Raw genomic sequence first — 54921 nt, forward strand, 5'->3', positions numbered from 1 at the left:
AAATAATTGCAATAATATTTGTAAAATATTTAATTTAATGGAAATAATTGGAATAATATTTGTAAAATATTCGATGGAAATAATTGTTATAAATAAATATAAAAATAAATAAAATATGAATAATAAATAAAATAAAATAATAAATAATTATTTATTTATTTATTATTATTATTCATATTTTATTTATTTTTATATTTATTTATTCCAATTATTTCCATCGAATAAATGAATAAATAAAACTTTAAAATAAACTTATTTTCTCCTTCTTAATTGGTTCCCATCAAAAAGCAATTAAGAGGTTCTGGCCTGGATTGAATTTATTCGTTTGTTTAATTTATTTTGGGCAATTAGACCTAAGAGCTTCTCCTCATTAATTGATGCTTTAAAAGGAGTCCCTTGTTAAAAGGGAGGAAAGCGCTGCTTCGTCAATAATTTATCGAACGGATTTAAAAGCCTTTTTATTCTCTAATTTTATTCACTTTTAAGGTTAGTTTTTAAAGGAGGGGAACCTGAGGGTCATCTAGGCTGACCGCTGAGAAACTGAGCGTCATCTAGACTGACCCCTGAGGGAGGGGACTCAGGGTCATCTAGACTGAGCCTTAAGGGACGGTGGTCCGAGGATCCTCTAGACTGACCGCTAAGGGAGGGGAATGTGAGGGTCTTCTAGACTGACCATTAAAGGGAGGGGTCCAAGGGTCTTCTAGACTTACTCGTGAGAGAAAGGTACTGGATGGTCATCTAGACTGACCCTTAAGGGACAGTGGTCCGAGGGTCATCTAGACTGACCCTTAAAGGGAGGGGTCTGAAGGTCATCTAGACTGACTCCTGAGGGAAACGTACTGGATGGTCATCCAGTTCTACCCCTGACGGAAGGTAACCTGAGGGCCATCTAGATGGGTCACCGTGGGAATGATATCTGACAGTCATCTAGACTGACCACTGAGAGATATCTGAGGGTCATCTGGACTGAGCCCAGAGAGAGGGTAACTGGACGGTCATCTAGACTGACTGAGGGCAACCTGAGGGCCATTAGACTGACCACCAAGGGAATATATTGGGCAGTCATCTAGACTGACCATTGAGGGAGCGGAATCTGATGGTCATCTAGACTGAACTTAAAGAGAGGTGAACTTTGGGATCATTTAGAGTGACTGCCGAGGGAGGGGACCTGAGAGTCATCCAGGCTGACCATTGAGGAAAGGGACTCCAAAGGCCTCAGTATTAAATGAGGAGGAAGAGGGTGGTCCGTCGTTGACCATATTGAGAAGCCTAATGGACCCCAATTTAATGGGGCTTTTAAAGCGGCAAAAGGGTCATAAAAAGGGGGTCCAAAAACTGAGGTAAGTGTCTTTCTATGGCCCACCGAGGGACACTTTGGCCACTTCCAGCGGTCAATAAATGCCATTTAGGGGCTTTTAGGGGGGAATAAGGGAAAGGAAGGGGTCTCCCCCTAAATCTCCCCCGATAAAAGGGTCCCTCTGCAGCCAAAGCCAAAGAGGACCACAGGACGGTCACCAAGCGGTCATCCGGACTGACCGCTCTGAAAACCATGATGGAAGACCCTCCGGACGGTGAGTGACCCTTCCTCTCCTCTGTCTTTCCTAAGTCCAGCATTAAGATAAATGGGAGACGGAGAATTAATAAAATCATCTATCTACCTATCTATTACATACATATATATATATATATATATATATATATTCATTCTTTCATCTGTCTATATATCTATTATTTTGCTACATTATTATTATATATTATTATTATTTATTTCTATATATTATTATTATTTTCATTAATATATCTATTAATTTACTAGTATTATATTATTAATATAGCTATATATTATTATTTATTTTTCATCTATTACAATATAAAAATTATTATTATATTATTAATATATTTATATATTATTGTTTATTATCTCTCTCATCTATATATATATTATTTTACTCTGATTATATTATTAATATATCTATTTATTATTATTTATTATATTTATCTATATATCTATTTCACTATAATTATATTAATAATATATCTATATATTATTATTTTTCATGTTAATTTATTATTAGTAATCTATTATTAATATATCAATATATTATTTATTATCTTTCACTCTATTATTTTCATATATATATATATATATATATATATATTATCCTATCTATAATATTATTATAATTATATTATTAATATATATATTATTATTTATTATCTCCCTCTCATCTGTCTATATATCTATTACTTTACTACAATTATATTATTAATATATCTATAATTATTTATTATCTTTCCCTACCTATATATCTATTATTTTACTATCAATATATTATTAATATATCAATATATTTATTATCTTTCTCACATCTGTCTAATAGTAATATTTTATTAATCTATCTATCTATCTATCTATCTATCTATCTATCTATATTAATTGTCTATTCTGTTTCCATCTATCTTCAATCTATTATTATATTATTAATATATTACATATTATTATTGTTTCTATCTTTCATCTATTTTCTAATATATATATATGTATATATTATATTTCTATCCTCTCATTGATCTACCTATTATATTAATAATTTATTAAGTGTATGTGTGTGTGTGTGTGTGTGTATATATATATATATATATATACACACACACATATACACACTTGATAAATAAGTGTATGTGTGCATATATATGTGTGTTTGTGTGTGTATATATATATATAATTTATTTTCTATTTTTTATTATATCTAAATATTATTATGTATTATATTACTTTCATCTCTTATTATATTACTATTAAGTATTATATTTATATGTATTATTATGTATTGTCTTCAATCTATTCTATTATTAATATATTTTATATTATTAATATATATATATATATATATATACACACTATTATTTATTATCTTTCTCTCATCTATCTACCTATTATATTAATAATTTATTAAGTACACATATAATAGTATATATAATATTATTATAATATATGTATGTATATATATATATGTGTGTGTGTATATATATATAATAAAATATGTCTATATAAATTATATATTATAAAATATAAGTATATATATATATATATATTTTCTATCTTTCTATCTATTATTATTATTATGGTAATATGAGAGAAATAAATAATAATAATATAGATATATTGATTGTTTGGTCATTGATGGTCTTTTCCTTTGACTCGGTCCAAGCGGCCAAATCCCCTCTGGACACTCCAACTGGACACCAGCCTCCCTTTGGCCGGAGCGGAGTAGCGGTCACTCTGGAGGACCGGGACCTTTGGATGAAGTTCCACCAAGAAGGGACCGAGATGGTCATCACCAAGTCTGGACGGTCAGTTCTAGAACATCTTGGGACGCTCTTTGGAAAGGAACCGGACGGTCATCTAGACTGACCCCTGAGGGAAGGGAACCGGACGGTCATCTAGTTTGACCCCTGAGGGAAGGGAACCGGACGGTCATCCAGTCAGACCCCTGAGGGAAGGGAACCGGACGGTCATCTAGTCTGACCCCTGAGGGAAGGGAACCAGACGGTCATCTAGTCTGACCCCTGAGGGAAGGGAAATGGACAGTCATCCAGTCTGACCCCTGAGGGAAGGGAACCGGACGGTCATCTAGTCTGACCCCTGAGGGAAGGGAACCGGACGGTCATCTAGTCTGACCCCTGAGGGAAGGTAATGGGACGGTCATCTAGATTGACCCCTAAAGGAAGGGAACTGGATGGTCATCTAGACTGACCTCTTTTTTTTAATTCTCCAAACTTTATTTTTCTTACATCATAATCTTATTTACAATTTTGTTCTCTATACATATTGATAGCATAACATGACATAAAGACATAAAGATCTAAAATGAAAAAAAGAGGGGGAAAAGTATGTTCTCACGTTCCTTTCATTTTCCCATAAATTCTTTTCTTTTTGTTTTCAAGGTTCATAGCAGAATCTTTCTTGATACCAAATACCTTTCCCCATGCCTGTGATATCGGGGACCATTCGTCATTTAATTCCAATTCTGATCTATTATTTAACATTTTGTAAGCCTATCCATTTCCTTCATCTCTCGTACCTTTAACATCCATTCTTCTATTTGTGGTGGATTACTATTTTTCCAATTTTGTGCAGTCACAAGTCTTGCAGCTGTAACTAAGTATAGAAAGACTCTCCAATATTTTTCCCCAGTCTTTTTGTCTATTGTTGGTAACATGTTCAATAAATAGAATTCTGGCAACATATTGAAGAGTGAATGTTCTTTGCATTTCTACATGTACCTTTGACCAACATTTCTTGATCTTTTTGCAGGTCCACCACATATGCGTCGTCTTACCCTCATTTTCCCCACATCTCCAACATTTTAGATTTGGTATTTTATAGATTTTTAAAATTTTTGTTGGAGTGAAATACCATCTATTTGATATTTTAAGGTGGTTTTCTTTTAAGGATTGTGAGGCGGTAAATTTATTTGTTTTATCCCATGCCTTCAGCCAGTCCTCATATGGGATTGGGTGTCCTACATCACACGCCCATCTTATCATACTTTCTTTCATTGTTTCACTTTCCAGCTCTCTTTTTAATAATATCTTATAAAATCTAGCTATCTTCTTTCTTTGTGGTTTCCACCATATTTCATCAAGCTCGCTTACAACTACTTCAATCACTCCGTTCTTAATATCCTCTTTAAATTCAGTTTTAATTTGTAAATATTCTAACCAATTGAGTGTGAATCCTTCATTGCTTAATTCTTCTCTTTCTTTCAGTTTTTGATTCCCTTTCAAACCAATATTTACCATTTCTTTATATGTTAACCATTTCGATCTCTTCTTTCCATTGCTAAAAAAAGCTTCTTGAACCAAAGTCCATAAGGGTAATTTATTATAAAACTTATCTCTAACTTTTTCCCAGATTGGAAACAGGGCCTTCCTTATGTAGTGATTTTTGAAGTCCTTATATGACACTTGATCTTTATATAATAAGTACGCATCCCAACCCCACTTTAGTCCTTCTCCCTTCAAGTTTAACAAGTCTGTATCTTCCAACTTAATCCATTCTTGTATCCAGTTAAGTTTCCCCGACCACATATATAGCTTACTATCTGGTGTCGCATAACCTCCACACTCTCTACTATCTTTTAGAGTCTGCCATTTGATTCTAGGTTTTCCTCCCTTCCACACAATTTTTTTCAAAGCCTTAGTCACGCTTTGTATCGGTTCTTCTTTCATAATGATAGGTAAGTTGTAGAACAGAAACAAAAGTTTTGGCAAAATAGACATTTTTATAAGGGAAATTCTCCCGAGAATCGACAAATGTAAGTTGTTCCATTTCAACAGATCCTTATGAATTTCTTTCCATTCATCCACATAGTTATTGTCATATAAATTTTGGTTATTATTTGTAAGCCAAATCCCCAAGTACTTAACTTTCTTTGTTATTGAACATCCTGATTTTTGGGATAATTTTTCTCCTTCTTTTCCCCCCATATTCTTCGTTACCAATTGTGTCTTTTCCTTATTAACCTTAAACCCAGCAAATTTTCCAAACTCTTTGAATTCACACATTAAATGATTTGTACCTTTTAGTGGGTCTTCCAAAATTGCAACCAAATCATCTGCAAAGGCCAAAACTTTTCTTTCTTTTCCCATGATTCTATTTCCTTTAATTTTTCCGTTATTCCTTATAGAGTTCATTACAACTTCCAGCGTATTTATAAATAGAAGGGGAGACAGGGGATCTAGACCAGGGGTCGGCAACCTCCGGCCCGCGGGCCGGATGCGGCCCGCGGAGGCCTGGCGACCGGCCCCTGCCTCCCCTTGCCGCCGCTGCCGCCGCCGCGGCGGCCGCCCGTCGCGGCGTTTCGCCGCTCTGGGCGCCGCCATTTTGGGCGGCAAAATGGCGGCGAAGTCTCGCGCGACCTCCCTCGAGGTCGCGCGAGACTTCGCGGCCATTTTAGCTGAAAAAATGGCGGCGCCCAGAGCGGCCTCTGGGGCTATGGGCGCCGCCATTTTTTCACCCAAAATGGCGGCGAAATCTCGCGCGACCTTAGGGGAGGTCGCGTGAGACTTCGCCGCCATTTTGCCGCCCAAAATGGCGGCGCCCAGAGCGGCGAAAAGCCGCGATGGGCAGCCGCGGCGGCAGCGGCGGCGGGCCTTTGACAGACCCGCTGCCGTCCCTGGGGCCCTCCAGGAGGGCTCCGAGGGCGGCAGGGGGCCTCTAGGTGGCCCGCTGCCGTCCCTGGGGCCCTCCAGGAGGGCTCCGAGGGCGGCAGGGGACCTCTGGGAGGCCCGCTGCCGTCCCTGGGGCCCTCCAGGAGGGCTCCGAGGGCGGCAGGGGGCCTCTGGGTGGCCCGCTGCCGTCCCTGGGGCCCTCCAGGAGGGCTCCGAGGGCGGCAGGGGGCCTCTGGGTGGCCCGCTGCCGTCCCTGGGGCCCTCCAGGAGGGCTCCGAGGGCGGCAGGGGGCCTCTGGGAGGCCCGCTGCCGTCCCTGGGGCCCTCCAGGAGGGCTCCGAGGGCGGCAGGGGGCCTCTGGGTGGCCCGCTGTCGTCCCTGGGGCCCTCCAGGAGGGCTCCGAGGGCGGCAGGGGGCCTCTGGGTGGCCCGCTGCCGTCCCTGGGGCCCTCCAGGAGGGCTCCGAGGGCGGCAGGGGGCCTCTGGGTGGCCCGCTGCCGTCCCTGGGGCCCTCCAGGAGGGCTCCGAGGGCGGCAGGGGGCCTGCTGCCGTCCCTGGGGCCCTCCAGGAGGGCTCCGAGGGCGGCAGGGGGCCTCTGGGGGACCCTTTTCCGTCCCTGGGGCCCTCCAGGAGGGCTCCGAGGGCGGCAGGGGGCCTGCTGCCGTCCCTGGGGCCCTCCAGGAGGGCTCCGAGGGCGGCAGGGGGCCTCTGGGGGGCCCTTTGCCGTCCCTGGGGCCCTCCAGGAGGGCTCCGAGGGCGGCAGGGGGCCTGCTGCCGTCCCTGGGGCCCTCCAGGAGGGCTCCGAGGGCGGCAGGGGGCCTCTGGGGGACCCTCTTCCGTCCCTGGGGCCCTCCAGGAGGGCTCCGAGGGCGGCAGGGGGCCTGCTGCCGTCCCTGGGGCCCTCCAGGAGGGCTCCGAGGGCGGCAGGGGGCCTCTGGGGGACCCTTTGCCGTCCCTGGGGCCCTCCAGGAGGGCTCCGAGGGCGGCAGGGGGTCTCTGGGGGACCCTTTGCAGTCCCTGGGGCCCTCCAGGAGGGCTCCGAGGGCGGCAGGGGGCCTGCTGCCATCCCTGGAGCCCTCCAGGAGGGCTCCGAGGGCGGCAGGGGGCCTCTGGGGGGCCCTTTGCCGTCCCTGGGGCCCTCCAGGAGGGCTCCGAGGGCGGCAGGGGGTCTCTGGGGGACCCTTTGCAGTCCCTGGGGCCCTCCAGGAGGGCTCCGAGGGCGGCAGGGGGCCTGCTGCCATCCCTGGGGCCCTCCAGGAGGGCTCCGAGGGCGGCAGGGGGCCTCTGGGGGGCCCTTTGCCGTCTCTGGGACCCTCCAGGAGGGCTCCGAGGGCGGCAGGGGGCCTCTGGGGGGCCCTTTGCCGTCCCTGGGGCCCTCCAGGAGGGCTCTGAGGGCGGCAGGGGGTCTCTGGAGGACCCTTTGCAGTCCCTGGGGCCCTCCAGGAGGGCTCCGAGGGCGGCAGGGGGCCTGCTGCCATTCCTGGGGCCCTCCAGGAGGGCTCCGAGGGCGGCAGGGAGCCTCTGGGGGGCCCTTTGCCGTCTCTGGGACCCTCCAGGAGGGCTCCGAGGGCAGCAGGGGGCCTCTGGGGGGCCCTTTGCCGTCCCTGGGGCCCTCCAGGAGGGCTCCGAGGGCGGCAGGGGGTCTCTGGGAGACCCTTTGCAGTCCCTGGGGCCCTCCAGGAGGGCTCCGAGGGCGGCAGGGGGCCTGCTGCCATCCCTGGGGCCCTCCAGGAGGGCTCCGAGGGCGGCAGGGGGCCTCTGGGGGGCCCTTTGCTGTCTCTGGGACCCTCCAGGAGGGCTCCGAGGGCGGCAGGGGGCCTCTGGGGAGCCCTTTGCCGTCCCTGGGGCCCTCCAGGAGGGCTCCGAGGGAGGCAGGGGGTCTCTGGGGGACCCTTTGCAGTCCCTGGGGCCCTCCAGGAGGGCTCCGAGGGCGGCAGGGGGCCTGCTGCCATCCCTGGGGCCCTCCAGGAGGGCTCCGAGGGCGGCAGGGGGACTCTGGGGGGCCCTTTGCCGTCTCTGGGACCCTCCAGGAGGGCTCCGAGGGCGGCAGGGGGCGTCTGGGGGGCCCGCTGCCGTCCCTGGGGCCCTCCAGGAGGGCTCCGAGGGAGGCAGGGGGTCTCTGGGGGACCCTTTGCAGTCCCTGGGGCCCTCCAGGAGGGCTCCGAGGGCGGCAGGGGGCCTCTGGGGGGCCCTTTGCCGTCTCTGGGACCCTCCAGGAGGGCTCCGAGGGCGGCAGGGGGCCTCTGGGGGGCCCTTTGCCGTCCCTGGGGCCCTCCAGGAGGGCTCCAAGGGCGGCAGGGGGCCTGCTGCCGTCCCTGGGGCCCTCCAGGAGGGCTCCGAGGGCGGCAGGGGGCCTCTGGGGGAACCCTTTGCCGTCCTTGGGGCCCTCCAGGAGGGCTCCGAGGGCGGCAGGGGGCGTCTGGGGGGCCCGCTGCCGTCCCTGGGGCCCTCCAGGAGGGCTCCGAGGGCGGCAGGGGGCCTCTGGGTGGCCCGCTGCCGTCCCTGGGGCCCTCCAGGAGGGCTCCGAGGGCGGCAGGGGGCCTCTGGGTGGCCCGCTGCCGTCCCTGGGGCCCTCCAGGAGGGCTCCGAGGGCGGCAGGGGGCCTCTGGGTGGCCCGCTGTCGTCCCTGGGGCCCTCCAGGAGGGCTCCGAGGGCGGCAGGGGGCCTCTGGGTGGCCCGCTGCCGTCCCTGGGGCCCTCCAGGAGGGCTCCGAGGGCGGCAGGGGGCCTCTGGGTGGCCCGCTGCCGTCCCTGGGGCCCTCCAGGAGGGCTCCGAGGGCGGCAGGGGGCCTGCTGCCGTCCCTGGGGCCCTCCAGGAGGGCTCCGAGGGCGGCAGGGGGCCTCTGGGGGACCCTTTTCCGTCCCTGGGGCCCTCCAGGAGGGCTCCGAGGGCGGCAGGGGGCCTGCTGCCGTCCCTGGGGCCCTCCAGGAGGGCTCCGAGGGCGGCAGGGGGCCTCTGGGGGGCCCTTTGCCGTCCCTGGGGCCCTCCAGGAGGGCTCCGAGGGCGGCAGGGGGCCTGCTGCCGTCCCTGGGGCCCTCCAGGAGGGCTCCGAGGGCGGCAGGGGGCCTCTGGGGGACCCTCTTCCGTCCCTGGGGCCCTCCAGGAGGGCTCCGAGGGCGGCAGGGGGCCTGCTGCCGTCCCTGGGGCCCTCCAGGAGGGCTCCGAGGGCGGCAGGGGGCCTCTGGGGGACCCTTTGCCGTCCCTGGGGCCCTCCAGGAGGGCTCCGAGGGCGGCAGGGGGTCTCTGGGGGACCCTTTGCAGTCCCTGGGGCCCTCCAGGAGGGCTCCGAGGGCGGCAGGGGGCCTGCTGCCATCCCTGGAGCCCTCCAGGAGGGCTCCGAGGGCGGCAGGGGGCCTCTGGGGGGCCCTTTGCCGTCCCTGGGGCCCTCCAGGAGGGCTCCGAGGGCGGCAGGGGGTCTCTGGGGGACCCTTTGCAGTCCCTGGGGCCCTCCAGGAGGGCTCCGAGGGCGGCAGGGGGCCTGCTGCCATCCCTGGGGCCCTCCAGGAGGGCTCCGAGGGCGGCAGGGGGCCTCTGGGGGGCCCTTTGCCGTCTCTGGGACCCTCCAGGAGGGCTCCGAGGGCGGCAGGGGGCCTCTGGGGGGCCCTTTGCCGTCCCTGGGGCCCTCCAGGAGGGCTCTGAGGGCGGCAGGGGGTCTCTGGAGGACCCTTTGCAGTCCCTGGGGCCCTCCAGGAGGGCTCCGAGGGCGGCAGGGGGCCTGCTGCCATTCCTGGGGCCCTCCAGGAGGGCTCCGAGGGCGGCAGGGAGCCTCTGGGGGGCCCTTTGCCGTCTCTGGGACCCTCCAGGAGGGCTCCGAGGGCAGCAGGGGGCCTCTGGGGGGCCCTTTGCCGTCCCTGGGGCCCTCCAGGAGGGCTCCGAGGGCGGCAGGGGGTCTCTGGGAGACCCTTTGCAGTCCCTGGGGCCCTCCAGGAGGGCTCCGAGGGCGGCAGGGGGCCTGCTGCCATCCCTGGGGCCCTCCAGGAGGGCTCCGAGGGCGGCAGGGGGCCTCTGGGGGGCCCTTTGCTGTCTCTGGGACCCTCCAGGAGGGCTCCGAGGGCGGCAGGGGGCCTCTGGGGAGCCCTTTGCCGTCCCTGGGGCCCTCCAGGAGGGCTCCGAGGGAGGCAGGGGGTCTCTGGGGGACCCTTTGCAGTCCCTGGGGCCCTCCAGGAGGGCTCCGAGGGCGGCAGGGGGCCTGCTGCCATCCCTGGGGCCCTCCAGGAGGGCTCCGAGGGCGGCAGGGGGACTCTGGGGGGCCCTTTGCCGTCTCTGGGACCCTCCAGGAGGGCTCCGAGGGCGGCAGGGGGCGTCTGGGGGGCCCGCTGCCGTCCCTGGGGCCCTCCAGGAGGGCTCCGAGGGAGGCAGGGGGTCTCTGGGGGACCCTTTGCAGTCCCTGGGGCCCTCCAGGAGGGCTCCGAGGGCGGCAGGGGGCCTCTGGGGGGCCCTTTGCCGTCTCTGGGACCCTCCAGGAGGGCTCCGAGGGCGGCAGGGGGCCTCTGGGGGGCCCTTTGCCGTCCCTGGGGCCCTCCAGGAGGGCTCCAAGGGCGGCAGGGGGCCTGCTGCCGTCCCTGGGGCCCTCCAGGAGGGCTCCGAGGGCGGCAGGGGGCCTCTGGGGGAACCCTTTGCCGTCCTTGGGGCCCTCCAGGAGGGCTCCGAGGGCGGCAGGGGGCGTCTGGGGGGCCCGCTGCCGTCCCTGGGGCCCTCCAGGAGGGCTCCGAGGGCGGCAGGGGGCCTCTGGGGGGCCTGCTGCCGTCCCTGGGGCCCTCCAGGAGGGCTCCGAGGGCGGCAGGGGGCCTCTGGGGGGCCCTTTGCCATCCCTGGGGCCCTCCAGGAGGGCTCCGAGGGACGGCAGGGGGCCTCTGGGAGGCCCGGTGCTGTCGCTGGGGCCCTCCAGGGGGCCCTCCAGCGCTGGTGGCCCCCACCAGCTTTTTTGCCGGTCTCTGACGGGGCCTGGGGCCCCGTCAGGGGCCAGCAAAGGTGGGGAGGCCTGGCCCCCGGAGGGTGGAGGCTCCGCCCCCGGTACGCAGCCCCGCCCCGGAGGGTGGAAGCTCCGCCCCCGGCACACGGCCCCGCCCCGGAGGGTGGAAGCTCCACCCCCCGGCTTCGGCCCCCCAGTCGCCTGAGGGACACCAACCCGGCCCCCGGCTCAAAAAGGTTGCCTACCCCTGATCTAGACTGACCTCTGAAGGAAGGGAACCAGACGGTCATCTAGTCTGACCGCTGAGGGAAGGGAACCGGACGGTCATCTAGTCTGACCCCTGAGGGAAGGGAACCGGAGGGTAATCTAGACTGACCCCTGAAGGAAGGGAACCGGACGGTAATCTAGACTGACCTGTGAGGGAAGGGAATCGGACAGTCATCTCAACTGACCCCTGAGGGAAGGGAAACGGAGGGTAATGTAGACTGACCCCTGAATGAAGGGAACTGGAGGGTCATTTAGTCTGACTCCTGAGGGAAGGGAACCGGACAGTCATCTAGACTGAAACCTGAAGGAAGAAAACCGGACGGTCATCTAGACTGACCCCTGAGGGAAGGGAACAAGATGGTCATCCACTCTAAACCCTGAGGGAAGGGAACCGGAGGGTCATGTAGTCTGACCCCTGAGAGGAGGGAACTGGAAGGTCATCTAGTCTGACCCCTGAGGGAAGGAACCAGATGGTCATCCAGTCTGACTCCTGAGGGAAGGGAACCGGACAGTCATATACAATGACCCCTGAGGGAAGGGAACCGGACGGTAATCTAGACTGACCCCTGAGAGAAGGGAACCGGAGGGTAATCTAGACTGACCCCTGAAGGAAGGGAACCGGACGGTAATCTAGATTGACCTGTGAGGGAAGGGAATAGGACGGCCATCTCAACTGACCCCTGAGGGAAGGGAAACGGAGGGTAATGTAGACTGACCCCTGAATGAAGGGAACTGGAGGGTCATTTAGTCTGACTCCTGAGGGAAGGGAACCGGACAGTCATCTAGACTGAAACCTGAAGGAAGAAAACCGGACGGTCATCTAGACTGACCCCTGAGGGAAGGGAACAAGATGGTCATCCACTCTAAACCCTGAGGTAAGGGAACCGGAGGGTCATGTAGTCTGACCCCTGAGAGGAGGGACCTGGAAGGTCATCTAGTCTGACCCCTGAGGGAAGGAACCAGATGGTCATCCAGTCTGACTCCTGAGGGAAGGGAATCGGACAGTCATCTAGTCTGACTCTTGAAGGAAGCGAACCAGACAGTCATCTAGAATGACTCCTGAGGGAAGGGAACCGGACGGTAATCTAGACTGAACCCTGAGAGAAGGGAAACGGAGGGTAATTAGACTGACCCCTGAAGGAAGGGAACCGGACGGTAATCTAGACTGACCCGTGAGGGAAGGGAACCGGACGGTCATCGAGACTGACTCCTGAGGGAAGGGAACCAAACAGTCATCTAGAATGACCCCTGAGGGAAGGGAACCAGACGGTAATCTAGACTGACCACTGAGGGAAGGGAAACAGAGGGTAATGTAGACTGACCCCTGAATGAAGGGAACCGGAGGGTCATCTAGTCTGACTCCTGAGGGAAGGGAACCGGACAGTCATCTAGACTGACCCCTGAAGGAAGGGGACCGGAGGGTCATCCAGTCTGACCCCTGAGGGAAGGGAACCGGATGGTCATCTAGTCTGACCCCTGAGGGAAGGGAACCGGATGGTCATCTAGTCTGACCCCTGAGGGAAGGGAAATGGACGGTCATCTAGTCTGACCCCTGAGGGAAGGGAACCGGACGGTCATCTAGTCTGACCCCTGAGTGAAGGGAAATGGACGGTCATCTAGTCTGACCCCTGAAGGAAGGGAACTGGATGGACATCTGGACTGAACCCTGAAGGTAGGGAACCGGACTGTCATCTAGACTGACCCCTAAGGTAAGGGAACCGGACGGTAATCTAGACTGACCCCTGAGGGAAGGGAAACGGAGGGTAATGTAGACTGACCCCTGAATGAAGGGAACCGGAGGGTCATCCGGTCTGACCCCTGAGGGAAGGAAACTGGTTGGTCATCTAGACTGAACCCTGAGGGAAGGGAACCAGATGGTCATCTAGACTGACCCCAGAGGAAAAGGAACCAGATGGTCATCTAGACTGATTCCAGAGGGAAGGGAACCGTACAGTCATCTACACTGACCCCTGAGGGAAGGGAACCGGATGGTCATCTATACTGATCCCAGAGGGAAGGGAACTGGATGGTCATCTAGGGACTGACCACCGAGGGAAGGGAACCGGATGGTCATCTAGACTGACCCCAGAGGAAAAGGAACCGGATGGTCATCTAGACTGATCCCAGAGGGAAGGGAACCGGATGGTCATCTAGTCTGACTCATGAGGGAAGGGAACCGGACAGTCATATACAATGACCCCTGAGGGAAGGGAACCGGACAGTAATCTAGACTGACCCCTGAGAGAAGGGAACCGGAGGGTAATCTAGACTGACCCCTGAAGGAAGGGAACCGGACGGTAATCTAGACTGACCTGTGAGGGAAGGGAATCGGACGGTCATCTCGACTGACCCCTGAGGGAAGGGAAACGGAGGGTAATGTAGACTGACCCCTGAATGAAGGGAACTGGAGGGTCATTTAGTCTGACTCCTGAGGGAAGGGAACCGGACAGTCATCTAGACTGAAACCTGAAGGAAGAAAACCGGACGGTCATCTAGACTGACCCCTGAGGGAAGGGAACAAGATGGTCATCCACTCTAAACCCTGAGGGAAGGGAACCGGAGGGTCATGTAGTCTGACCCCTGAGAGGAGGGAACTGGAAGGTCATCTAGTCTGACCCCTGAGGGAAGGAACCAGATGGTCATCTAGTCTGACTCCTGAAGGAAGCGAACCAGACAGTCATCTAGAATGACTCCTGAGGGAAGGGAACCGGACAGTAATCTAGACTGACCCCTGAGAGAAGGGAAACGGAGGGTAATTAGACTGACCCCTGAAGGAAGGGAACCGGACGGTAATCTAGACTGACCCGTGAGGGAAGGGAACCGGACGGTCATCGAGACTGACTCCTGAGGGAAGGGAACCAAACAGTCATCTAGAATGACCCCTGAGGGAAGGGAACCAGACGGTAATCTAGACTGACCACTGAGGGAAGGGAAACAGAGGGTAATGTAGACTGACCCCTGAATGAAGAGAACCGGAGGGTCATCTAGTCTGACTCCTGAGGGAAGGGAACCGGACAGTCATCTAGAATGAAACCTGAAGGAAGAAAACCGGACAGTCATCTAGACTGACGCCTGAGGGAAGGGAACCGGACAGTCATCTAGACTGACCCCTGAAGGAAGGGGACCGGAGGGTCATCCAGTCTGACCCCTGAGGGAAGGGAACCGGACGGTCATCTAGTCTGACCCCTGAGGGAAGGGAACCAGAGGGTCATCCAGTCTGTTCCCTGAGGGAAGGAAACTGGACGGTCATCTAGACTGACCCCTGAAGGAAGGGAACCAGAGGGTCATACGGTCTGTTCCCTGAGGGAAGGAAACTGGACCGTCATCTAGACTGACCCCTGAAGGAAGGGAACTGGATGGTCATCTGGACTGAACCCTGAAGGTAGGGAACCGGACTGTCATCTAGACTGACCCCTAAGGTAAGGGAACCGGACGGTAATCTAGACTGACCCCTGAGGGAAGGGAAACGGAGGGTAATGTAGACTGACCTGTGAGGGAAGGGAACTGGACAGTCATCTCGACTGACCCCTGAGGGAAGGGTACAGGATGGTCATCTAGACTGACCACCGAGGGAAGGGAACCGGATGGTCATCTAGACTGACCCCAGAGGAAAAGGAACCGGATGGTCATCTAGACTGATCCCAGAGGGAAGGGAACCGGATGGTCATCTACACTGACCCCTGAGGGAAGGGAACCGGATGGTCATCTATACTGATCCCAGAGGGAAGGGAACTGTATGGTGATCTAGACTGACCCTAGAGGGAAGGGAACCGGATGGTCATCTAGACTGACCCCTTAGGGAAGGGAACAGGATGGTCATCTAGGCTGACCCCAGAGGGAAGGGAACCAGATGGTAATCTAGTCTGAACCCTGAGGGAAGGGAACCGGATGGTCATCTAGACTGACCCTGAGGGAAGGGAACCGGATGGTCATCCAGAGTGAGCCTGATGGAAGGGACCGGATGGTCATCTAGACTGACCCTGAGGGAAGGGAACCGGATGGTCATCCAGAGTGAGCCTGAGGGAAGGGAACCGGATGGTCATATATACTGACCCCTGAGGGGAGAGAAATGGATGACTGCTTAATTGCTTTTAACTGCCAGGAGGATGTTCCCGCAGTGCAAGGTCCGAGTGTCCGGTCTCCTCTCTCAGGCCAAATATCTGATGCTGGTGGATTTCGTCCCCGTCGATAATTTCCGGTACAAGGTAATCAATTGCTTAACCTTTCAATTAGTGATACACCGATATATTGATTCTCAATTGATTTATATGTATTCATCATTTTCCTTGCAGAATATTTGTTTGACCCATTAATTATAATATAATATAATAATTCTAATAATATAATAATGATAGTAAAATTTTCAATTATATGTTTTATATAATAATTAATATAATAATTATTTAAAATCATAAATAATATTATATTTTTATGTTTTTAGCTTTTTATTTTATTATTTTATTATATTTTTATTATATTTTACTTCGTTAAAAATAAAATTAAAAAATTAAAAAGAAATAATTTTAATTTTTATGTTAAATTTTATTTAAAGCAAAATAAAATTTAACATAAAAATTAAAATTTTATGTTAATTTTTATATTACACGCCTGTTTTTATTTGTTATTTTTATATTATTTTTTATTCGTATTAAAATTTTATTTTTTAATTTTTAATTTTTACTTTTATTTTATTTTTAATATTTTATTTTACTTTATTGATTTAATTTTATGTTTTAATTTTTATTTATTTTTAATTTATTTTTAATTTTTATTAATATTTATTTATTTATTTCTGTATTAATATTTCATTTTTTATTTAATTTTATTTTATTAAAAAATATAAAAATACTTATTATATTACGTTATTTTTATTTTATTATATTTTATATTTTATTTTATTATATATATATATATATATATATATATATATATATAAATAAAATTTAATGGCTTGATTTTTAATTATCTTTTGAAGATCAATAAATTTATTGACATTATTTAGTAATACCTTTGATCCATTTCTTCCTACAGCTAAATTTTATTTTATACCAATCATAATTTATAACCTTTGAAATGATTTAAAATATTCCTCATTTTAAGGGGAGAATTGTTTCCAAATTGATTCATATTTATTATGTCAATACTTAAATCCTGAATTACAATCAAATTAAATTAAAATAAAATAAAATATAATTAAATTAAATTTAAATCAATTAAAATAAAATAAAATAAATTTAAATCAATTAACATAAAATAAAATTTTAAATGAATTTAAATTTAAATCAATTAAAATAAAATATTTTTTAAAAATTTAAATCAATAAAAATAAAATAAAAATAAAATAATTTATTTAAATTTAAATCAAACATAAAATAAAATTTTAAATCACTGAAATTTAATTAAAATAAAATAAAATAATTTTAAATCAAAGAAATTTAAATTTAAAACAAATAAAGTAAAATAAATTTAAATCAATTAAATTTGAATTTAAAATCAATTAAAATAAAATAAATGTAAAATTAGAAATTAAATAAATTAAATGTAAAATTAAAATCCATTAAAATAAAATATATTGAATTGAATTAAATTTCCTTCTCTCCTGACCAGTGGAACAAGGACCGTTGGGAAGTGGCCGGGAAGGCCGAAACGCAGCCTCCGTGCCGGACGTACGTCCACCCGGACTCTCCGGCCGCCGGAATCCATTGGACGAAGGAAGTCGTCTCCTTCCAGAAGCTGAAGCTGACCAACAACACGCTTGACCAGCAAGGACACGTAAGTCCAAACCAGGGCACACGGTGCTCAAGACAGTCAGAGTGATGACCGTTATGTCTTCTCTCCTACAGGTCATCCTCCACTCGATGCACCGCTACCAGCCGCGTTTCCACGTTTTGCGTGCGGACGAATTCTTCTGCGACGGAGCGGCATTGGCGCCGCCGTGTTGGAGCGCCTTCCAGACCTTCAGCTTCCCGGAGATGGCCTTCACTTCCGTCACGGCGTATCAGAACGAAAAGGTGCGGGTGTAAGAGACGCGAGCGACAACGACCCTGCGGGGAAGACCGAAATGTCGCAGTTATATATTAATTTTATCCACCGTCCTCTTTTTTTCTTCCAAAACAGAAATCGAAGAAAGGATATTAATTTATATCAATTTATACTAACAAATTAATATATATCAATTAATAATAATATTTATATTTTACTAAACTGAACTAAATTTTGATTTAAAATTAAATTGTTGAATAATAATAATATTAATTTGTTTTAATTTAATTGATCCTAATTTAATTTAATTAATTTTACATTGATTTTAATTTAAATGATTTTAATTGATTTTAATAGTTATTTCTAGCCTATGAAAGAAAATCGTGTTACAATAGTAAAATACATAAAATATTTTATTATTACAATAATACATATATTATTACAATATATTATCATTACTATTATAATAATAAAAATTATTATTATTATTATTATTATTATTATTATTATAAAAAAAGTCTGGTCTTCTTGTTTCTTTCCTTGGGAGATCACGATAATTATTATATAATATTATTAAATTATTATTTTATTGTTATTATAATATATTATAATATATAATCATCATTGCTTATATAAATTATAATTATAAAATAACATGGGAAATAAATGAAAACAATAGTTTTAAAATAAATAAAAATTAAATAAGGCATAAAATTAAAAACCCTGACCACTCACCTTTTTATCATTTTATGTTATTTGTTATTTAATATTAAAATGAATTTATGTCGGAAGAACTAAACGCCTAGAACGATACGTTCTAGGAATCCGTCTCATTGGTTTCCCGCCCAGCCATCTCCATGGCGACACTGGTAAATGAAAGGCCCAGGGGCTCCCGTGCGCCCTCCAGTGTCTAATCTGGGGCATTGCGCTATGGAAGGATATAAGATGGCGCCTTCTTAATGGTGAGTGGGAACGAAATAAGGCTAAAACCGGTTTATAGAAACAACGTTTTATTTGAATAGGAACGAAAGAGGATCACTTTAAGCGAATCAGTTGGTAAATGAGAACGAAGAAAAAAAAGCGATTCGGAACGTGGGATAAGACCAGGGTTATTTTGAATCGATTTCACTGATACCGTTGTATTTTAAAGCGTTGTAAATCGCAAGTGAGAACCAACCCATAAACGCTTATCTTTAAAGTGAACTTGTTTAATTTGTATTTTATTTTATAAATATATATAATATAAAATATATAAAACATTTATATATATATATATATATATATATAATTTTATATATCACATTATATAAAAATTTTATTATATATATATAAATGTTTTTCTATATAATAAATATAAAATAATAAAATATATATTTTATTAATAAAATATGTTTTATTATATATTTATAAAATATAAAATATATTTATATATATTATTTTATATAATTATAGTTATTTATAAAATAAAATATAATATATATATATTTATATATATATATTTATATATTTTATATTATATATATTTAAAATATATAACATATATAATATGTATTGTATTGTGCATATATTTATATTATATTATATTATAAAACAATCTTGTTCTTCTTCCCTCTTTCCTTTGGAGATCACGACCCTCAAGATCTACAACAATCCTTTTGCGAAGGGATTCCGGTCGCAAGGACACAATGGTGGCGGTGGTGGCGGACGGTGAGCGTGCAGGGCCTGGGGATAGCACCACCATCTTGGTTCTTAAGGAGGATTTCAGTGCCATTTCTGGCTTTTCCAGGGAAGGGAGGCTCCAGAGGAACGGACAGAGGAAGAGGGGATCAATGGAAGACAGCGAAACTTTGGTGGCAGAGGAAGAAACGGCGAATGTGGACGCAAAGAAGAGAGGTATTTCTCGAGTCAGACACATTTTTAACACCCTCTGAAGTATTTATTTTATTTTTTATTTTAGTTGATTTTTAATATGATTTTATTTTAATGTTTTATTTTTAATTTATTATTTTATTTCATAATTTATCATATTTTACTTTATATTTGATTTAATTTTGATTATTTATTTATTTTACATTACTTTTAATTTTATTAGTTATTATTTATTATATATTTATTTTGCATTTATTATTTGTTCTATTTTACTTGTTTTAATTTAATTTCATTATTTATTATTTTACTTTTTTAATTTTATTTTTTATTATATTTTACTATTTTTCATTTTATTTATTTTTCATTTTTATTATTTATTTATTGATAATTTATTTTATTTTATTATTATTAATCATTTACTTTATTTTTATTAATTATTAATAAATTATTTTAATTTTATTTGTTTTTTTAATTTTAATATTATTTATTTATTTTATTTAAACTCATTAGGCACAATTTAATTTTAATTATGATTTTTTTCTCATCAATTAATCCCCTTTTTTCGCTGCTTTTATATTCTTATATTTTAATTATTTCCCTTCCAATTCGAATTGCAAAATAAATTGCAACGCAAACGGCGGATACAAAGCAGCGGTGCGTTAATTTACTGTGTACGTATTTAATTATGTTTCAGGATTGGCGCCGAAAGCGGAGGATGCCCCCAGACCCCCCTCCGCACCAACTTACAGGCAATTATTAATTATTATTATTATTAATTATTATTATTAAGTGAACTCTTTCACAATAATTGATATACAATATCATTATATATCATTATATGCATATTATCATTATATATATTATTTTTAATCTGTTTATATTTTTATGATTACATATATTTCATTATTATACAATACCATTTTTATATTTTATTTTTATTATATATATATATATATATATATATATATATATATATATATATAATTTTTCATATTTATTATTATTACAAATATTATATTATAAAACAGGTCTGCTCTTCTTGTTTCTTTCCTTTCAACTATATAGAATATTACATTATTTTGAAACAAGCCTTGTATTATATATAGATACTATATTTTATATATATTATAAGACAAGCCTTCAATTCTCGTATCTTTTCTTTCGAGATCACAATGATTATTATACAATATAATGTATTACATTATTCCTCTTATAAATTGTGTGTATATATATATGTGTGTGTGTGTACATATATATATATATATATATATATATATATATATTACATATATTATATTATTATAAAACAAACCTGCTCTCCTTTGGAGATCACGATTATTATTATATGTATATTATAGAATAATAGAAATCTGTGTATGTATGTATATACGTACATATGTGTGTGTGTGTGTATATATGTGTATGTAAATAAAATATATTACATTATAATAAAACAAGCCTCTTCTTTCCTTTGGAGATTACGATAATTATTACACGTTATACATTATATATATATAGTTATCTCATTAGTATATATCATTATAATATAAAATGCTGTGTGTGCATGTGTGCGTGTGTGTGTATATATATATATATAAAATATCAAATTCTGTGTGTGTGTGTGTGTATATATATATATATATATATATATATTTATTTTGTATCTATATATATATTACAAAAAGTATAAAAATTATATTGATGATATATATATATATATATATATATATATAATAAACAGGCATGGTTTTAACGTTTCCTCTCTCCGCCTTTTGCAGGTCCCAGGACGCTCTGGGCACCGTCCACCATCAAAGTTTCGCCACGGATGTCGCTGCTGCCGCGCCTTTCACTGACCACTGGGTCGCTCTGGAATCCCCCGTGACGTCCATGGAACCGGCGACTGCGCTGTTGCCATACGCCGGAGTTGGCGAAACTCATCGGGTGCCATACGACGCCTATGGCCCCGGTCAGTGGGTCGTCACTCCAGGAGCACAATACCGCGCCACCGTGGGTTACACCGCCGAGAGTTACACCACAGCTTTCCCTCACGGCGAATTCGGTACGGTATCAGCAGGCGTCGCGACAGCATCGGAGTGGGGCCAATGCCCCTTGTTCCCTTACGCTTTTTGGTGATTGGGCCGGTGGCAGCGCGTCGGAAAAACGGCGCCCGGAATAAATTATAAGATTAATAAATATGGAATAAAATGTCGATCCTTCTCTTCTTTTTTTCTGGGTACGCAATAATAATAATAACAATAATACAACAAGTTTGCACATGAAAAACGCACGTAAATTGCGTAAAATATGTTTAACTAATATAAACTAATTATATTAGTTTAAAAAATTTAAAATTTTAACAACAAAAAAAAATTCTCACACAACTAAATTGAAAATATATTTCGTAAAACTATCCCCGAATTAAAATATCCCTCACGCAACTATCTTTAATTTAACATCTCTTTTACAAGTAAAAATGTATATAATTAAATATAAATATAATTTTTATTTATTTATACTTATAAAATATTTATACAATTTTAATAAATTATAAATTATTATTATCTATTCTTAATTTAAATTTTTACTTTTAATTTAAAATCTCTTTTACAACTATTAATATATAAATAAATATATATAATTAAATATAAATATATCCCTCACAGAACTATCCTTAATTTAAAACATCTCTCACACAATTATCCTTAAACATAAATATAAATTTCTACTTATAAAATAATTCATTTACATTTATAAAATATTTATAAATTATAGATTATTATTATTATTATTAACTATCCTTCATTTAAAATATCAACCAAATACTCCTGCTTTTTAAAAATCATACAAATGTTGTATCAATATATTTTAAATATTGATCGTATTTTAATATTTCTGTGCAGCAAATTTTTAAATTACGGTTTAACGGCGGAAAGCTACATAATTTACGTTTTGTTGCATAATAATAAAATCTGCGCTTTGGATATTAAATTAAATTTTATTTTTTTCTCTCATAAAACGCTAAATATTTTATTGAGAATATATAAATTATCAATTTCAAGGGAAAGGGGAAAACCCCCAAAATAAACACCAAAAGACACTTTTTGTGTGTTTCTAAGAATATATTTTTAATACTGTTAATAAAAAAAATTCTGTAGCATTGAAATTGAAAACGAAATAAAAGAGAATAAACCGTCCCCCTTTTTACCTCAGAAAAGATTTTTTCTCTACTTTTACCTCAGAAAAGACGTTTTCTCTCTATTTTTACCACAGAAGACTTTTTCTCTCTTTATTTTTACCTCAGAAAAGACTTTTCTCTATTTTTACCTCAGAAAAGACGTTTTCTCTCTATTTTTACCTCAGAAAAGATGTTTTGTGTAGTTTTACCTCAGAAAAGATGTTTTCTCTTTATTTTTACCTCAGAAAAGATGTTTTCTCTCTCTTTATCTCAGAAAAGACTTTTCTCTCTCTATTTTTACCTCAGGAAAGACATTTTCTCTCACTATTTTTAAAAGGAAAAGCGTGAAACGCGTTATTATTGCAAATCCGAAATCGAGTTTTACACGCTCAGAAACACACACTCACACAAACGCACAAAAAGCAAAGACCGTTTTATAATAATTAAAATTGAAATTAAAAAAACAACGCAAGGCCACCTCGAACTGGATAGGTTTCACGCTGGAAACCAAAGAGCCTAAAACAAGCCGCAAAGGACGAAAATGGCGGCGAAAGATGGTGGCACCTGGTCCCCAAAAAAAGAAGAACAAATGAAGGAAGGAAAAAAATAAAAGAGAGATGGAGGGGGGGGGGGAAAGATGGGAAAGGAAATAAAGGAGATAAAAGAAAAAGGAAAAATAAAAGGAGGGATGGAAGAGAGAGAAAAGAAGGAAGAAAAGAGGGATGGAGGACAAGACAAAAAAGGAAGTGAAGGGAGAAAAAAGAGCAAGAAAAGGAGGGATGAAAGGGAGAAGGAAGGAAGGAAAGAAGGAGGTATGGAAGAGGGATGGAAGGAAAAATAGAAAAGAGGGAGGGATGAAAAGGAAAGAAAAGGTAGAAAAAGAAAAAGAAGGGAGATTGGAAGCAAGGGAGAAAAGAATGAGTTTTAGAGGGAAGAAAGGAGAAGAGAAAAAAGGAAGAACAGGAAGATGGAAGGCAAGAGAGAAGGAAGGAAAGGAGGACAAGAAGAGGTGAAAACTATCGTTTGCCGTTAAAAAGTGCGGCGTTTAAACAATCCGTCAAACACGCGAAGCTCAGTAGTACTAATTTTGCACAGCCGCTTCCTATTTCCCTCACATTTACCACAAAAAATTAACATTAAATCCCTCAAATTAAGGCACTTTTCTTTTTCGTTTTCTTTTAATACTGAGCGGAACAATTAAAAATGCGTCTTCCTCGTTATCGTCCCAAAAGTCCTTGAGAGAAACCGCTGCTTAATTATTATCCATGAAATCTTAATTTTTATTCTTCAAAGGTTTAAGGGTCGACATTCAACGTTTCTCGTTTTTACCGTTCTTTTGTTCGGAAGAAATACCTTTAACGGCTATTTCAATCGTTCAGTTAATTGTTTACGGCTGTAATTAGTGATTATCGATGCTTGATAAACGTAAGGGAAGAAAAACAAGCGTCCTTTCGTTAATCTGTTTCCTCAGAGAAAAGAAAAAAAAGTATTTATAGTGATCAACTGTGAAAATCGCCTCAGATTCCTCTCAAAAACAGCAGATTTTGAGTCAGAAATCAATACAGAAACGGAGAAATGCTTATAAATAGCTTGAAAAAACGCACTTTTCCGAATGGCGAAGTCGCAATTTTTACGTTAAAAACGTAAAAGCTAAAAAAATACACTATTGTTGATTAAAACAAAGTTATTCCCTCGAAAAATCCATTGGTCCAAAAAGGAAATTATATGCGCAATTTTTTGTTCTTTAGCCATTGTTCGTCAGAAAAGCCGTATTTTGTGCGCGCTTTCCCACATTTCCTGTCACATATTCTATAACTTTAGGCCCGAAATTCCTTCTACCTCGTCGGAATAAACTGGCTGCGCAAATTATCCCAAATGAAGGCGCAAAACGCATCCGACGGCCATGAAATAAAGGATATTAAGAATACGTCCCGTTGGAGAACGCAGCGCTTTGATGGACAATAGCCAGGAATAGGGGGGAAAAACGAAGACGAAGCGGCAACGGAGATTAAAGAAACCGGAAGGAATCTGAGGAAACGGGAGCAGAAGTGCGATGGAAGCGGCGGTCATTCGTTCTCGTCCGGGTTTTGTGGGTCGATGATTTTGACGTGCGTAAACGGGAAGAGGCCCTTCCGTCCGTGGATCTCCCCTTCCCATTGGCCGTTGATGTTCATCCGTGTCACTTTCACAATATCGCCGACCTGCACAAAAGAGAGGAACGATTAGAAACGCGGAACGCCGAGAACGCACGGACGGCGAGAATTCGCTCCAAAAAAGAACAACCTCAATCTTCCTCGCCTAAGAAAAACCACGTCGAATAACTGGGGTCGCAAGCCAAAAAATCATAATAATTATTGGGGTCACCGTAAAACGTGCGAAACTCTTTCAGGTTATTTTAAGAGCGGTAAAATCCCCAGAGTGAAATAAAACTTCTAATTAGTTATTGTGAGGTCCGGAAAATGGGACGGCAATTTGTAACTTTGTGTGTGTGACTGTTGGACACAGGTGCTAAAAATACGCAGGAAAATCAAAATTATTCCCAGTCTATCCTTTCACCCGTAACCCAACGTTTTGCCCGAAAACTGGGACGCAACAAAAAATGTTATAATAGCATTCATTTGGCCTTTCCCGAGTTAAAAGTTACCTCTCATGAGGTAAAAACACACTTTTCTGAGCCAAAAACTGTGTCTGATACGACTTTTCTGAGGTAAAAAGTGCCCCAATTAGCCTATCCTGAGGTAAAACCTGCCTCAATTAGCCTCTTCTGAGGTAAAACCCACCTGTATTAGTTTCACCTGAGGTAAAAATTTCCTCCATTAGCACTTCTTGAGGTAACACCTAGATCCATTAGCCTCTCCTGAGGTAAAAATTGCCTCCATTGGCATTTATTGAGGTAAAACGAACCTGCATTAGCCTCTCCTGAGGTAAAACCCGCTTCCATTACTCTCTTTTGAGATAAAACCTGCCTCTATTACCGTCTCCTAAGGTAAAACCCATTTCATAAGCTGCTCCTGAGGTAAAAATTGCCTTCACTAGCATTTCTTGAGGTAAAATCCATCTGCATTAGCCTCTCCTGAAGTAAAGACCAAGAGTGGCACGGAGAGAGCTTACCTCGAGCGCCAGGGCAGTCTTGTCATAGGCGCACGGGACCCGCTTCTGGATGGCTTTGGCATAGATGGGCCCGTTCTGGCCAGAGGGCAAGGGGGCGACCACGGCGCCGGCGGTCTGCGGCTGGGCATAGGCATGCGCAGGCTCAGGGATGCCGTAGCTGTTGGTGTGGCGGCCGCCACCAGGCTTGCTGAGCAGTGAGGGCCGCGCGAGCTTCTCGACGTAAGGGACGGGGATCATGCCCACCCGTCCGTCCTTGTTGCGGGCACTCCACCATTGCTCCTCCGGCTTCTCCACAATTGCCAGGATCTCTCCCTTCTTGAACGGGAGGTCCTCCGCGTCGTTTCCGGGGAAGTCGTAAAGCGTCCGGACATACTCGACGGTGGCATCTTCCGGGACAGGCGCAGCGGGCGTGGATCCGGGGGCCATTGGAGGGGCTGGGTATCTGGAAGGAGGAAGCGGGAGGCGGTTGCCATTAATATCAACATATAATCTGACGACGACCACCCTCCTCCCTCTTTCCTTCAGCAAAACCACCTTGTGAGGTAGTCCAGGACAATAAGGGAAACAATAAAGGTCCATTTTCCCACTTCCCTCTGTACAACCCTCTGAGGTAGGCCACATCGAAAGTTGAAGAAGGAAAGAGAACAGAGGTTAGATCCTCCCTCCCTGTCAACCCCATTCCCGTCTGCTCCAGCTTTTGTTCCGAACCTTGGGGCGGGTTCGAGGAGGGTGGTGGTGTCAAGGTAGTGGGCCTTGTAGAAGTCGAGGAGGGCTGGGAGGCTCTCGAACTCCTGCTCGCCGATCTTGAAGCGCCTCCCAGGCAAGGAGTTGATGATGTAGTGGGAGACGCGGGAGTTTTCCGAAACCGAGAGGACGTAATCTCCTGGACATGTCGATGAGTCTCGCACTAGGAACGTGCCGTGGCGCTGGCCCTGGAGGCGCCCGGCTGCCTCCGCCCGGGATAACGGACCTGCGTACCACGAGGAGCGCTCTGAGGCATCGAAGCGGCCAGGTAATGACGGCAACGGGGTGGAAGAGGACATTCTTGGACTCAAAAAAAGGCCAGAGGAAAGGTTTACCTCAGAAAAATAAAACTCTGCCTCAGGAAAGGCTAATGGAGGCGGGGTTTACCTCAAGAAATGCCAATGGAGGCAATTTTTACCTCAGCAGAGGCTAGTGGGGGCAATTTTTACCTCAGGAGAGGCTAGTGGAGGCAGTTTTCACCTCAGGAGAGGCTAATGGAGGTGGCTTTTAGCTCAGGAAAGTCTGAGGCACTTTTTAACTCAGGAAAGTCTATCACAGGCACTTTTTACATCAGAAAATATCCTTCTACCTCATAAGAGGCAAATTTTACCTCACGAAAGGTCAAAAGAAAGAGGTTTTACTTCAAAAGTATTTTTGTCCTCAGAAAAGGCCACCAGGGAGCAGTTTTAACTGAAGAGAGGCCACTTTTACCGCCAAAAAGCCTAATGAAAACAAGCTTTAGCTTTTAAAAAAGTAAATTTTAGCTCAGGAAAGCGCAGTGGAAGCAAGTTTTACTTCAGTGTAAGTGAATTTTAGCTCAAAAAAACCCCAAACGATGGGAAGTTGAACCTCAAGAAACTTTCCTCTCAGGAAAGGTAATCAAGAGAGGTGTTATATCACAGACTTTTGCCTCAGGAAAGGCCAGCGAGGGGAGGTTTTACCTCAAAATAAGTCATTTTTAACTTTAAAAAGGCCAATGGAAGCAGCTTTACCCAATAAAAAGTAACTTTTACATCAGGAAAGGCAAATGCAGTCAAGCTTTACATCAGAAAAAGCAACCTTTGGCTCAAAGTGCGTAATATTAGGAAGTTTTTACCTCAGGAAAGGCTAACTTTTACCTCAAAAAGGCCAACAGTTGGAGGTTTTACCTCAGGAAAAGCCAAGAGATGCAAGATTTACCTCAGAAAAGCTAACTTTTACCTCAAAAAGGTCAGTGGCGGGGAGTTTTACTTCAGAAAAAGCAACTTCTGCCTCAGGAAAGGCCAATAGGAGGAGGTTTCGCCTCAGGAAAGTAACTTTCCTCTCAAGAGGGGTAAGTTTTACCTCAGAAGAGGCCGCCGGGGGTCGCTCCTGAGGCAAAAACCAAAGGCCTCGAAGATTTATGAGGAGAAAAAGAGGAGCAGAGAGGCATGGCCGCCACACCCGCCGTCTTCTCCCGCCCGCGGAGGCTCCCGCTGCCGAAGCCGAGGAGCCAAAATGGCGGCCCAGGGCCCGAGAGGGAGGGGAAAGGAGCCCCGCCTCCCTGCGCAGGCGCGAAGGAGCCGCCATCACGCGTCACGCGCGAACGCAAAGTGGGCGTTTCGACATAGCCTCCCCGCAGTTCTCAAACTACATTTCCCATGAGGCACCGGGGCACGTTTATAACCTTCCCTTGAGGCACTTTAAGCTAAATAATTCCCATGAAGAACTTTATCATGAAGTGTTGATATAGAATTTAAGGCTTCGAAATATGTAGTTGGGTGACTACATTTCCCATCATGCACCAAGTTTTTGAGACTTCCCATAAAGCCTCGCGAGAAGAGAAGGCTTTTCTTTTATGGTAGAGCTATGAAAATATAGAGGTTGACAAGAAAGTGGGGGAGACACAACTTCCGGATTTTGTTTGCCCCCTAAAATTTTAAAATTATTTTCATTTCCCAGAATCCTCCATAATTAAAGCCTTTATTTTATAATTATAATTTAATTTCTGGCCGTCTGAGAAATATTCCTATTTAACAGAATGGAAAAATAAGAAATAAAAACATAATTAAAGGAAACATTTTATTTATTTATTTATTTATTTATTTATAGGATGGAACCTTTATTTTATTATTTGCTTAATTAGTGGGGTTTATTTTATTCTATACATAATAAATAACACCATTATTTTATTCATTATTTAATAAATAAAACTTTATTTTAATTATTGGCCTGTTACAGACAGCCAAAATAAAGCTGCTTCGAGTCACAGTGGAGGTATGGTGTTTCAATGATGCATGCGTCCTAAGAGTCCAGAAGCCACACCAAAGCCACACTCCAGTCCTTAGGGCTGGAGTGTGGCTTTGGTGCAACTTCTGGACTCTTAGGACACATGCATCATTGAAACACCATACCTCCACTGTGACTCGAAGCAGCTTTATTTTGGCTGTCTGTATTTACTTAATTTGTGGGTTCAGCCGCCATTATTATTGTCACCTTGTTTTTTACCTCAGAGGTTAAAAAAAAGGAGCCATTTTCTGAGGTAAATTTTGACAGGAGCCGTTTTACCTCCTTTTTTCCCTCTCACAGCTTTCAACAAGCAAACATCCCCTGACGTTTCTTGGACTACATTTCCCAGAATCCCCCAGACAAACACGGTTTCCTTTCTGTATTTGTTTTCCTTTTTAATGGGGTTAAAAGTCCAACAAACGCAAAAACCCGAAAGAAAAAACGCGCCCATCTCAGTTTCTTCGAAATTGATATTTAAAAAAGACGATTAATCGCCTCACTCCGTTCCCATTAATGGCAAATATGGTGGAGAAGAAAAACCGCCCGTAATGTCCTTCGCTGCGCAAATCCTACGCCATCTTTCCTCCACAAAAACCCGTAAATTAATCCCTGAAAACTCTGCGCAGGTCGGGCGGCCATTTTGCGCCAATAGGCCCAGTCCAATAATTGTTCAATCGTCGCTCAGTTCTTCGAGGTCGTCCCAATCCAGGACGCTGCTCATGTCCTCGACGCCGTGCGCCAGTCCTCCCGTGCTGTTGCCGCGCCACCTCTCCACTGGCGACCGTTCAACGTCCAGCACCACCGACCTGGGGACGGTGATGACGCAGGCGGCCATCCCTGCAACGTCCTTCTCCAGCGACGGGCCTTGCTCCCAGCGGTCGTGCTGCGCGTCGTAGATGTGGACACTGTCCGTGCGTTTGCCGTGGTTGTGAGAGCGGCCTCCGATGACATAGATAGTGTGGTCCAGGACGGCAAGGCCGGATTCACCGTGGCCGCTGGGGAGCGGTGCGACTATCGTCCATTGCGCAGAGTTTGGCGAGTAGCAAGCCACCTGAGTAAAAAACGAAAAAGGAGAATTCGCTCCATGGTTAATGTCTGTAGGACGTTGGCCATAGAGTTGTGCTGAAGGACCTAGAGATTCCTAGAGAGGACACTCCACTAGGCCTTTGTAGCTCCTCCAGCGCAACTCTATGGTCAGCTTTAACTAAAAGTGGCACTGAAAGACCTAGAGATTCCTAGAGAGCATGCTCTGCTAGGCCTTTGTAGCTCCTCCAGCGCAACTCTATGGTCAACCTTAACTAAAAGTGGCACTGAAAGACCTAGAGATTCCCAGAGGATGCTCTGCTAGGCCTTTGCAGCTCCTCCAGGGCAACTCTATGGTTAGTGTGTGTCAGACATTGACCATAGAGTTGTGCTGGAGGACCTGGAGGTTCCTAGAGAGGTGTTTCGGGGTTTAAAATGGCGGGAGACACAGTCACAACGATTCCTCACCTCCAGGACGTCCTTCCGAAACCCCATTTCTTTGGCACTGCCCCCGACGACGTACAGCTTCCCCATCAAGGCGGCCATGCTGTGCCAGGCCCGCCTGAAAGGACTGTCGGGGAGGTCCTCCCAGCGGTTCGCCATGGGGTCATAGCAGCGCAGCTCCTTGAGGTACTCTTCGCCGCGTCTCCCGCACACGACGTACATCTTCCCCTCCAAGGTCGCCCCGGCGTGAGCGTAGACCTGCATCAGGAAGGAAAAACGCGGTTACGTGGAAGTCAGTGGGACATGCAGGAACTCACAATCCTGCCATGCAGGAACTCTCAATCAAAGCACAACTGAAAAATGGTTGCCATTTAATACATAGTATACATTATTAATATTATCATTATTATTATTATTATATACAATACAAAATAAATTTATATAAAACATTAATATTATAATATTTTATTATATTAATATGTAATAAAATATTATAATATTGATGTTTTATAAAAATATATTATAACATAATTGTAATTATATATTAAATGAAATTATTATTTTCTTGCATATATTTTCATATTATATAATTAGGTAATTATATATATGATACAAGGTAAAATATAAATATAATATACAATATTAATATTTTATATACTATATGTAGTAATATATTTATTATAAATAGTATTAATATATTATCATTATATATATAAAATATATATTATATTAGATGACATATATATATATAAAATCATAATATAATTATAAACCTATATTAAATTAAATTATTATTTTCTTGTATATATTTTCTTATAATTTATATAATTAGCTAATAATGACATGATACAAGGTAAAATATATAATAATATATTAAAATATTAATATTTTATATAATTAGGTAATAATATGATACAATGTAAAATGTATAATATGTAATGATATAATATAAATATTTTAGATAATTATGTAATAATAATATATGATACAAGGCAAATATATATAATATATAATGATATAAAATAATATTAACATATTATCTAATTAGGTAATAACAATAAGATATAAGGTTAAAATATATAAAATAATATATAGTGACATAATATTAATATTTTACATAATTAGGTAATAATATTATATGATACAAGGTTAAAATATATAATATAATATGTAATGATATAATATAATATTAATATATAAAATACTATATGTAAAACATAATAATAATAATAATAATAATAATAATAATAATAATATGTTTTATTTTTATACCACTTTTCCGAGGTGATCAAAGTGGTTCATAGAATCAATAAAAATTAACACATCATAAAAACAACCTCAAAAAACCCCCAATAAAAATAGAACAACATGCAATAAAGACAAGCAAGATGGTGGTTGGGAGGAGGGCTTGTCTTCTTAGCAGGCAGAGGCCTGTTGTTGCTGCCCTGCTTCTCTCCTATCATTATGTAATTATATATATATAAAAGCACATATAATTAAAATTATATCTATCTATCTATCTATCTATCTATATATATAAAACATATATATGTTTTATATATATATATATATATATATATATATACACACACATACAATAATGTAAAATATTGATTAATTTTATTAAACTCCTTACGTTTCGACGCGATGCGATGCACCCGTGTTCACGCTTACCTCCTTCCGTAGCGGAGCGACGTACTCCCAGGCGTCCGTCCATGGGTCGTACCTCTCAACCTCGCACAGGTCTTCACGGTAATCGCGCCCGGCCACAGCATAGATGTGTTTGCCAAGGACGCAGACCGCCAAGTCGGCATGCTCCTGCTGGAGCGAACGGATCTGGAACCAACGGTTGTGGCGCGGGTCGTACCTATATGCAAATAACGCAAATGGTGTATTATTAAGATATTAGGTTCTCACGGCGCAAAATTGGCGCGTTTTTCGTGTGTCGTGGGTGTCTCACCTCCAGCACCGCGCCTCCGCCCGGTAACCACGCACATTGTTGTCACCCCCGATGAGGTATACAAAGTCGTTGAACACGGCGACCCCCTGGTTGGACAACATTGGCGCTGATGTGGCGGCGAATTGGCGCCATCCGCGCAGGACGGGGTTCAGGATCCAGGCCTGGCGGGTGAGCACTGCGGACCGGGCTTCGCGCATCCCCCCGAAGCCCACCACGCAGCGGAACTGCGACCGGAGACGCGTGCGGGGTGTCTGGAGGACAGGCTGGAACGCCTCGTCGCGGTGGTATGCCAGCGAGGCGGCGACAGTCTCTTTCAGCGGACAAGCGCCGAGGCGGTCGTGCAGGCGCTGGAGGATGGCGGTGTCCATCAACGTGAACCGGACGGCGTCCAGGAGCGGCGGCTGCTGCGCCAACGAGATGCGGTCCGCCTCAAGGTCCTCGGCGGTGTAATGGTAGAGCAGCGCGCCTTCGTAGACCTCATTCTCAGACGCCGCTTGGAGCGCGTCGCTGCCGAGGAGGGCGAGGAGCTTGTCCAGCGGCATGCGGCGGTAGGCCTCCGTCCGCGAGAAGCCAACGAAGTTCCTGAGGACGAAGGCGTCCAGGTGGTCGCTTAGGCGGCGCAAGGCGTAGAGGTCGGCCAGGCGGTAGGCGTCCAGGATGTTGTCGGCATCCACCCAGGCGGCCAGGAAGTCACAGCAGAAGCGCATCACCTCCGGGATCTGCAGAGAGGACCGCAAATTCGTATCTGCAGAGCATTTAATTTCGCTGATTGCGTGCCTCTCGCACCAAGCCCCCCGCCACGAAATCCGTGGCTCACCTGAAGGTGGCAGGACGCGGCGAGGATCTCCTCCACGTTGCTCAGCCTGACCTCCAGCTCTGAGGTGTAGATGAAGTTCAGGATCTGGCACATGGCAGCATACGAAACGCCCTGGATCTGGACCTCCTCCTGCACTGCTTCCCTCAGGCCTCCAGTGAACATGCCCCTGGAACAGACGCAACAGGGGGGGATACGGGGACATATATAACATGGAGCACCCCTCTGTTCCTTTATTCCCCTTCCCGTAACTTACCCCTATTCCCCTAGCAATACCCTATTCTAGTAAAATTCCCCTATCCCTATAACATTCCCTTGTTCCTGTGACATTCCCCTATTCCCCTAACATTCCCCTATCCTCCTAACAGTCCCCTATTCTCCTAACAGTCCCGTAACATTCCCCTATTCCCCTACACTCCCCTATCCCCCTAACATTCACCTATCTTCCTAACTTCCTATCCTCCTAACCTTCTCCTATTCCCGTAACCTTCCCCTATCCCCCTAACCTTCCCCTATCCCCCTAACCTCCCCCTATCCTCCTACCCTTCCCATAACATTCCTCTATTCCCCTAACATTCTCTTAATCCCAACCTTCCCTGATTCCTGTAACATTCCCCTATTCCCCTCTCCTCCTAACCCTCCCCCATTCTCCTAACATTCCCCAATCCCCCTAACATCCCCCTATTCCCCTAGATTCCCCTATCATCCTAATCTTCCCTGATCCCCCTAACTTCCCCCTATCCCACTACCCTTCCCTGATCCCTGTAACGCTCCCCTGAGAGTGGGACGCACCTGAAGTAGTCGCACGACGCGGCGAGGAGGATGCGGTGAGCGGGGAGGGCCCTCCCTTCGACACGGAGGGCGACGTCGAAGAGGACCCCTCTCTCCCGGAGGGCTCCCAACCCGCTCAGCAGGGACTGGGAATGATGGGCGCTGCGGTAGGTCTTGCTGGGTGGACCCTTCCCCAGAGAGGAGGAGGATGACAAGGACAAAGGAGGAGGATCCGGGGAAGGATGACCAGCGCCATCTGCCATCTTGGGGGGGATCATATGCCATGGGATTATTATTATGGAACTTTACACATATTAAACATATGTTAAATTAATATATATAATTTTATATAATTTATATCATAATGTATAATCAAGGTCTCCTGTCACAGTGTAGGACTACCACTGCCCCCTCCCGAATGTCCCTTCTCGCTTGCTGCCCCTTACTCCTGGAACCTTCTTCCCCCACATGCACACCTCATCACTTCTCTACCCAGTTTCAAAACTGAGTTAAAGACTATATTGTTTAGAGAACTGTTCCCAGAGGCGAGCCCCTCTCTGACCCAGGAAGCCTCCTTTTAACCATCCATTAAGAAGCCAAGCCCTTCCTCCAGTCCATCTGCCTTGGTCCAGGCCTCGGAGGTGGAGAAGAACTGCTGGACCTGATCCCATTCCCCACCACCACTCCCTTGTCCTTTTGTGTCATGTCTTCTTAGATTGTAAGCCTGAGGGCAGGGAACCGTCTAACTAAAAGATTGTATGTACAGTGCTGTGTAAATTTACAGCGCTTTATAAATAAAGGTTAATAATAGTAATAATAATATATATAATATAATGCATATATATGCCATATATTATCAAATATCTATTATAATAGATGTTATATTATAATTTATATCATACACAGACGTATATACATAATACATATATTGTATTATACATATGTGTAATACATATATAATACATACACACACATAAATAAAACACTTATATTATATAACATATATATTATATATTACAATGTAACTATATTATAATATATTATATTACAACATGTTCATGTTATATTATAATATATTATAAGATATTAACACATATATTATAGTTTATATTTTACGTACATATATAAATGCATGTTATATATAGATACATATTATATATATATATATGTATATATAATTTATATTTTTGTCTCTTATTTACAGTTTTATTTATTTAAAATATTTTTTATTTTAATAACCATCTGTTTCAAAATTGTAATAAATTATTACAATTAAATTAAATAACAATAATAATTAAAAAGGAATTAAGTTGATGTAATTATTATTATTTAGTTTAACTTAATTTTTTAACGTTTTTTAACATAATATTTTTAATATAATAAATAAATATTATAAAATGTGTACATATTACGTGTGTTTGTGTGTGTGTGTGTGTGTGTGTATATATATATATATATGTGTGTGTGTGTATATATATAATTTTATAATATATGCTTGTCCCTTCATATTTGAGCATTTGATTGACATGTTCCTCTCTAGGTCCTCCAGTGCAACTCTGTGGGCAATTTTAACTAAAGGTTGCACTTAAAAGTGTAATTATATATATATATATATATATATAATACAACTACACAGACAAACACATAGATATAGGGGGGCATTATGAGGACTCCCTATACATAATTTTCCCCTGAAGACTACAACTCCCATCATCCCCAATGTCTGGAAGGACAAGGAAGTGTTTGTGGAGTATGGGCGTTGCAGTGGGTTCAAGCAACAGAACGCATTCCCTTGTGGACTACAACTCCCACAATCCCCAGGAATTCCTAAAGACTCTGGGTTGTGGGTGATGGGAACTGCAATGGTTGTGGTGCATGATGGAAGTTGTAGTTTATTGGTGAAAAGAGGAGGAGCTTAATAGGAGAGGTAAAATTATTATCTGGGAGAGTGCAGCAGCTCCCATCACCCCCAGAGGAGGGAGGGGGAGGCACTCTGCACACGCTCAGAGGGTGACTCACCTCGAAAACTCTTCTTCGCCCACTTACTTCCGCTTGCCCTCACTACAGCACCTACTTCCGGCTTCACTTGCCAGGGGCCATAGAGCACACAGCTTTGCCCAGAGCGGCTAGTCCACCGCAATTTGTACGCATGGGAGCGTCGCGAGCGTCATTTGCACTGCTGCGCATGCGCAGGAGGCCCTCCCTGCTAGGCCCTTTCTGGCTCAAGTGCAGCGAAGGTGCCAGGCGTTTGAAGCAGGAGTCCTCACTGCGCGTGCGCAAACTTCCCTTCCTGAAGCGAACGCGCCCCGTTATTTATCACCATTATCAATATTGCGCAACGACCTGCGCATGCGCGGCGGCTCTTCTTAACGGGTACGTCATCCATTATTTATTTACCATTATTAATGTTATCAATTACTGTTTCAATTAATTAATCAATACCAATCTCAGTTAGCATTCCTCGATCGGAGTGCGTGACTTTATGAGGGAATGAAAGAGGGGAGGGATTTAAAAAGAGCCCGTGAGTCGCTAAAGCTGAGGACTACATTTCCCAGCACGCAACGGGGGAGGGCAGCTGAGGAGCGGAACCGGAAGTGAGTCCATTTCCGCTACATACCGGAAGAGGCCTTATTCTCCACTGTGAGAGAAGCAGCGGTGGTGGAAACGGAGGCGAGGGCCGTTTTTTCTCCCCCAGGAATAAAACGCGGGGAAGGGAGTAGCCGGAAGTAGCCACCGCCGCCGTCGCCGCGATGGAGGAGAACGACTGGCGCAGCAGCAACTTCCGGCAGAAACTGGTTAGCCAGATGTAAGTGGCTACGGAAGCCTCGAGTGGACAAAAAGGCGCAGCTAGGCCGCAAACGCAGCCTACTATTATATCTGTGTTTATATCTAATATATTATATATTAAGTCTTTGGTTCTTGTGGCAATGAGTCCCTCAAGGAGCCCCGCCTCCTCTTCCTCTTCGCTTTCCCGCCATTGGAGGCCTCGGGGGATCATGGTAGTTGTAGTCCTAGTCTTACCCTCAGTCCTCTTTTTCTTTCTCTCGTTCTTCCTGCCTTTCCTCTTTTGCTCCTTTTCCTTCCTTCCCTTCCCCCTTTCATTCTTCCTCTTCCTTTCCTCCCCTGTTTCTTCGTTTCCTTCCTCTCCTCCCGTCTTGCTTTTCTTCATTCCCTCTCTTTCTTCTTTTCCTCCTTCCCTCTCTTCCATTTTCTCTCTCTTTTCCTTCTCCTTCTTCCTTTCCTCCCGTTTCCTTGTTTCCTTCCTCTTGTCTCCTTCCTTTCCCCCTTCCTTTCTTTCCTCTCTTTCCTTCCCTTTCCTTCTCCTCCTTCCCGTTTCCTCATTTCCTTCCTGTCTCCTTGTTTCCCTTCGTCCTTCCTTCCTTCCCTCCCTTCCCTTTTTCCTCTTCTTCCTTTCCTTCCTTGTTTCCTTCCTCCTTTCCCCTAGTTTCTTGTTTTCTTTCCTTCCTTCATTTCCTCTTTTCTTTCCTTTACTTTCATTTCCTTCCTCCTCTCTCCTTCCTTCTTGCTTCCCTTCAGTCCTCCTTGCATTCCCTTTAATTCTTTCTGTCTTTCCCAGCTTTCCTCTCCTTCCTTCCTTCTGATCTGACCGACCTCCATTTTGTTTCCTCCATCTTGTCCTCCGCAGCGAGGACGCCATGCGCAAGGCCGGCGTTGCGCACAACAAGACCAGCAAAGACATGGAGAACCACGTCTTCATGAAGGCCAAGACACGGGTGAGGCCGAAAATTAAGTAATTGATTATTAATTAATGGTTATTAATATTTATTAATATTAAATTATAGTTATCTATTTATTTTTATATTTATTTATTGTATAAATATTATATTTTTATTTATTATATTTATTTATTATATTATTTGTTAAGTGTTTATATTAGAAAAATATTGTATGTGACATTTTATGTAATATTTATCATTTTTATTTATTATAGGTAATTATTATATTTATTAGTTTATTATGTTTTATAAATATTACATTATTTATTATAAAAATATTACATTATAATTTTATTCATTAATTTATATTATTTTATATTTATTTATTATATAAATATTACATTGTATTTTTATTGATTATATTTATTTATTATATTATCATTTATTTTTTATATTATATAAATATAACATTACATTTTTATTGATTATATTTATTTATTGATTATATTATTTATCATTTATTTTTATTATATTATACAAATATCACATTATATTTTTTTCATTATATTTAATTATTACATTATTTACTATTTTATTTATTATTTTATATAAATATCACATTATATTTTATTGATTATATTTATTTATTTTCCTTTATAATTATTTGTTATATAATTATCACATTACATTTTATTGATTGTATTTATTTATTATTTATCATTTATATTTATTATATTATACAAATATCATATATAATTATTGATTTTATTTATTTATTTACCATTATATTTATTACATTATATTTTTAATTATTATATTTATTAAATAAATATTTAATTTATTTATTTTATATTTAATGCATACTTATTTATACAAAATGTAACAAACATAATAAATAAAAATATAGTGTAACATAATATGCTAAATATAATATATTATATAAATATAATAAATAAATATAACTAAATACCGTTTCCATTTCTCTCAATCCCTTTCTCTCTCTCTCTCCCTCTTTTCCGTTTCCAGGAGGAGTACCTTTCCCTCGTCGCGCGGCTCATCATCCATTTCCGCGACATCCGTAAGTATCGCCTTCCGGCGCAAAAAAGACGTGATTAATATTATTATTGTTACTATTATTAAAAGCCATAGTTCTTCCTCCTGTTTAAAAAACGGACCCAGAAACCTCTTTGTTTTGATCCGGCGCAAACGCCAAAAGAACGAAAACGGGGGCTGTGCGCTGTTTCCGCGCCGTCTGTTTTTCCTTCTTCTCTTGGTCCGCCATTTTTAATTTGGATTCTTTAATCCCTCTTAATCTTAGACAACAAGAAGACCTTGGCTTCAGCTGCGGCCGCAGGTAAGGGGTCACTTCCTCTCCTCCTCCCCTTCCTTCCTTCCCCTCTTTTTCCTTCTTTCCTTCCCTATTCACTTTTTCTCTTCCTCTTTTTTCACGTTCCCTCTCGCGTCTGGTTTCCTTCTTTTCTTCCTTTACTTTCTCCCTCCCTTTCCTTTCCTTTCCTTTCTTCTCTCATCTTTTCCCTTCCTTCCCTTCATCCCATTCTTAATTTTCTTCCCTTTCTCCTTCCTTCATTCTCTCTTCCCTTTCCTGTTCCCATTTTCTCCTCCCTTCCTCCTTCCTCCCTGCGCAACTTCTCTTTCATTCCCTTTCTTTCCTCTCTTCCCTTTTCCTCCTTCCTCCCTGCCGCAACTTCTCTTCCTCCTTTATTCCCTCTCTTCCCTCCTTTCTTTTCCCATCACTTTTCCTCCTCCTTCTTTCCTCCTTACTCTCTGCCATGACTTCTCTTCCTCTTTACTTCATTCCCTCTTTCCTCCCTCCTTTCCTTTCCCATCACTTTTCCTCCTCCTTCTTTCCTCCTTCCTCTCTGTCATGACTTCTCTTCCTCCTTCCTTCATTCCCTCTTTCCTCCCTCCTTTCCTTTCCCATCACTTTTCCTCCTTCTTTCCTCCTTCCTCTCTACCATGACTTCTCTTCCTCCTTCCTTCATTCCCTCTCTCTTTCCTCTCTCCTTTCCTTTCTCCTTTCTTCCTCTCTTCCCATTTCCTTCCTCTCTGCCACAACTTCTCTTCCTCCTTTCTTCATTCCCTCTTTCCTCTCTCCACTCTCCATTCCTCCTCTCTTCCCTTTTCCTCCTTCCTCCTTCCTTCATTCCCTCTTTCCTCTCTGCCATGACTTCTCTTCCTCCTTCCTTCATTCCCTCTCTCTTTCCTCTCTCCTTTCCTCCTCTCTTCCCTTTTCTGCCTTCGTCCCTCTCTTTCTCCTTCCTTCTCTCTTTCCTCTCTCCTTTCTTCCTTCCTTCCTCCTTTCTCCCTGCCATGATTTCTCTTCCTTGTGGGGCAAAAATAGCCACAGCGGTGACCGGTGGCACCTAGACCTTCGGACCAGTCACTCCACTTTGGCCAGACGTTGCCGGGGTCCTTCCTCTTCCTCTTCTTCCCCGCAGACCCCATGAACGCCCTGCAGAACCTGACCGGCGGTGGCGTCCCCGCGTCCGGAGGACCGTCCTCCATGGGGATGCCCTCGCGTCCTCCTCCTCCGGCCGCTCAGGGCCCTCCGCTGGGAGGGATGGCCGGACTCCCCATTGGTCAGCAGATGACCATGAGCAGTCAGCAGCAGCCGCCCCACGGACTCCCGGGCATCTCCGCCACCGGACAGCCAAGTAAGTCCTTGCGACGCCGCGGTTGGCGTGCGTTATGTTTTTGTGTTTCACGCCGCCATCTTGTTCCTCTCCTCCTCCTCCTCCTGCGCAGCTCAGCTCCAGCTGCAGCAGATGGCGCAGCAGCAGCAGCAGCAGGCAGTCGCAGCGTTGCAGCAGCAGCAGTTCCAGCAGGCGCAGCAGAATGCCATGCAGCAGCAGTTTCAGGTGCAGCAGCAGCAGCAGCAGCAACAGGCCGCAGCAGCCGCAGCTGCAGCAGCACAGCAGCAGCAGCAGCAGATGCAGGCCGCACAGCAGCAGCACCTCCTGAAGATGCAGCTGCACCAGCAGAGCCAGCAGCAGGTACTGGGGGCACTGGGAGGCGGGGACCAGGGGTCATGGGAGTACTGGGAGTCTGCTCCCATGGCTCCCAGGAATACTGTACTGGGAATCAGCTCTAGGGCATACAGGGAATCTGCTCCCTTTGCTCCCAGTAATACTGGGAATCAACTCTAGGTGATACTGGGAATTGGCTCTAGGGGATACGGCTCACATGGTTTCCAGGAATACTGGGAATCGGCTCTAGGGCATCCTGGGAATTGGCTCTAGGGGATACTGGGAATCAGCTCTAGGTGATACTGGGAATCAGCTCCCTTTGCTCCCAGTAATACTGGGAATCAGCTCTAGGGCATACTGGGAATTGGTTCTGGGGTATACTGGGAATTGGCTCTAGGGGATACTGGGAATCGGCTCTAGGTGATAATGGGAGTCAGCTCTAGGGCATACTGGGAATCAGCTCCCTTTGTTCCCAATAATACTGGGAACCAGCTCTAGGGCATAATGGTAACTGGCTCCCAGTAATACTGGAAACCATCTTGGTCCTGCCTTGTCTTTCATCCCTCTGCAGATGCAACAGCAGCAGCAGCAGCAGCTCCAGCGCATCGGCCAAATGCTGCAGCAGCAGCAGCAGCAGCAGGCCGCCCAGCAGCAGGCCGCCCAGCAGCAGGCCGCCCAGCAGCAACAACAACAGCAGCAGCAGCAACAACAACAGTCTCCTGCCACTGCGCAGCAGGCCATGCAGCAGCAGATGCAGCAGATGCAGCAACAGCAACAACAGCAGCAGCAGGTTTCTGCCGCGCAGGTGCCTCCTCCTCTGCCTCCACAGCCAATGGTCTCCCAGGCGCAGGGGCTCCCGGGGCAGATCATGCCGGTGGCCCTCACCCCTCAGCAGCTCAAAGTCATGCAGGTAAGGACGCCCCCCCTTGCCAGGCAGGACTCCTGGGCTGCCGTGTTGGCTTTTCTAGGAATCTCTGGGTCCTCTGGCGCAACTCTATGGTCAGCTTTAACCAATAGTCACACTGGAGGACCTAGAGGTTCCTAGAGAGGATACTCTGCTAGGCCTTTGTGGATCCTCCAGAGCAACTCCAGGGTCAACCTTAACTAAAAGTCCCACTGAAAGGCCTAGAGACTCCTAGAGAGGACACTCCGCTAGGCCTTGTATCTCCTCCAGTGCAACTCTGTGTTCAACTTTAACTAAAAGTGGCACTAAAAGGCCTAGAGATTTCTAGATAGGACACACTACTAGGCCTTTGTGGCTCCTCCAGAGCAACTCTATGGTCAGCTTTAACTAAAAGTGGCACTGAAAGACCTAGAGATTCCTAGAGAGGACACTCTACTAGGCCTTTGTAGCTCCTCAAGGGCAACTCTATGGTCAGCTTTAACTAAAAGTGGCACTGAAAAGCCTAGAGATTCCTAGAGAGGACGCTCTACTAGGCCTTTGTAGCTCTTCCAGCGCAACTCTATGGTCAACTTTAACTTGGTTTTCCTGTTTGTTTACAGGTAAGAGCCATGCAGCAGCAGCAACAACAACAACAACAGCAGGCCGCAGTCCAGGCGCAAGCAGTCCAGATGGGAGCCTCGAACCAGGTAAGAAAAAGAGCACAGGTTTCATTAATATGTCCTCTCTAGGAATCTCTGGGTCCTTCAGCACAACTCTATGGTCAATGTCTGGGAGATGTTGCCCTGGAGGACTTAGAGATTCCTAGAGAGGACACTCTACTAGGCCTTTGTAGCTCTTCCAGCGCAACTCTATGGTCAGTGTCTGCCGGATGTTGACCACTGGTTGGCGTTCGGCAGTCAGTGTTCGGTCACTACTAGCATCTTCCCACCACGTCCTGAGCCTGCCCCGCTTGACCGTCCGCCTCAGACGCCGCACACTGCTTTCCCCTCCATTTTTTGGTGGACTGCGCCATCTTTTCCTTACTTGTCCGTCCCTCTTTCCTCCCAAGATGATGACCGCGACCATGGCCCGAGGCGGTATGCAAATCCGTCCGCGTTTCCCGCCGTCCTCTGCCGCCTCCGCCGCGCCCCCGACCGCCATGCCTTTGCCCGGACAGCAAATGACGCAGGTATTTATGAAGCGGCGCCATGTTGCGTGACGAACCAAGATGGAAGGCGGCGGGTTTTAACAACAAATTACTTTCTCGCAGGTCAGCCAGAGCGGCCTGCCCATGATGTCTTCCGCGTCCCCTGTCCAGCAAGCGCAGACGCCGCAGCCGATGGCGCCGCCGCCGCCACAACAACAGCAGCCGCAGCCGTCGCCGCAACCGGGGCAACCCACCTCACAACCAAACTCCAACGTAAGGTAAGACGCTGGACGCGACACAAAAACGGCGCCGGTTGTGTTGCGAATGGCGCACTCTTTCTGTTTATTCACCGTTTCTTCGTTTTTTCCTCAGCTCCGGCCCGGCGCCGTCCCCCAGCAGCTTCCTCCCGAGTCCGTCGCCGCAGCCGTCGCAGAGTCCGGCCGCTGCGCGAACGCCGCAGAACTTCAGCGTCCCGTCGCCGGGGCCCCTCAATACGCCCGGTAACAGGCCCTTGGAGGTCACTTCCTTCCTTCCTTCCTTCCTCTTCACTTGTTTCCCTTCTCTTTTGTTATCTCCTTCCCTTCTTTCTCTTGATTCTCCTCTTCCTCTGTTTCCGTTTGGCGCCTCCGCTTTGTCTTTTCCTTTCTTCTTCCTCCTCCTGTTTTCCTCTTCTTTTTCCCCTCTCCTTCCTCTTCCTTTCCGTTCCTTCTCTCTTCCTTCCTTTTCTTTCTTCCTCCTTTCTCCTTCCCCTTTCATTCTTATTTCCTTCTCTCCTTCCTTTTTCTCCTGTCCTTTGTCTCTTTTTCATCTCCTCTCTTTCTTTCCATCCTTCTCTCTTTCTTCTCTCCCTCTTTTTTCTCCCTTGTTCTCTCCATCTTCTTCTTCTCTCCCTCTTTCTCTCCATCTTCTCTCTCTTTCTTCAATTAAAAAGATTGTATGTATAGCACTGTGTAAATTTACAGCGCTTTATCAATAAAGGTTAATAATAATAATAATAATAATAACTCTTCTCTCCCTCTTTCTCTCCATCTTCTATCCGTCTTCTGTCTTCCCCTCTTCCTCTTCTATCCTTCTTCCCTCCCTCTTTCTTCTCGCACTCCCTCTTTCTCTCCATCTTCTTTCCTATCTTTCTTCTCTCCTTCTCTCCCTCTTTTTTCTATCTTTCTGTCCATCTTCTTTCCTTATTTGCTCTTTCTTCCCTTTTTTCTTTCTTCTCTCCCTCTTTCTCTCCTTCTCTCCTTCTATCTTTCTTCTCTCCCTCTTTTCTCTCTATCTTTTTGTCCATTTTCTTCCCTTATTCTCTCTTTCTTCTCCCCTTTTTTCTCTCTCTCCCTCTTTCTCTCCTTCTTTTCTCCCTTTTTCTCTCCTATCCTTCTCTCTTTCTTCTCTTTCTTCTCTCCTTCTACCTTTCTTCTCTCCTCTCCCTCTTTTTCGTCTCTATCTTTCTCTCCATCTTCTTCCCTTGTTCTCTCTTTCTTCCTTCTCTCCTTTTCTCCTTCTCTTTTTCTACTCTCCATCTTCTTCTCTCCCTCTTTCTCTCCATCTTCTGTTCTTTTCTCTTTCTTCTCTCCTTCCTCTCTTCCTCTTTCCTTCCCTGCTCCTCTCCCTCCCCTTCCTTCTTCCTCTTCCTCCTCCGTATCTCTGACTGTCGTCCTCCATTTTGTCCCCCTTCCTTCTCCCCGAAGGCAATCCCAGTTCGGTCATGAGCCCGGCCAGTACAAACCAGTCCGAGGAGCAGCAGTACCTGGAGAAGCTCAAGCAGCTCTCCAAATACATAGAGCCCCTCCGGCGCATGATCAACAAGATCGACAAGAATGAAGGTAAGCGTGCCTCTTCCCCTCCATTGCGCCGATTGCCCAAAACGGCGAGGAAAGCGTTCTGACGCCTTCCGCTTCCTTTCCAGACAGGAAGAAGGACCTGAGCAAGATGAAGAGCCTCCTGGACATCCTGACTGACCCTTCGAAAAGGTACGATGCCCCTTTTTCCTGGAGGAATGGCGTCCTGCGCGCTTTTGGCGGCCATTTTAATTTCACCCGCGGCTTCTTCCCCTTCCAGGTGCCCCCTGAAGACCCTCCAGAAGTGCGAGATAGCGCTGGAGAAGCTGAAGAACGACATGGCGGTGGTGAGCGACGCGGTGTCAGGTTAGGGGTGCGGTTTTGGTGCGGGAAGTGCGGCACGTAACTTGTCTCCATCTTTCTTTTACGCATCAGCCGACCCCCCCTCCGCCGTCGGCGCCGCCCACGAAACAGCAGTACCTCTGCCAGCCGCTGCTGGACGCCGTCCTCGCCAACCTGCGTTCGCCTGTCTTCAACCACTCCCTCTACCGGACCTTCGTCCCCGCAATGGCTGCCATCCACGGCGCGCCCCTCGCGTATGTACACTCCTCCCTTCATCCCTTTCTCATTCCCCTCTTCCTTCCTTCCTTCCCTCCTTTCTTATTCCATCCTTCTCCCTTGCTATCCTTCCTTCCTTTGTTCTCTTTCTTTCTTTCCTTCCTTCCCTCCTTCCTCATTCCATCTCTCCCTTGCTATCCTTCCTTCCTGTCTTCTCTTTCCTTCCTCTCTTCTTTCTTCCCTTCCTTCCTTCCTTCCTCCTTCCTTCCTTCTCCATTTCTATCCATCCTTCCTTTGTTCTCTTTTCTTCCTTCCTTCCCTCCTTCCTCATTCCATCCCTCTCCCTTGCTATCCTTCCTTCCTTCCCTCTTTCCTTCCTTCCTCCCTTCCCTCCTTCCCTTCGTCCTTCCTCATTCCGTCTCTCTACCTTGCTATTCTTCCTCCTTCCTTCCTTTCTTGTTTTCCTTCCTTCTTTCTTTCCTTCCTTCCTACCCAGCTACCTACCTTTCATTCCTCTTTCCTTCCTTCTCATTCTTTCTCTCTTTCTGTTTTCCTTCCTTCCTCCCCTCCTTCCTCATTCCTCCCCTTTCTTTCTTTCTATCCTTCTTTCCATTTTGTTTTCTTTCCCTCCTTCCTTTCTTGCTTTCTCTCCTTCTTTCCCTCTTTCTTCCCTCACTTCCCTCCTTCCTCATTCCTTCCCTCTTGCTTTCTATCCATCTTTCCTCCCTTACTTGTTTTTTCCTTCCTTCCTTCCTTCCTTCCTTCCTTCCCTTACTCTCTCTTTCCTTATTTCCTAATTCCTTCCCTCTTTCCTTCCTTCCTCCCTTCCTTTCTTGTTTTTTTTCTTCCTTTGTTCCTTCTCTCACTCTCTCTTTCCTTCTTTCCTCAGTCTCTTTTTTCCTTCCTTCCCTCTTTCCTTCCTCCCTCCTTGCCTTCCTTTCCATGTCCTTTCCTTCCTTCCCGCTTTCCTTGTTCCTTCCCTCTTTCTTTTCTTCCTTCCTTCTTTCTCTCTTTCCTTTCTTTCTATTCTTCCTTCCTCCATCATTTCCTCTTTCTTTCTTTTCCCCCTTCCTCATTTCTTTACTCATTCTTTCTATTCTTCCTTCATCCTTTGTTTCCTTTCTTTCTTTCCTTCCTCATTTCTTCACTCTTTATTTATAACCCTCCTTTCTTCCTTCTTGTGGGTCCATTTTCCTCCTTGCCTGAAACTGCTGCGTCCACACTGGTCAAGCGTCCAGTTTCCTGGCCCATCTGTCCCTTTGTGCGTTTGTTGTGATTGATGCCATCCCTCCTCTCTCCGCAGTGCGCCCCCACCGCCGCCGCCGTCCCCCCGTAAGCGCCGCCGCGGTGAGGAGGAGGACCCCCGCCAGACGATCCCCAACGTCCTCCAGGGCGAAGTGGCGCGACTCAACCCCAAGTTCCTGGTCAACCTGGACCCTTCCCACTGCAGCAACAACGGCACCGTCCACTTGCTGTGCCTCCTGGGTGAGCAATGGCAGAATGTGACGCCGCGGCGGCACAGGAAACCCTTGCGGCCTCCGTCCGGGGGTTTCCAGGGGCTCTGCGCCACGCCAAAGGGGTGCGGAGGGTGGCCAGTGCCTCCACAATGCAAACGCCGACCCCTATGAAATTTCGTAAACGCGCGTTTTTCTTGCTTTCGCAGATGACAAGAACCTCCCGAACGTCCCTCCACTGCAGCTGAGCGTCCCGGCCGACTATCCAGACCAGAGCCCTCTATGGATAGACAACCCCCAGCAATACGGTAAGATGCGCCCGGCGTCCCCTTCGGGGGCGCACCTACTGTTAGGCCGCGCTGCCTCCGAATGACCTCCGACCTTTGACCTTTCCCCAGACGCCAACCCCTTCCTGCAGTCGGTCTACCGGTCCATGATGTCCAAGCTGCTCCAGCTGCCGGACAAGCACTCCGTCACGGCACTCCTCAACACTTGGGCGCAAAGCATTCGCCAGGCATGCCTCTCCGCTGCTTAGACGCTGCGCCGCGCCTCAGTCCGTCACGGAAAACGCGCGCCAGAAGCCTGGAAAACTCCCCGACTCCATTTTGGCACCTTTGGGTCGGCCATTTTGTTTCTTCGCCCTCAAATGTCTCCTTCCTGGTCACAGTTTGTGCAGTTTTGGCACAATGCAGGGGTTGCGTTTCGCGGTTTTACGTCTGTAAATTGACTAAAGGGGGACTTTATTTTTATTTTATGTTTATTATATTTTTGTTTTTTGGAACAGTGGTCGGATCGCGGTGGACGAGTTGCGCGTATTTTGTACGCGGAAAACAAAATGGTGGCGTTTCGCGTTACGATGTAATAATTGTAATTGATAATAATAATAATAATAAAGGTATTATCGTTCCAGCGTTTTCCTTTTTTTGATGTGATAAAATATCAATTTAATATGATAAAATATCAATTTAATAAAATATTATCAATTTATTATTATATTCATTTAATAGTATAAAATATATTATCAATTTAATATAAAATATATTATTGATTTATTATAAAATATTATGAATTTAACATAAAATAATATCAATTTAATGTGATAAAATATCAATTTAATATGATAAAATAATATCAAGTTAATGTGATAAAATACTATATTATAAAATATCAATTTAATATAAAATATTATGAATTTAATATTATAAAATATTATAAATTGGACTCCAATTATCTTTATTATTTTTTTATCTAAATTGTTTGCTAAATTATCTTTATTTTTTAATCTCCTTTTCTCCTCAAGGTTATTGATTCTCAATTATATAAATAAATAATAATTCATAGCCTCCCCAATCATGGAGTATACAGTGCTACCTCGGGTTACGAAATTAATTCGTTCCGCGGCGCCGTTCGTAACCCGATACATTTCGCAACCCGAAAAGCCGCTGGAAAGCCGCTAGCCGCGCTTCCGATTTGAATTTCGTGCCGAAACGCGCCGAAATTAATTTCGTAACCCGAAAAATCTTTCGTTACCCGGAACAGTTTTTTTAAATCTAACTTTTTCGTACCCCGGAAATTTCGTAACGCGGTCAATTCGTATCCCGGGGTACCACTGTATAATATTATAATATATATATATATATATATATATATGTTATTATGTTATAATAACATAGTATTATACTTTATTATAATATATATTATTATATATTTATAATATTCTAAATTATAATTTATTAGTATATAAATGTTTATTATTTATTAAATATTATTATTATTAAACTGCTTTTAATTTCGATACCCCACCCCTTTTGTCCTCAGCTTCCTTCCTAATTGCAAACCCACTAATTAATCCCAATTAATCCTATCCCTTCCCGCTTTCTTGATTGCCTTTAATAAAGTCCCATTTCCTCTTCATTGTAAATACTTTCTTTGGACTACATATCCCAGAATCCCCCTCATCTATCATAGCAGTGGATGCTTTTATTTGGACTACAGTTCCCAGATTCCCATGCAGGGACAATGTCAGTGGATGCTTTTATTTGGACTAAATATCCCAGAATCCCCTTTAGGGGCACTATCGCACTCAGTGGATGCTTTTATTTGAATTACATATACCAAAATCCCCTCAAAAACCATGCTTTAATTGGACTACAGTTCCCAGCATCCCCTTCGGGGCACCATGGCACTCAGCGGCTGCCATTCTTTGCAAGGAGGGCGATCCCAAGCCATTTCAATAGGGGTGAGGGAAAAACTGTTCCACACATAGAAATTCCCCCTATTTCAGCCCTGCATTGGAAGAGTCAGACAATGGAAGCCTATGGAAGGAGGGCGAAAATAAGGGTGACAGGAAAGCGGAGTGGTATGCGTCGGCGCGGAAAGCCTCTTCTGCGCATGGGCGAGGAGGGAAAGCGACCGTTGTTTGCGGCGAAGGCGGGGAACAAAATGGCGCCGAAGCCTGAGGCGAAGCGAGAAAAGCAAAATGGCTTCTGAAAACCGTTTCTCCTTTTAAATGCCTCAAATGAGTCCGTTTTTGGGGTTTTATGAGGCTTTCCCGCCTTTTGGGGCTGTATTTCCCAACCTTTAAACCTCCTGAGGCGATTTGAGTCCCATTACTGTGGTTTTTAAGGAGAGAAATATAATAAAAGAGTTATTTTTAATTGCCTGAGGTAATTTTTTGGAGGGAAATATAATGTTAATAATAATAATAATTACGAGCAACAATAATAATTAATACATCTACATAATATTCTTAAAGGTAATCGCCTCAGGCAATTGAATCTAATTTTTGGAGGGAAATATAGCAATAATAATAATTAAAGGCAAGAATAATAATGTATCTACATAATATAATTAAAGGTAATAATAAAGAGTGTTTTTAAATTGAATTTTTTTCGCGGGTTATATAATAATAATATTAATAATAATATTAACCTGATGATAATTGAAAAAAATAAGGCCCGGTTTCCTGTCGTTAAAATTCATTTGTTATATCCACAAACAAACACACCTTTGATCTGAAGGAAAGAAAACAATCATTTGTTTTTGTTTACTTGTTTATTTATTGTGGAAACATCTTGACAAGAAAAAAGATGATTTAACCCAATTTGAACAAAAATTATCCACAAATTCTCTTAATTCATTTTATTTTATTATGTAAATATTGTAAACATGTAAATATTGTAAACAACAACATATGTATATTTGTATATATGAAGCTCCTGAGGAGATTTCAAGGCACTGAAGGTTTTTGTGAGCTAAAAGTGTGCCACTTATAAGTGTTTTAATGTATATATATATGAAGCTCCTGAGAAGATTTCGAGGCGCTGAAGGGTTCTGTGAGGTAAAAGTGTGTTATTTACAAGCGTTTATATATATATATATATATATGTGTGTGTGTATATATATATATATATATGTATATGTATATGTATGTATGAAGCTCCTGAGGAGATTTTGAGGCGCTGATGGGTTTTGTGGGGTAAAAGTGTTACTTACAAGCGTTTTAATATATATCCTGAGGAGCTTATTATTTTTATTTAGACAATTAAATAAAAATTAAATTCAATTATTAATCAGACAGTTAAATTAAAAAATTAAAGCTTATTATTATTATTATTAATCAGACAATTAAATGTACATTAAATTAGATTATTAATTAGACAATTAAATTTTAAAAATTAAAGATTATTATTAATCAGACATTAAATATAAATTAAATCAAGTTAAGCATACTTCTGAGTCTATATATATATATATATATATATATATATATATAAAAATAATAACAGTGCGCCCGCGCCATACGCGGGCGCGCCATACGCGGGCGCGCCATACGCGGCCTTGAGCATACGTGTTCAAGCCACGGCGCGCGCGCGGGGTGGAAGGAGCAGCGCGTCCCGTTCAATTGAATGGGCGCGCACGCCCATTCCGCCGCACCGCCACACACGAGCCCCACTGTTTCCAATGGGGCTCGAGCATAGGCGGAATTCACCTTACGCGGAGGGATCCGGAACGGATCCCCTGCGTAAGGCGAGGACAGACTGTATACAGAACAAGTTACAGAAATTAATTGATTACAGGAATATCATTATTATTTATCATTTATTATTAATTTATTATTTTGTATTTTATTATGTAATTTTAAATTTCGGAGGAACCGATTCATTTCGATCGATTGATTGACGAATTTCCAAAACGGCATCTCAGAACAACAGACTTTTACCTCAATCTAATACATATATCTATATCTATATAGATATTGATATATTGATTTGTATTAATTTACACTTTCAATAGTACTGTTTTACCCTTTCTTTATATGTATATATATAAATAATAATATACAATGTTATGTATTTTAATGTCTAATATTTTATAATCTTTTATCATGTATTTTATAATCTTTTGTTTGTATTTTTAGACTTTATTTTATACTGAACAATAAATATATTGCTGTTTTTACTGTGTTTCAGTAAAGATCAATGAATGATGATGATGGTGATTCTTGCGGAGGGGTCCTTTTGTTTCCTTCCTTCTTTCCCTCTTTCCTTCTCACCCTCCCTTCACTCTCCTTCCTTCCTTCCTTCCTTATCTCATCTCTCTCTCCCTCCCTTCCCTCTATCCTTTCTTTCCTTCCTTCCTTTGTTTCTTCGCTTTTCTTCTTTCCTTTTCTCCCTTCCTTTTCTCCCTTGTTTCTTTCCTTCCTTCCTTCTTCCCTCTCTTCCTTCCTATCTTCTGCTTTCTTTCCTTCTCTTCCTTTTCTATTTCCTTCCTTCCTTTTCTCCCTTCCTTTTCCCCCTTGTTTCATTCCTTCCTCTTTTTTCTTCCCTTTCCTTTTCTCGCTTCCTTCCCTTTTCTCCCTTCCTTCCTTTTCTCCTTTTCTCCTTCTTTCCTTCTCTTCCTTCCCTATTTCCTTCCTTGCTTGCTTGCTCTTGCTTTCTTTCCTTCCTTGTCTTCTTTCCATGCTACCTTCCTTCTCTCTCTTTCCTCCCTCCCTCCCTCCTTCCCTTCCCTTTGCCCATTGAAAGAGGATGGGATATGTAGTCCAAGGGCTTTTGGGGCCTTCAGGGGCTTTTGTGTTGGGGAGTTCCTGCACAGCTTCTTCGAAGGGGAGTTCCTGCATGGCAAAAGGAGAGCATAACCCTCATCATGAAATGGAACAGTCACAAGAGACTCCCTGCCCAGCTTTCTCCAGCAGCCTGGCACTCAGTGGATGCTTTTATTTGGACAACATATCCCAGAATCCCCCTTAGGAGCACAATTACACTCAGTGGATGCTTTTATTTGGACTACATATCCCAGAATCCCCCTGAGGGGCACCATGGTACTCAGTGGATGCTTTTATTTGAATTGCATATCCCCAAATCCCCTCAAAAACAGCATGGGAATGGATGCTTTAATTGGACTACAGTTCCCAGCATCCCTTTCGGGGCACCATGGCCCTCAGCGGCTGCCATTCCTTGCAAGGAGGGCAAGCCCAAGTCGGTTAATAGGGATGAGGGAAAAGCTGTTACACAGGACCCCCCCCCCCCTTATTTCAGCCCTTCAGAGTCCGACCGTGGAAGCCTATGGAAGGAGGGCGAGACCAAGTCGGAAAACGGGTAAAGCAAAAGCGGAGCGGTAGGCGCCAGCACAGAAAGCCTCCTGCCTGCGCATGCGCGAGGCGGGAAAGCGGCCGTTGGAGACGAAGGCGGGGAACATAGTGGCGGCGAGGCCTGAGGCGAAGCGGGGAAACCGTTTAAATGCCTGAAATGAGTCAGTTTTCGGGGTTTTATGAGGCTTTCCCGTCTTTTGGGGCTGGATTTTCCAACTCAAAACCCTTTGCGTCTGGAAATGAAGTAGCGAGTCTAATTGTAACGAAGGTCCTTCTTGACAAGGTTTGTTCAGAGGGGGCTTGCCATGGCCTCCTCCTGAGGCTGAGAGTGTGTGACTGGCCCAGTGGATTTCATGGCCATATATACATGAAAAACGCTATAATAAATGCACACAGCTGAGCCTGGACGGCAGAGCAACAAGCCCAAGTTCTCTCGGTGCTGCATCCAAAGAAGTGGGTTTATATCAAGAAAGGCTTATGAGGATATCAAAACCATTTAGTCTTGAAAGTGCTGCCATTCTTCTCTTTCTTCATTTCTTCAGCGCATGGCCTGAGGCTGAGAGAGTGTGGCTGGCCCAGTGGGTTTCATGGCTAAGCTACGGAGGCATGTGCATCAGCCAGAGAGAGCCAGGACACTCCTCCCATACAGTCCTCCCCAAACACTCAAGTCCTATGGGAGAAACCCTGCCATCCAGCAAAAACGAGGCTGGCGGCGGTTACCCAGAGGACCGCAAGGATATATGATGATGATGATGATCACGATGATGATTATTATTATTAAGCTTTATTTATATAGCGCTGTAAATTTACACAGCACTGTACATAAAATCATTTAATTAGACGGTTCCCTGCCTTCTGCTTACAATCTGAGAATATTTATTAATGTATTAAATATTTGTATTGACTGAAGCTGCAATAGTTTTAAATCGGCAATTATTTTTCTCTTGCAGTTGTTTTAAGTTAGCAATTATTTTTAATCTAGCAGTGCTTTTTATCCCATTATTTTTAACCTAGCAATTCCTTTTATCCCACGTTCTAAAGACGGGAACTAAATTGGTGCCCGTCAGCGACAACTATTTCAAACTCACCAATGATTTAAGGACTGGCACCAGTCCAGTGACCAGCCCTTTATTAATAATAATAATAATAATAATAATAGTAATAATAATAATTTTTGTTTCCTGGCTGCCTCTCCTCTCTGCTTTAGAGTCCGGACTGAAACCCACTTCACTGACATTAATGGCCATCTCTAGCAAACAAAAATGCACAAACATTGTTGTTGTTGGTATTGCTAAAGTCTTGCCTTTTCTTCTGCCTCCAGGTCGACGTCTTTAAGGCCTGGTCCATCTTTCTTTTCACCAGTTCAACGCTCAGGGAGTGTTTCGCACCCGCCACCACCTTCAGAGGAAGGAGCAAAATAAAGAGACATTAGTATTTCTGCCATGCCATTGCTTTACTTTTAACCTTTTATATAGGAGGGAATGACCCTCGGTCCTTGCCTACAAACCAAATCTCAGCAGAGAATTGGGAAAGGCGCTTTAGGGATGACTTCAGGCATTGAAAGGCTGGGATTATCCTAATTTGAGAAGAGACTATTATGCAAAAGCAGCCAAATTTTGGTTTAAAACTATGGGCAATCCTGACACATCATCCTTCAGCCTTGATAGTCTCCTGTATTTAGATGGGGTTTGTCCATGTGAGTATAAGCCATTGTTTTACATGTGCAAAAATAAAGACATTGCAGTTGCTCTTCACAACCACTAAGCGACCCACAATGGGAATGGATCTGTAGACCAGGCTAAAAACAAGACGCCAGACAGGAAAACGACACGACTAAAATGGCCACAAATGAATAAATAATAAATGAAAATAAAAGAATAAATAAATAATAAAATATAAATAAATAAAAACAAAAAGTTAAAGGGCGCCCTCTTGTGGAAGCTCAGGGCACTGCAGTCCCTTTGGCATGTATAGATCCAGCGACACAGATCTGGAGGCGGATCCACAGAGATCCCTCGCTCGCTCGCTCGCTCGCTCGCTCCCCTGCTAGGGCTCACCTGAAAGGCCCATTGTGCAGCGAAATCTATTAAAAATACGAATGTATATATTGAAAAGGCGCCATTTTATTTCCTTCCAGGGTGCCATGCCTCTCTGGAGACACAGGAGGGCGCACGGCAGCCCTTGGCCTGAAAGGCCGGCCCTTCGAGGTGGACGGCTCGAGCGTCTCCATGGCGACGGTCTAGGAGTTCGTCTTAGAGGGCCTGGAACAGAGGCGCAGGGCGGCTAGAGAGCCACTAGGAGCCTTTCTAGCAAATGACACTTAGAGGGCCGGCTCTCCGACTGCGGATAGCCTGTCAGTCACCCAATCAGAACACAGGAAGGGCCAGGTGAAGGGAAAGAGGACAAACCCCTCAGGAAAGGCAGCCAATCACAGCGCAGGAAGGGCCAGGTGAAGGGAATGGGGTCAATTACACCCACGGGGATGGATGGATGGCTATATATATATATATATATATATATATATATAATTTTTATTTATTTATTTTGATTTTGATTTTTTGATTATTTTAATATTTTTATTATTTATTAATTTATTATTCTTATTTTTAAAATTGTTTTTTATTTTCATTTTTTATTATTTTTATTCTTTATTTTTTAATTTTTATTACTTTAATTTTTAATTTATTTTTTATTTTTGTTTTTATTACTTTTTATTTTTATTTGCTTTATTAATTTTATTTATTTATTTTTACGTTATTATTTTATTATTTATTTTTTATGTTTTATTTTTATTTTTAAATTTATGTTATTTTTATGTGAGTTATTTTTTAACTCTTATATTGTTGATGGTTTTGGAATACATGTTTTTTAATTTTTGTAAGCCCTGGGATATAAATAAATTATTATTATTAATATTAATATATGTGTATAAAATTGTGTGTGTGTGTGTGCGTGTGCGTGTGTGTGTATATATATATATATATATATATTATACGTATACACACACACACATACATAATTCTATATACAGACTTATATATACACTCATGTCACACTCTCTCAGCCTCAGAGGGCCATGCCAACCCCATCTATCTATCTATCTATCTATCTATCTATATGATAGGGTCGCCATAAATCAGAAACAACTTGAAGGCACAGGACAAGAAGAACACCAGATATATATATATATAGGGAACAGCTTCTACCCCATGATGCACCTTGTTTCCTTGTAGAACAGTTAAGATGTGTAGAGTGCAACATATTTTGAGACACAAATGTGGGTAGTTGAGCCAGAGTCTAGACCTTCTCTTTCTCTCTCTATTTCTGTGGCGGACCACTAATGGCAGCTCCCT

General features: G+C 44.4%; 4 protein-coding genes across 5 annotated transcripts; 2 read left to right on the top strand and 2 right to left on the bottom strand.

Annotated features, from left to right (window-relative positions):
* Positions 1–3163: 3163 nt before the first annotated feature.
* Positions 3164–21390, top strand: LOC149308578 (T-box protein VegT-A-like). The gene is made up of 8 exons (XM_089536050.1): positions 3164–3354; positions 15457–15559; positions 16962–17126; positions 17198–17365; positions 18961–19043; positions 19123–19229; positions 19900–19954; positions 20984–21390. The coding sequence occupies exons 1-8, from the start codon at positions 3185–3187 to the stop codon at positions 21336–21338; spliced, it is 1206 nt and encodes a 401-aa protein (XP_089392176.1). The 5' UTR covers positions 3164–3184; the 3' UTR covers positions 21339–21390.
* Positions 21391–22796: 1406 nt separating this feature from the next.
* LOC149308579 (crk-like protein) lies at positions 22797–27740 on the bottom strand. The gene is made up of 3 exons (XM_089536049.1): positions 26200–27740; positions 25492–25933; positions 22797–24581 (listed from the first exon to the last, which is right to left on the bottom strand). Exons 1-3 carry the CDS (start codon positions 26532–26534, stop codon positions 24447–24449), a joined length of 912 nt encoding a protein of 303 aa, XP_089392175.1. The 5' UTR covers positions 26535–27740; the 3' UTR covers positions 22797–24446.
* Positions 27741–28666: 926 nt separating this feature from the next.
* LOC149308580 (kelch-like protein 22) lies at positions 28667–35626 on the bottom strand. Its single transcript, XM_089536048.1, has 7 exons — positions 35514–35626; positions 33516–33757; positions 32727–32892; positions 31910–32628; positions 31624–31816; positions 29974–30207; positions 28667–29533 (listed from the first exon to the last, which is right to left on the bottom strand). Exons 2-7 carry the CDS (start codon positions 33755–33757, stop codon positions 29153–29155), a joined length of 1935 nt encoding a protein of 644 aa, XP_089392174.1. The 5' UTR covers positions 35514–35626; the 3' UTR covers positions 28667–29152.
* Positions 35627–35771: 145 nt separating this feature from the next.
* LOC149308581 (mediator of RNA polymerase II transcription subunit 15-like) lies at positions 35772–46882 on the top strand. Of its 2 annotated transcripts, XM_089536052.1 has the most exons (19): positions 35784–35867; positions 36050–36300; positions 37141–37228; positions 38198–38249; positions 38490–38525; positions 39631–39846; positions 39938–40185; positions 40730–41068; positions 41662–41748; positions 42111–42230; positions 42312–42466; positions 42561–42688; positions 43874–44008; positions 44092–44155; positions 44244–44310; positions 44399–44559; positions 45825–46006; positions 46185–46283; positions 46374–46882. In XM_089536052.1, the coding sequence occupies exons 2-19, from the start codon at positions 36245–36247 to the stop codon at positions 46508–46510; spliced, it is 2370 nt and encodes a 789-aa protein (XP_089392178.1). In that variant the 5' UTR covers positions 35784–35867; positions 36050–36244; the 3' UTR covers positions 46511–46882. The 2 variants fall into 2 exon arrangements, with proteins under 2 accessions (XP_089392179.1, XP_089392178.1); XM_089536053.1 differs by lacking the exon at positions 36050–36300 and having other exon boundaries at positions 35772–35867.
* The last annotated feature ends 8039 nt before the right edge of the window (positions 46883–54921 follow it).

This window comes from Sceloporus occidentalis, unplaced genomic scaffold (genome assembly GCF_023333645.1).
Source record: "Sceloporus occidentalis isolate IW3139 unplaced genomic scaffold, rSceOcc1.0.p SCAF_8, whole genome shotgun sequence".
NCBI lineage: Eukaryota > Metazoa > Chordata > Lepidosauria > Squamata > Phrynosomatidae > Sceloporus > Sceloporus occidentalis.

Bases quoted from the DNA above. Each gene is read 5' to 3' on its own strand.
- LOC149308578 (XM_089536050.1), top strand. From the start codon at position 3,185: ATGGTCTTTTCCTTTGACTCGGTCCAAGCGGCCAAATCCCCTCTGGAC. The intron at 15,560-16,961 runs GTAATCAATTGC...TCTCCTGACCAG, and splicing joins TCGATAATTTCCGGTACAAG to TGGAACAAGGACCGTTGGGA. The intron at 19,955-20,983 runs GCAATTATTAAT...CGCCTTTTGCAG, and splicing joins CCCTCCGCACCAACTTACAG to GTCCCAGGACGCTCTGGGCA.
- LOC149308579 (XM_089536049.1), bottom strand. From the start codon at position 26,534: ATGTCCTCTTCCACCCCGTTGCCGTCATTACCTGGCCGCTTCGATGCC. The intron at 25,934-26,199 runs GTTCGGAACAAA...TCCTCCTTCCAG, and splicing joins CTCCTCGAACCCGCCCCAAG to ATACCCAGCCCCTCCAATGG. The intron at 24,582-25,491 runs GTAAGCTCTCTC...TCTTTTGTGCAG, and splicing joins AGACTGCCCTGGCGCTCGAG to GTCGGCGATATTGTGAAAGT.
- LOC149308580 (XM_089536048.1), bottom strand. From the start codon at position 33,757: ATGGCAGATGGCGCTGGTCATCCTTCCCCGGATCCTCCTCCTTTGTCC. The intron at 31,817-31,909 runs GTGAGACACCCA...ATTTGCATATAG, and splicing joins GCGGAGGCGCGGTGCTGGAG to GTACGACCCGCGCCACAACC. The intron at 30,208-31,623 runs GTAAGCGTGAAC...TTCCTGATGCAG, and splicing joins TCGCTCCGCTACGGAAGGAG to GTCTACGCTCACGCCGGGGC.
- LOC149308581 (XM_089536052.1), top strand. From the start codon at position 36,245: ATGGAGGAGAACGACTGGCGCAGCAGCAACTTCCGGCAGAAACTGGTT. The intron at 39,847-39,937 runs GTAAGTCCTTGC...CCTCCTGCGCAG, and splicing joins CTCCGCCACCGGACAGCCAA to CTCAGCTCCAGCTGCAGCAG. The intron at 44,009-44,091 runs GTAAGCGTGCCT...CTTCCTTTCCAG, and splicing joins CAAGATCGACAAGAATGAAG to ACAGGAAGAAGGACCTGAGC.